Source organism: Gastrolobium bilobum, unplaced genomic scaffold (genome assembly GCF_033153095.1).
Source record: "Gastrolobium bilobum isolate Gb01-03AN ecotype WA unplaced genomic scaffold, APGP_CSIRO_Gbil_v1 utg19392, whole genome shotgun sequence".
Classification (NCBI taxonomy): Eukaryota; Viridiplantae; Streptophyta; class Magnoliopsida; order Fabales; family Fabaceae; genus Gastrolobium; species Gastrolobium bilobum.
Genome location: NW_026899577.1, coordinates 6,832 through 78,920, shown reverse-complemented (window position 1 = coordinate 78,920; position 72,089 = coordinate 6,832). Strand labels below are relative to the sequence as shown.

Here is a 72,089-nt window from a genome sequence, read left to right as displayed (position 1 = left end):
CTGAAGAAAAATGAAGAAGACCAAGTTCTTGAAGAGGAGGCTTAAGCCTCCAATCTAGGGCTTAAGCCCCCAAAGAATCCAAAAATGCAAAAACCCACTGCCTGAGGGCGCTTAAGCCCCCAATTTAGGGCTTAAGCGCGGACCAAGAGAAAAATTTCTATTCGAAGTGGGTGCTTAAGCGCCCATCAACGCGTTTAAGCGCTCCACGTGAAATCTTCATGCATAATCTAGGAGGCTTAAGCGCCCCACAGCGCGCTTAAGCGCCCCACAGTGCGCTTAAGCGCCCCAGAAACTCAACTTAGGCCCATTCAATGTATCCACCTAGGGCACAGATTCTTTATGAATAAAAATACAAATTGGGGTAGAATTACATAGTTTTTCACATTCTTAGAGAATTCTTGGTACTTGGAGGCAGAGGGAACGCAGAGAAACACCCAGTTTATGTTTTTGAAGATCGGAGACGAATCGGAAGCAAGTATGCACTGGAATTATTGAAGAATTCACCCTTCTAATATGGGATTTGGGAAAGCTTTCTTAATTCTTTTCTTTCTTGATTTCACCATGTCTGGCTAAGTCTTTTTAGTAGTTAGGGTTAGATGGAATTTAATTTCTTTATTATGCTTTGAATAATTCTTTACGTTAATTTTCCTTTTTATCATGAATGAAATTGTCTTTTATTAATGCCTTCTGTGAGCTTGAATCTTGTAGATTGATCCTAGGTAATTGTATGACAATAGGGATATTGATGCGTGATCTGTATCTGACAATTTCATCGTAATCCTTATGATTCTAGGGATAGACATAGGGTTTTGCGCAGCCTTAAGATTCTTGAACATAATGCTTACTTTCTTGGAGAATAACCGGGGAACTAGAGTTCTTGCAAGATTGTGAAGATTTAGGATGTCAAGGATTGAATCCTAATTAACTTAGAAAGAATTGATTGGATTGATATTAAGGACAATTAACATAAAGAAGGAACTCAAACGTAATAAAGAGATTAAAGGAAATCGAAACCCTAGCTACGTTTAATTTCTATCAGTTAATTCGAATCTTTAATTTCTTGTTTTTATTCTTGCTTTTAATTAGTTAAATATTTTTAATTTCAAATCAAATCTTTTACAAATCCAATTTTGATTATCCAACTTAAGTCGACGTAGTGAACTAGTGATTGAGTTTTAATTTTCGGGGGAACAATCTCTTACTTAAACATTATATTACTTGTACGACCGGTGCACTTGTCGTGAGCGTAATAATACTGTAGAGATTGGTACAGATTTTATGTCACTCTCAAATATAGTATTGGTGAGAGAATGAACCTAGATCCTTTCACCACCTACTTAGCTCACATGCACCAACTAAACTATTACCATTTGGTACTACTATAAATAATATTATTTTATTTAATTTAAAATAATTAATATGATATAGGTAGGCATGCAAGCTTATAGGCTCGACATATAAAAAAAAAACCCATACTTACTTTCTAAATAAACTTCTTTAAAAGTCTGAACCTGTTTTATTTGACTATATGTAATAAATCAACTCCAACTTAATATAAACTAGACCGTAGATCCTTGTATCCAATTTCACTCCTAATTATACCCGATTGGGGTTTCAATAATGTCGATCTTTATTGCAAAACCTAATTGCAATTGCAACCGGGGAAAAATGTCTATACTTTTAAATTACACAACTTACATCCTTTCACTCTCACAAAGAGGTGGGACCCACAACTTTATTTTTTTTTGTCAACTCTCTCTCCTCCTTTATCTATCTCTTTCTCTCTCTTAAAATGACACAACTTTAGATCCTTCAAAATTATACACACTTTTTCCTTGCAACTGCAACTGCTGGCTTCGGTGGATGAATGATGATATTGCCCGGGTCTGCGAACAGAAGAAACATGATTACATGTAACGTGTCCGATAGTGAGCGCCTGAGCGGCTATATGATGAACAATTGGAGAACAGAAAAAAGAAAACAAAAAATAAAGTAATAATGTGTGTGAAGCATGACGTGACAAGATGCTAATCCAGTATGTGACCACATGGTCCAATCACACTAGGGGGTCCCCATGACTCCATCAATTATTCAACGTCATTAAAAAGTGGGGTTTGTTTCACAGTGATTTCCCCATACAATGCTACAGTAGAAACAAAACTAAAAACTAAAAATATTATTGGACTATTTGGCACACGGATTTTTTTTCGGATTCTCAAGAAATTAAAATTTTTAAAATTTTAAATTTTTAGATATTATCATAAACTGAATGTAAAAATTATAATTTTGAAAAATTGAGATTTCCGAACAAATAAAATTTTTTCCTATACCAAACACCCCGTACCATCCTTCAATACTCCTGAGTCCTGACTCATTAGGATTTGGGTATTTATCATGTGGGTTGTTTGTGTGTATGCGTGTGTGACAGAGTGATATGCATAAATTTCAAAATATCAATCTAATAAAAGGTTAGCGATCCCATTTTTTAAAAATATTTTATTACATGATTAAAAATTAACGGTAAGCATATATAGTTTCATGAATACAAATTAAATTTTAATATTCTAAGAAACAAACCTGGAGTATGCAATGTACGTTGTAAAATATGATAATAATCAGAGTAGTGGGCGAGAATAATGAATATAGTTAGTAGAATATATTTATTTGCTATATTTCGATCTTAAAATTAAATTTATAACTCTATTGCTGACGCTTCTAAGATGAAAAGAAGTATTTATAAACTATCTCTAACAAAATATAGAGATTGAAATCATCACGGTTATCTCTTCTTCTAATTAGTTTCTAATGATAGTAATATATAAATATTACTATACTTAATTATAATAAAGGCATGTCATGTTACCCTTATATTGCTATAAAAATAAGAAATCTTATATTAATATTTTGATTATTAATTTACTTATATGTAATACTAGTTCACATATTTAACAAATCAGAGTGTTAAATATAAATAGTATCAACAATGATTAATAATATAACTTAGTAAAATGATCATATATAACCCTATAATAAAATTATCTTTAAGAAATTAAAGATACAATTAAATTTTCAAATATAACATTATTTTTTATTATAAAAAACGTAATATAAATTTGAGAAGTATAACTAACTATACTATTAAGTATAAAATGATGAAATAACAATATATATAATATAAAAAATTACTAAACAATCAATATGTCTAAATTAAGATAATATTTGTGTTTTATTTCTATAATAAATAAATTGCCACATCAAACAAAATAAAACGATTTAATATAATCATTAATTTGGTATACAACTATTTATATTTCACTTTAAAAAATGCGTGATTAAAGCAAAACATTTCTATAGACGCTATAACCTTCATTATTGATCAAACTAAGCTTTTGAGAGGCTGAACAAAAAGCAAGTGATCAACTGAAGAAAAAAAGAGAAATAAGTGGTTCAAGCACAATCAACCCAAATTCAACAAGACAGTACAATGAGAAATCCTAATGCTGTCTCATTCCGTTGTTCTTTTTTCTCCCTAATCAAAGTAACATACTCTTTATTATGACCCCACACAGGGAGCATAGTTATGTATACCTCTAGCAACTGTTTCGTTTTCATCATTATTTGCGGAAGCTTATATTACCCACGCTTGCAGCTTCGGATGTCATTGCATGTCGAATAATCTCGCCGAGGTTTGTTGTTAAGGTTTAATAACCACCCAACTCCCATTGATGATGCAACTACCAAACACACGGTCAACGGGCACAAAATCATTCCAGCTTAATTAATGATTTTGAGTTCGAGTCAACTAGAATCGGGTTAGTCAATTAATCGATGAGATGAACTGGTAGAGAAATCTCTAAAAAAAAACATTTTTCAATGCAAAAATAAGCATATAATAAATCACAACCACCATTAACATAACTAATGATATGTTACAACATTGTAGGGAATCAATAAATCATTATTAGTGTCCTTAATTAAGCTTTGAAAGTTTCGAATTTTGAAAAGTTGAAACCTATGTGATCATCCCCATTAATCACTGTAGGTAATGCTAACTACACATGCATACTGTGATCTTTGAGGTGTCCCCCACCAAGCAAGAGATAATGAATAATGACTATCTTGGACCCTAATTTTTGGCTAGGGAAAACACGTAGCCAGACAGAAACTAGGTCCCAAAATGCATTGCATTTGGCCATGGCTACGGTTTTTCCCTTAGCTATTACTTGTCAATCTTTTCCTTGCAATTTCTCTTGTCGTGACACAAACCACAAAATAGGCAAAACACAAGAATACGTTCGTTGGGAGTCACGTAATCATCTAAGCCCCAAATTATTGCATAATATTTTCTTATTGCGTTAAGACTTAATAGACATTGCCTTAACTTTTTATTTTATTTTATTTAGTTTTGTCCAATTAAAAAAATGATTTTATCCCATAATAATGAAGCGGCTCAAAGGCACTTCAGAATAGCAAAATCTAATTTGCCTGGCAGCGTTCATTATGTTTCAATAATATCATAATTTTAGAGATATGCTTCCTTTAATTTGGTCTTAATTAAAGAAAAATATAATATTAGACCTAACTCTAATTCTCTTAATCTAAAATCTTAATGTAGCCTTTCGATACTTATAAAAATCTTACTTTGTACATCCATTTCGTGACATACTTCGATTATTAACTGAGGAATAGCCCTTTGATACCTATGTATTTTAAATTTTATATATATATATATATATATATATATATATATATATATATATATATATATATATGGGATAATCGTTTCTCAAGTCACTTGAAATAACCTTATCTTCGACCACCCCGAAATTATGTTATTTTGGGGTGTTAGGAGAATTAATGAAAGGTATTTTGGTAAAATTTATATAATAAATAAACAAATAAAAATACCAAAATACTTTTCATTAATTCTCCTAACATCCCAAAACACCCTTCATTAATTCTCTTCACACCTAAAACGACTTAGTTTTGGGTGGTTAAATTTTTTATCTAAAGTGACTTGAGAAATATGTTCTCTCTCTATACATACATACATAAACACACACACACACACACATATATATATATATATTATAATACAGAAGACTTGTAATGTAAGTTTTACTGAAATTGACTTTATTCTAGAATATCAAAGTAGAATTGCACAAACAATTAAATAAATATAAGGTATTAAGTAACCCTTACAAAATACAAATATTGTAAACAAAACATAATTATATAATTTCACAATTAAATAAAAATGTAGAATTGCACTCACACAACACCTAGTTTAGCCTGTGTCCTCCTCATTTGAAAACACACATTTAATGAGATTTTATCCTAGTGAAGATAGTAATTTAAAAGGTTTTCGCATAAATATAATGTTTACCGCCATAAATTAGTATGAAAAGTCATTCATGGTTTTAAATAAATAATGTTAATATCATAATATGTCGAAATAGTTTATCATCACAAATAAATAAATAAATATATAAATTTTATATATATATATATATATATATATATATATATATATATATATATATATATATATATATATATATATATATATACATTAATGGGTTTACCGTTTCTCCTATCTTAAGAGATAAAATTATCTCCAGCAACCTCAAAATTACGTTGTTTTGAGGTTTGGAAAAAATGATATTTTGGTAAAATTTATATAACAAAAAGAAAATAATTTCCTAAAATATCCTTCATTAATTTCTTCAATACTAAAAAATGATGTAGTTTTGGAATTACTGGAGATAAATTTATTTCTTGTGACAGGAGAAATATTGTTTCCTACATTAATATATGAGAATAATATTTTTGCAGTTACTGCAGATAAGTTATCTGCATTTACTCTCAAAATAACGTTTTTTTGGATTAAAAAATTAAATAATTATAATTATAAAGACTATAATAACCCTGAAGTAAATTAAAATTACAAAAATACTATGATTTCCGCTCCAAAACGACGTCGTGTTGGGCTTACTGCAGATAACTTATCTGCATTAATTGCAGAAAAAATGAACCTTTAATATATACTTATAATATGTAACAACATATAGCATAAATGTAAATTATTGGAATATAAATTGTCGAATTACAAATCAATAAATATATATTTACATATATAATTATAAAGTGTGGCAATATAAATTGTACAAATGTAAATTGCTATAAGATAAATTGTAAAGAAATGTAAATTATTGTAATATAAATTGTAGAAATTAATATAAAGTGTAAAATTATAAATTGCAGAAATGTAAATTTCTAAAATAAATAGCAAAAAATAAATTGAAATGTAGTATCCATCGGGACCGGTGAAGAAGAGGAAGAGTAAAATAAATAACAAAATAATACTTCCATATAATTTATATTTTAGAAGAAAAAAAAAAGTTATCCTCGTACCCTTAATATTTTTTTTTATCTTCCTTATTATGAAGATTCACCACTCTAAATTTCCTTTCTTTTCCCCTCCTTCTCTCTTAGTAGAGTTTTTTCTAAATTTTCAAGACCCTTCACTCATTGATTTCTTTTAGGGGAGTTCATCAATCGATCCAAACCGATTCAAACTGCGAAAACCAAACCGAAAAATCGATAACCGAATAAATCGAAAACCGAAAAATCGAAAACCGAAAAAAAACCGCAAATTTTAATTGGATTGGATCGGTTTTCGGATGAGTTGATGAAAACCGATCTAATTCAAACCGAACCAATATATTAATTATCCTCTACCTACTTGTCATTTTCCCAATCATAGCCCAAAAATTTCTAAACTCAAGACTCATTAACTAAACCCAAAAAAAAAAACTTAGTCACGTCTCATCAACTATAGTATTGTTTACTGATATTTTTGTATTTCAATTTTTTTTTTTTTACAAAGTCAATATATACAAAAGATGTTATTCGCACAATAATCATGAAACTAATTTTAAAATATTCAAAAAACCGAAAACCGATCCAATTCAAACCGAAAAAAATTGGATTGGATCGGATCGGATTTGAAAAAAAATCTAAACCGAATGGATGATTACATGATCAAACCGAAGGGATTGGATCAGATGAGTTTTTCTTCCAAAACTGATCCAATCCAGACCGCGAACACCCTTCTTTCAATTTTGAAGCAATGACTAATGGTTCATCAAACCTTTATTTGTAGGAAAAATATTACCATGTCAATAGTAAAATTAATATGGTAATAAAAAAATATTATTTACTTAATAATCATTGAAGAAAACATTCCTGTGTCGAATATTAATTTGAAGTTTTGTTTATGATAATTTATGATTGATTTATATATTTTTGGAGTGTAATTTATGATTCATTTATGTATTTTGGGAGTGTTATTTGTAATATTTATGGTTAATTTATATATTTTTAGAATGTTGTTTAATAATTTGTGATTGATTTATATTATTATTATTTTAATTTTTTTTAGTGTTTTACACATTTTCCATACATATATAACTTCTTTTAGTTATATATCCAATTGAAACATATTTAAATTTCTAACCATGTCTTTCTCAATTGTGATTTGTGAGTTCACTCAATTGTGATTTGTGAGTTCTCAACTGTGATTTGTGAGTTCAATTTCACTCATAAGTATACCATATAAACAAAAATGCTTCTCGTCAATAACAGTCTTATTAAAGTTGGCTCTTCTATTTCCATTGGAGTTGCAACCATTAGAACACAAGCAAACATATATCTCTATGTAACCGGTCTAATTTCATTGGCTTTGCATATTATTTATTAGAGTTAAGACTTAAGAGGATACATGACATCATAGAGATATCATTCTAATGCCCTTAAAAAAAAAAAAAAACTACCATATAAATCATACGTCATATTTCAACCAAAAACTTAAAAGTAATATATTCATGAAACCTTTTACTAATAAATTAAGTTTTCATTTAAATTTTATATTTAAATTTTCAACGGTTATTATACTTTAACATTCAACAATTAAAAAATTAACTCAAAATTTTAGAAACCATACTTCTAGCCAATCTCAATTATTTTATATATAACTAATCCTTTCAGCATTAAAAAAAACCTACTTATACACGCGCGCGCACACACACACAAATATTTAAGTGCTAAATCAAAGATTATGTCAAACGTTTATCTATAATGTAGAGATTTAAATTTTACTGCAAATTCTTGTGACAAAGATTGATGAAAATAAAATATTCCCAACGTAGGTCAAATACCATTAAGATTGATTCTGATAGACCAAATATGATTATGCAGAATCAGCACCTCAGAAGCACTAAGTCATGCGCACCTTATCAAGAACAGTTTGTATGTACACCTTTATTATTAAGAACATATCTTCACTATTCATTTTTTGGATGGAAAAGGGTTGGCTATCCTTTAAATTTTAATTGTTGTACAAAACTCCATGAAACAGTTTAATTTGATTTGCACCTCAGAAGCATCAATTCATGCGTACCTTATCAAGAACAGTTTGATTTTTGTACACCATAAATATTTATTATTAATGACATGTTTCTTTTGGCAAAAAGGCCCCATGTACTCCTAAATTTTAATGGTTATACAACACTCCATGAAACAAGTTGCTTAGTTTGTGATTGCAAAAAGTAAAGGTGTTTCTGGTTCGGATTGAATCAGTTTTGGAAGCAAAATCATCCGATCCAATTTCTTTGGTTTGATAATGTAATTATCCATTCGGTTTGAATTTTTTTTTAAATCCGATCCAATCCAAATTTTTTTCGATTTGGATTGGATCGGTTTTCGATTTTTTGAAAATCTTAAAATTTGTTTCAAGGTTATTGTGCAAATAACATCTTTTGTATATATTAACTTTGTAATTTTTTTAAATACAAAAGTATCATTAAACGATAATATAGTTTTTTTTTTGGACAATGAGATATGAAGCTCTACATAGATGAAATTTTATTGATGAGATGTGACTAGGTTTTTTATTGGGTTTAGTTGATGGGTTAATGGGTCTTGGGTTTAGAAATTTTTGGGCTATGATTGAGGAAAGACCCAAGTAGGTAGAGGAAAATTAATATATTGGATCGGTTTGGATTCGATCGATTTTCATCTATCAATCAGAAAACTGATCCAATCCAATTAAAATTGACGGGTTTTTTTTTTCTGTGCTCGATTTTTTGATTTTTGATTTATTCGGTTATCAATTTTTTAGTTCGGTCGCCGCGGTTTGAATCGTTTTGGATCGGTTGATGAACACCCCTAGCAAAAAGGCCATCAATAAATATCCCAATTTGAAAAAATACTAATATTTTCCACACACAAAAAAAATTTGTAATAAATTCGGAACAAACAGAGCATTGACATGATAGGTACAAAATCAATTCATCAATTATCAATGCTTGTATATCCTTTATTGTTTCTTGCAACTTGAAAGCATATTAAACCAAATCTTATAGCACTGATCTTCCGTGCGTTTTTATTTCTCTATTTATTCCTTTTTCCCGTCTAATTAATTGTCGCTTCTATTATTATTTTTGAAAAGAAATTTCACCTGTTCGTCAATTAATCGATTAATTGGGTCAAGCCGTATAACATTATAAGAGCAGCAAATTTTTTCTACCATTTTTTTTGTTGACAAAATTTCCTATCAAATTTTTAACACATCTTCATACACTCGAATTTGAGATCATTGATTAATTTGGAACAATCTCTCACCAGTTAATACACTTGTTTGGTGGTCCATTCCCAAAGTTCCTTTCATCCACTTTCACTAATTTGATTACTTTATATTAAAAATATTGATTTTTAAATAATTAATTAGATTAATTTATATTAAAAGACTTAAAATAATTTTTATATAAATATTTATTGCTAATTATTATTTAATATTATTTTTTATATAAAAATTTATTGCTAATTAATTATTTAAAATAAATGGATATTTCATTCTGAAATAATATTTAAGCCCAAAGAGAAAAACAAAGAAAAAGAAGAAAGAAAGTAAAAAACTTCAGTTTGGAGCTCTAAGTATGTTTGGATGGGCTTCTTCTTGTCCAAAAGGAGCTTTTTTTTTAAAGAAAAGTGCTTTTAGACTTTTTTCTGATGTTTGGATGTAACTTTTGAAAAAAGCAAAAGTTGGTAAAAACGCAAAAAACTAACTTTTTTGAGAAGCTACAATTTTTAACTTTCACGAAAAGGAGAAGTCAAAAGCTCAATGACCCTTTTTCTTCCACCACTTAACTTTTTCTATGGCGATAAAAGAATTCAGATTATCGAAGTCATATGCCTGAGCCATCTTGCTTTGTTCATCGGGTGTGGCGGAGCTGTGTTGTGTGAAACAGATGACAGAAACCTCAAACCCTTATGACCCAAGTGCTTCGCCTCACAAACCAGAAGCTTAAGAATGGCGCAGGTTGTGTGTTGTGAATCAAAGTAGAATTAAATGTTAATGGTCTGAATCTTGGTAAGTGTTGGTCTGAATCTTGGTGTTAGTGTTTGGATAAGATGAGGATGGAAGATTAGGTGAAGACGATGATGAGCAGTGCTAATCGGAAAGAAAGAAAAAAACAGAATGCATAAGGGTATAGAAGTAATTTTATACTTAAAAGTGTTTTTTTATTTTAATATCCAAATAATATTTTTACTAAAATCATTTTTTTAATATTGCATCCAAACACAAAATAACTTTAACTTATAAAAAAAATTCTTTTAAAAAAGTAACTCATAAAAAGTTCTTTTCTCAAAAATCCATCCAAACGAGCTCTGAGACAGCCAGCTCCTATCAAGCAGATCTAACATTGGACCTGAGAAAGTTCAGCAGATCCACAGGAGGAGATAAGCAAAAATAAAGTCCCCGTGAGCAAGATAGAGATTTCTTAGCAAGCCAATCAATACATTTGTTACCTTTTCTTTTTACATGACAAAAACCAATATTTCAGTCTTTCTCAATTCAAGCTCGAATCCTAATTATCAAAGGTAATTCTTACTGCTAAGCAAATTTATAGCTAGAGTGGAGTGACTCTCAACCATAACTTTGTTGAGATTATGGAACCAAGCAAACTCTAGACATCTTAAAATAGCCCAAAGCTCAAGCTTGGAGAGGGAAGCAAAAATCCCAAGAAAGATTGGTAGCCACCTAGCCAATTTCCATCAGAGTTGCGGATCAAACCCCCAGAAGCATGTTTATCAATATTGACAGTGTTGGAATAAAAGATTCTATATGTTGTTATGATTTGTTGTGATATGTTGTAACCTGTAGTTTGTTAGGATACGTATAACTGAGTCCTATTGTAATTAGGTGTAGTTACTTATCTTTAGGAAGTTGTTTTACTATTTGGTAACAGACTGTTCACAGCAAATCATAACAACATATAGAATCTTCTATTCCAACAAACAGCCTCATCCACATTTAATTTGAACCGATATCCCGCTGAGGATAATTTCAAAGAGATGAGGTACCCAACTTGTTGGTCAAAGTTCTCCTAGCAGAGACATTTGGTTACATCCTGCAAGTAGTTTTGAATCATAGTGATTCCATTTTCAGTTTTATTAAACTAACCTTCATGAATCTCCTTATTTCACCAAAGCCATAGGAACCAGCAAGTTATAAAGAAAATGTCCCTCCATTCAGAAAATCTTTGATCAATATGAGTAATGTTTTTTGTAAGCCACATGTTCAGATCCTGTTCTAAGTAGAAAAATTAAGGATGAGGTTTTAAGGATTGGCTATTCCAAATCTCCGCAACCTTTGAACAGTCCCTAAAAGCAGGAGAAATTCGACAGCTTGAATTACATCAATAATTCCATGTATAACTTTATTTTCGATTGAATTTTCATCATTTTAGACGGAATTTTTCCGTCGAATTTTTTTTCGATTTTTAGTAATGTACTCCAAATTAAGTTTCTTTTCTTTTCTTTTCTTTCTTTTGCAACTTGCAATTATAAATTTCAAGCGCGTCACAAATGCCTTGATTGATAATGTTTAAGTAATCTTTACTATATTTTTATTAATAATTTTAAAAACTACAACATTACTTTTATTTGGCTTAGAGCATACTTTTGAAAATTTGTGAATTTTTTTTACTTTTTCCTTCACAAAATATAAAACATGAAAAAATGAAAACAATATAATATTTTTTATAATGTATTAACTAAAAATTAGAACAAAAAACATCAAATATTATATGAATCAAATTTTTCACTAGTATCCTAAACCCAACCCACATACTACTTTAGCCAATGTGGCGAAAAGTCGACATCAAGGTAGAAATTAATTAAAAATATCAAAGAGAATAGTTATATTAATAAACTCAAGGTTTATAAGTTCTTATAGATTATACTATGTAATATGAGTAATACATATTACATAAACATGTACTATTAATAATACATAGTGCCACACCAAAAAAATAAAATAATGCATAGTGTAGTTTGTAAACTTTGAATTTGTAAATATAATCTATCCCAAAAACAAAACCAAAACATAAATAATACTCCTATGAATGTGGAAATATAGTAGCTTAGGGGTTGGTTATTAGTATATTTGAATTCGAATTTTAGAATTATTATATGAATATAATTATTATATTAATTAATCCTCACTTAATTTATATATATATTTTTTTTGGTAAACAACACTTAATTCATATATTAATAGTGAGTGATTTCATTATTCCCACGTAATTTTTCAACATTTTCTCCGCATAAAAGGAATAGCTGAGACCTTTAATATTTATTTCTATGTGACTCTTCATTTGCATTAGCTGTTTTCGATTTATTTACAAAAATTTGTAGGCATATGATTCCATGAAGTATTTATGATAAAAATTTAGCAATTTTAACTTTTTCAGTTGTGAGAGTGAGGAAGGTTATACTTAGAACCTATTTTTGTTTACAACTATATCTTAACCGTTGATTTCCGTCAATCAACGGTTAAGATTTTCGTAAATTAAATTTATTAATTAATTATTAATTCGCAATAAGTGATAACCGATGATTAAAAGAAATCAACGGTTAAGATATGATTATAAGATGTTGTAAATGAAAATAAGTTGTAAGTATAACCCTCCGAATTGAAAAACTTGAGCTGCACAACTATATTTAGGACAGGAGTCCGGATTTTTTTGTAACGAGATAAAAATAAAATATCAAAATTATAAGTATTATTAAGAATAATAAAATGGAGTAACGAGTATAAATATTTTTTAAGGTAGCGTTAATAGTTTAGGAAAATATTTTTTTGTATATATAATAATAAAATAATGAAAATTTAGTGAGAGAAACAACAACAGCGGTTTCTTGTCCCTCTCGCGCCCGCCCCGTAGAGCATACTCCACTAATAAACAGATACTCAAAGTTCGTAACAGATACATTTCATTTTGATTTTATTTCCTTTAAAATTCCACAAGTAAATGCGGGAAAAATTAAAGTATAGTCTAAAAAATAATAAATCTTATATTTAATCCATTATATTTATATTTAAATATTAATAATAAAAGCTATTAAATGTAATTAAAATATTAAATGTTGGTCAGTGGTTACACGACCCACACAGAATTAGATCATTGAACCGGTTGATACCAGTGAAATTTTTAGAAAAAAAAATAAAAATATCAATCATAGTCATTGCTTCCATAAAGAAGAACCATATATATATAAAGAAAAAATTGACTAATTGGTGGAGGAGTGTGTTTCTCTCTCCTATAATGCAGCAGGTTTGATAGCAACATATGATATCTAAAATAGAATTGGCAAATTCTAATAATCTTTGTATCACTTTCACCAAAGATTTGGCCTTTGGATTGCACGAGGGCCCCTATATATGCACCATCTCATAAAGCCCTTAGCTCGTGATAGGTGCTTTGGACATTTATGAACCAACTTGCTTTACATATAGCAGCCTCTTCCACCATGTTACGTGAACGAAAATAGCATCACTCTCTAATCAAACTCAAATCAATTATGGTTTTGAAAGAAGGGTATGCGCGTGGTGAATGAAGTGGCTTTTATTATGATTGGGGGGGACTACAAAAACTAAGTTAGTGGTGTAGGCATCAAGAATCAAAGATATTTATTTTTGTTAAGCTAAGCTACTAGCTAGAGTACTGGTGAATATGAGAAAACTCGCTTTCTTCAAAAAGTGGTATTTTCTTAATTTGTAATAACTTGGAAAATGGAAAATGGAAAAAGCCAATTCAAATCGTTTTCCCAACGATAACGACTCTGAACAATCTTAGCTAAAAGCATTTTGTGTCTAACTACTTATAGCCCAGACCAGAAGACAACCATTTTGAGACAGTACTGCTTGCCATTTTTCACATGCCTTTCTTATACATACGCCTTAGAGTAAGCCTTTGTTGCCATTTTCAAGATTGTTAGGTACTTGGAATTATCAGAGGAATCATTAATGATAAAGGCATGAAGAATAGCTGAGATGTGCAAAGATAAAAAAAAAAATGGCAATGAATATTACTAGGGAAGGTTATATTTATCGGTTATCATTTTTTTTCTTATCGCTTCTTATTATTAATTTTGTTATCGTTGTATCAAAATTAAATTAACACCTCTCACTTGATGTTATTATGTATTTATTAATTTGATTTTGACAAAAGAATAACAAAATTGATAATAAAAAATGATAAGAAGAAATGTAGATAAGTAGTAACCTATATTATTATCCTACAAGGTGGATTTTTGGCCTTATAATATTAGTGGTGTCAGGAAGTGGTTTGGGATGACAATCCCCTCTCTCGTCAAGTTTATAAAAAAATTTAGAATTATGAGATTAATATTTCTTATATTATATGAGATAATTTTATTTTTTATGTATATATTTTAATATATGGGACCCATGTGAGTGATGTAAAAAGAAGAGAGAAACAAAAAAATTCACACACACATTTATTTATATATAATAAAATTATTTTTTATAACACGAAAAATACTAACACCTAGACCAGATAGACTTAAGAGGAATACACTGTAGTATACGTTAGTTGTTAATTTTTTTTTTTGTTATCCTAAGTTAGTTGTTATCTAATTCAGCTTTCAAACTTTTGTCCTTATTAGTTTTTTTTGTATGAAATATTTTTTCAAATATGGATACATATTGACCCATCATTATATTAAACAGAGAATGTTATATATATTTATAAATTTTTTGTTTATAAATTCTTACAAACTACACTAAATATGACCGATCATATTTCAATCAAGAGTATATGACCGATCATACTTAATATAATTTTTAAAAAATATTTATAAACGAATCCTTCCCATGTTAAACTGTTTAAGTTAGTGTGAATTTTATTTCATTCACACCCTCACATTATTTTGTCTTGCTCTGTCATTCCTGAATTAATAGAGTAATTATTGACCCTAGCAAGCTCCATTTACCCTATATATAATAGTATTTCTTCATAAAGGGAATAACTTTAATTTTTTTTTTTTTTAATGTTTAACGTTCTTGGTGGATTGCATTTGACATATATAGAGTCAATAGTATAAATATTTTAGTTCTTAGCTTTGATTAAACATTAGTTTTGACTCATTAAACGAATGCTGATACATTATTATATATAAATTGACGTCTTGTGGTATGAAAGTTGGGATGATAAAAGCCTTAATTTACAGAGAGACAAGGCTTATTATCATTGGTTGAGCATCTTGTCTTTAATCTTCAGGCTACCATCTGCAAAGTGATATGTTTCCTCATTATTATAGAAAAATACAAAAGAGAAAAAGTTGAAGCCTTTCCCCAAAACAGAGGATTATGCATACAAGTCCAACCATAAAAGGATACACATAGGGTTAGTCGTTAGTGCGTGTGCCATTATAGGACTTCTGGAAACTTTGGGCATAAGATAGGCATTTTGGTTTGATGTGACTCACTTTCTCATTATGAAAATAGGATAAAGTAAGGAAAAGATACAATAAAATGGAAGAAAAATGAGTCATCTTTTTTTTTTTTAAATGTATTATATATCTAACATGTATGTGGGCCATAACGAGCTACATTTGGTTCCTACCTTTAGGTGGTGTTTGGTTGAGGAATTTTTTTTGGAATAGTAGGGAAATGAGATAGATAGAGAAATGATTGGAAAGATAGATAAAGTGAGATAGGTAGAAAAATGTAAAAAAAAGTTGTTTGGTGGGAAAAAACTTTACTGGAAAAATTAGGTAACTTTATAAAATCAACAATGCATTAAAAGCCAGATAACCGGTTTTCCGAAAAATCCCACCTTCAAATTGGGTTTTTAAACAGTGCGGATATCTATGTTTCTCATAAATCCAGACAAATTGAATAGATGGGTTTTTGGTGAAAAACGTTGAAACAAACATGGTGTTTCTAAAAGCCATACTTGAGAAAGATAGATATCCCCTAAAAAACTCCCAACCAAACACCACCTTAAGCTCTTATGAAACCACCCCCTCAGACATGAACAGGTTTCCCAAAACTGAATAAGATTCTTGATGAACATGTTCAAAATTCCACTCACATAGTAGTTAGCAGCCTAGTCAAGTTAGGTTCCGTTCTTATCTAATATTGTTTGGAATTTTATATTTTTGTGCCATCTTTTGTAATGCTAATAAGTAATAACCACAAATGTCAAATTTCATACTTTCTTATCATTTTCTTTTGGCATTAAAAAGTGCATAGTGGTAGACACTTCGCACCAACTGGGGTTGCCTTGCCTATGCGAATTCCTTTACTTTGTTAATGTATCATTCTGTTCAGAAACATTACATAGTCTTTTAAGTTCAATAATTTATTCATTAAATTGTTTATCTTTTTACATAGTAAGTAAGTAAGTATTCTAGGGTCTGTTTGGTATCATAAAAAATAAAATCAAATAAAATAAAAGAATTGAAGATTTGGATGAGTTATTTATCCCTTTCTTTGGTATTATTCAATGAGAAAGAAAGACAACTATCTTTCCATTATTTGGTGTCATGAAGAGTCAGTTGAGCTGGACCTTTTCATTCAAACCTTGGCAAATGAGTACTAGATCTTGACCTATTCCAAGTGGGATTATAGGCCCAACTGATAAAAGACCCAAAAGACTATGACTTAGTAAAGAAAAAAACACAACCGTCTTGTGTATTTGTGACAATCCCACAACCACTTGACACACATGACCAGTTGTTTGGTCAATTGCAGCTATACGATATCAGTTGCTCAGAGCACCATGACCCCTATAAGGACCAATACCTTAAAGATAGATACCCACATGTCACTATATCTACAAAGGCATAGCCTGAGAAGATTACCACTATCCACTAATAGAAGTGAAGACCATTATACTAAGGGGGAACAAGCAATATGCTCATATACTAGAAATAAAGAGGCATTAAGCGTTGGTATGATCACCTTCCATAAATACTTGAACACTTATTAACTTGAGCATCGAAATATCTTGCAAGTAGTCACCTCCAATCTCCTCCAACTACTCCAAAGCGCCAATTCCAGCCCAAGCATCTCGCCAACCAATCAAGTAACTCGCAAATAACACATCAACCCAAATACAACTCTATAGTTACAGGCTCAAATGTGTTTGATTCAGTCCAATAGTTATTGGACGAATCAATACTCATTATTAGTTATAACATATAATTGTTGCCTCGAATGAATTTTTAATCTTCCCATTATTGTAAAATATGTTTTCCACAATTTTAATTCAAATGGTATATATATATATATATATATATATATATATATATATATATATATATATATATATATATATATCCATAATTTTAATTTAAATGATACATATATCTATCAGTTCATTGATTATCCGATTAGTTCGATTGGAGCATTGTTGAATCTATTATAAGGGCAACTCTTCCAAAAATATTTTCATTTTCATTTTCAGCACTCGAATTTGATATCTCAATTTAAATGATGTTAATTGACTAGTTTTATATTCATACAATAAACTCTCCTTATCAATACGTTATTGATATGGCTCTATATACTTTTTTTTCTTTTAGTCATATGGCGCTAATATTTGTTAATGAATGACATACTTTTCATTGACATGGTATTATTTGTGTTAAAATAGAGATGAGATGAAGCTGACAAAAACAAGTGTCACACTAACATTATGTAGTTAAGGAAACTTACTTGTATTATAATTTAAAGAAAAACATTATTTATACAGAGAAATTTGAATACTTTTTTACACGTAAAAATTCTTTTTTAAGTTAATTGATCACAGCCCTTGCCCATATATGTGTAGCAAAAATGAAAAGAACATACAACTCAGTATCAAATCAAATCACACGAACTCATATGATGAACGAAATTAGAACTCCTCTGAACTTATCTTCTTCAGCTATCAATCGTTTTTGTTTTTATTGTTTTGATATTATCATCAATCATCTTTAGTTGTACTCCTTTTCTTGGTATGATAATTATATTGACATGTGAACATTTACTATACTGTTGAAATGATTGGTTAGAGCACAATCGATTTTTTATCTCACACTTTCACTTCTTGCTCTGTTTCATCTTTTCAACAATTCCTCCCAAACAGCTTGATTTCATTTGAATATCAAAATAAACAGATTTGAATTTGTTGAAATTTTGAAAAAATAAGAGCTTCCACATGATATTTGTATAAAAAAATGCACCAAGATGTGTATTCATATTTGATATAATTAGGCATTAGCTATATGGAAAAAAGTGGGACGGTTTGGGAATGTGGCCCAATATACATGGGCTGGTACTAACACGACCCAAAGCCCTAAACTGTAAAGATACGGTCTAATTTTCTAGTATGCTTACTGCCACATCACTTTTTCCTATTTACTTTTTTTATATTTTGTTATCTACTGTGAGACTTTTTTTATTTATACTAGCGTATTGAACAAGGTGTCAAATGTCAATCTGAATATTTTATTTTATATTTTTGAAAGAAAATACGTATAAAGTACTTACCTCTTGAATTTTTCTTTTCAATTATCCAAAAAGTTATCATTTAAAAAAGAATATAGTACTTAGTACTTGAATTCTTATTCAATCATACAAAGTGTCGATAATATTTTGAAAGAATGATAATGTAATTATCTTAATTTTTTATCCTTTGTTTTTAGTTGTTTCGAATGAATTATATTAGGAAAAAATATTTGTCCTTTTAAATGACACAATTTCTGTTATTTCACTCTCACAAAGAGGTGGGACCCACACCTTTTATTTTTTTTGTCCACTCTCTCTCCTCTTTTATCTATCTTTTTCTTTCACTTAAAATAACACAACTTTACATCCTTTAAAATGATACACACTTTTTCCATTATATTAACATTTTGAGAATAATCAAAATGTGATGAAATAAGGGTAATTTCCTTTATAACATACATAGATAATCTTGCATTCACTCACACGACATTTGGTCTTACGAACTTGTTTCCCTTGGATTTTGTCCTCTTCTAGATGTTCCAAATTAGAAGTTAACTGTATCCTTGCTCGTTGATATGTAGGCTTTCCTCATTTGTTCCCATATGAAGAAAGTCAATTCAGAATGCCATGGTTGTGATCACGTCGAAATAACTTAAAAAAGAAGCAAACAAATTAAGGGTCAAACAAGAATTGCAATGCAGGCACTGATACACACAGTTAAGAGCCAGTGATGTTGGATATAGACATACACCTACCAACATTTTGAGCAACAAAATTGGCGTTTGATAGTGCTAGACACTTTCCTAGCTATCCATGTATATAGAACAAGCAGAGAATAAACACTTAGCACTTGGGAGTAGTCAAGAATAAGAGGGTCAAATTTACTCCATCATATATAAGCATTTTCTATAGCTACTCTCTCAGCCTTCCAACCCTTTCTTCCCTGCTTCTTTTTCTTTAATATGTAGAATTTTGTAACTAATGATAATAGTATCAGATTTTTGCCTTCCTTTTACGATATAGCTTCCTTCATTGGAGACATAGGATTGGGAAAAATAATGTTTACATCAATTGACTAATATATTTACAGGTTAGACACAATAAATTATAGATTTTATACTTCTCATGACATTGTAATATGAGAAGAAATATTTTTCCTACACATCTTTTAATTTTCGTGCTGACATTGATCTCACACATGACTTTTTCTAATATATGGATCTCATATGATTTTTGTTTTTATGGCATAAAAAAACTCATTAAGTATAAACCCATAAATTATATTAGATGACTAACATTTTACAGGGTTATCTATTTTCTGGATTAGATTTTACATGGGATTTATTTGCTTTTCTCGCACTGTTCACAATTTTCTGACTTGCTATAATGGATAATCTCTTTTGTCTCTCATCGTGGATTTCACACATCATTTATTACCAGTATCTGTGATGCAATGTTCAATTGAAGAACCAAGTTGGTTACAACAATTAGGAATGCTAGTTAAATCAAACTTAAATGAACAAGCTAACATTTTTTATATTAGACACCACTTGAATTTAGATGTACGTATGCAAACATGTTTCTAAATGGCATGGTGTCTGTAGAGTAATTTGTTTATTGTGACTTTATTGGTGAGATGGTGTTTCCCTAAGCACTTGATTAATTTTCATAGTGGGTCGTTTTTGCATTTATAGGACTCTTCATATGAATAAATTAGACACAGAAGGATTGGTAAATGATATTACTGTATGCATTGTATTTAGGGGTGTAAATAGGCTAGGTTAGGCTTTGATTTAAATAGATCAAGTTTGTATAAAAAACATTGAGTATGGTCTGGTCTATTAGCCTGTGTAGCTCCAAATTATAAGTCTGTTCTGACCTATATTTAAAAAAAAAAAATCTTAACCTAGGCCTCTTAACCTGTTTAAGCCTATTAAACATTCAACAATTAAAAGAATAATCAAAATAATATTATTTTATTATTCAAAATTATTAAATAATAATTTTATTTATTATATTTTAAATAAATAATATGATATAGGTCAGCCTGTAGGTTTATAGGCTTGACATGTATAGAAAAATCTATGGTCTGTTTTCTAAATAGATTTTTTTAAAAGTCTAAACTTATTCTATTTTACTACTTATAATAAGTTAAATCTGACCTAATATAGACTAGGCCGTAAATCCCTGTACACCAGCCTATTTTATTTACATAGTTGTATCCTCTTCAGCTTCACCATTATGCATCTCAATATTCTAGGCGAACCATTTATGTTCTACATCTATGTGTAGTACAATATATTCAAGGCCTAATTAGTGCGTCACCTTCCTGAATGATATTGCTTTAGCGCACCTAAAAAATGAACTCTATTTGCGACCCCGTCTTCAATTTTTTTATAATTTCAGGGTCTGGAACGATGTATATTTAATATTGTCTTGATTAAAAAAATGATATTATTTGACCAAGGTTAAATTTCTCTCTGAAAATCTGTTAGGTTATCTGGACACAGCTGTAGCCCCTATCATATAAAACAAATAAGCAGTCGCGTAAATTTAAAACAAAAAGAATGTAGTTTACTTATGATCATAACAAAGACAACTAAAGAAAGGTTGGATTAATAGGATATATGGATATGTATGATGTGTTTATCCTACGATTAATTTTATTATTTATTATTCGGTTCATCGATTATTCGATAAATCTGATTTGAGTTGAGTAAAAGTGATAAAGCTCTCTTTATCAAATTTTAACATAATTGCGTATCAAGTTTTAACAGAGTTACATTTGTAGATATTCAAATTTGATATTACTAATTAAGATGGCACATCTCTAATCAATTGATCCACGTGTTTGGTGGTCTTACCATTAATTTTTTAAATACTAATTTGGTGTTAGAAGCTCTAATAGACTAGGTTTCGAGTTTGAGTCTCTTAATGAAATTTTAGCATGTATAAATTAACTGAATTTAATCATTTAATATGTAATAATAGGGAAATATAAAAATCATATTGTAAGAATAATATTGTTTATTTCTGCAATTAGTTTTTAATTATGTACTCCCAAAAGTATATAATTAATTTTTTTTTAATATTATAACTATGTACTCTAAAAAGTATATAATTAAAAATAAATTACAGAATATTCTGTAACAAAATATTCGATATACCCGTGATAATATTACCATCTAAATAAAAGAAACCAAAGAGTTGGCCTAACTCAGACATACAAGAGCATTTTCAGTATATCGGATATATTAGAATTTAGGGTGTGTTTGATACAAGGGTATAAAAAAAATTACTGATAAATCTTTTCTGGTAAACCTCAATTATCATGTTTGGTAGAAGTAACAAAAATTAATTTCCGGATATTCAAAGTTTACCGGTAATTTGATTTACAAAGAAAAGTCACTATTTAGATTATCAAAAATAATATGATAATTCAGAATTTCAAGTAAAGAAAAAACACAATAACAATTTTTGAGACAAAAAAAATTCCAACACACATCAAAATCTAGAACCAGTCTATCAATTACAAAAATAAAAATAGTTTGAATTTTTTTTTTGTAAAATAACCTCATATTTCAAGTCATATTTCGTTCTAAACCAAACATAAAATCAATAATCTTTACTTAATATTTCTGGTAATATTTTAACGAACAAACACTTTTTTCGTAACATTCCGAGTAAATTCAATTTTTAGTGTATTTTTAATAATTGTGATTTTTAGATATCAAAAAATTTCTCTTGAATCAAATATACCTCTGATGCATCGCATTATATTTTACCAAGAGGACCGTAAGACTGGATCATCACAGAGTCTATTTTCTGATACACAAGATCTCTTTGCAAGAAAAGTGTAAAATATACTAACTTAACTTGGTCACGTAACGTATTTCTATTGAAATGATATATCTGCTGCCGCCGTATTACAATAAAATTTTCGCAGATACACCTTGGATCCTTCCTGGGTCAAGTGTGGAGAGGAATTCCTAATCATCAACCTTTCTTTTTTAATTACTTTCCGTGAATTCCTTCTCCCTATGTTGTTTTCTAGTCACTATTATACAATAGTACTGCAAACGGATCATACGATAATTGACAACTCACTTTATGTTGTGTTTTCTTGCAGTGACCAAGTAAAATAGAGTTATTTTTCTAACCTGTCAAATCAAACCAAATTGCAACACTGTATTGCATAAAAAGACAAGAGCCTTTATATGAAATTATATAGTTGAAGAGGTTCACATGTCACCCGAACAACTAACTCACATGCGAATTTATGTCAACGTTACAAGATCCTTCTTTCTTTTAAAAATTGTTTGGAAATAAGAGCAGGTATGTATATGACGTTTACTTCTAATTAAAATACTATTTCTTGAAATAAAGAATATTTCAATTATATATAGAGACGTTTTCATACCACTAATTTAATATTGTGACACCGAGATGAAGGATTATTTTCAATTCAAACTTAAGTCCTTCGGCCGGTTGGGGTTTAAGTTTAGGTTATTTTTATTTCTATTTTTTGTGCTTTTAGTTTTTCTTTTTCTTACCATTTCCTACTAATAACAATAATAATAATGATTGATAAAAACAAAATACCATAAAAAGAAATAGAAAAGGAACAAAGTATGATGAAGAATCTTTTGTGTGGTACACTATATAATAAAGGCAGACTCCAACGTTAGTTAGATATAATAATATGAAATCTTATGTTCGGATACACATTATTTTTTAAGTAATTTTTGCATTAATGTAATTTTCAAGATATTTTGAAAACTTATAGAACTATAAAAAAAATCATAAAACTATATTGCTAAATAAAATTAAATCATAAGAACACATTTTGTAATAAACTAATATTTCAACGCATAATTAATTATTTTTTATTTTAATTTATGAGAGAATCAAATAATAATAAATAATGATGTCTGAAAATAATAGTAAATATTAACGTAAAACTCATATACACTTGTAGCAATTAAACTCTTTCCTAGTAGAAATAATAAAAAGTCGAAATATTCATATACATGTCCATGTTTTTAAGAGAATTTATTATACGAGTCAATCAAGATTAAGCATCTCTTTACACATTTCAAATATGAATAGTCAAAGCCATGCATGGTCCCGTGGAGCATGCCATCTTCACCAAAAGTTGAATTTATTTTCCACTTTTAATCTTGTTTGTTTCTCATTTAAGTTGGTCATTAAAAAATATATAATCTCATTCCTTCATTTGGGTTTTATCTTAAAAAATAACCGATGCAGCTATAATCACAGATAATAATAATAATAATAATAATATTATTATTATTATTATTACTACTACGAAGAATGTTATACGTATAATCTATTGTCGTTTATAATCTCTTACAGTAGTATTTTAACTGTTAATTTTTATTAATTTAACAGTTATAATTTATTGGATGATATTTGTTAATTATTAATTTTTAATAAATTATAACTTTTAAATTGATAAAAATCAACGATTAAGATATGATTGTAAGAGATTATAAATGAAAATAAATAGTATATTTATTTATTTATTATTATTATAGGATAGTATATGATATTGTAAAACCAACTAATGTTACTATCAATATTACTACCAATCAATTTCACCGTTAGATCAATTATGTTGATCCAATGATTATATTTATTTCCATTTTGTATGATTATGATTTCCATATGAGAAATCATAACCATACAAAGGTGAAAATAAATATAAAACATTAAATATGGAAAATCATAACCATACAAAGATAAAAATAAATATAATCATTGGATCAGTATAATCGATCTAACGATAAAATTGAATTAATTGATAGTAACAATAATAACACTGATTGATTGTTACAATATAATTTCCCTATTATTATTATTATTATTGTTTTATTGTCTCATGAGTCATGACACTTTCTCTTTGGTTCTCTGACATTTTCTTCTTCGACCTTTCAAACTATTTCACTCTCAGAACTTCAATGGAGAAGAAGAAGAAGCCTACACCTTCCCAATGACAACAACTACACCTTCCATTTTATCTTTCTTTTTCGCCGCCATTTTCTTCATAACCGCCGTCAACGGCCTTGGCTCCGCCGCCACCATCGCCGTCACCTACGGCACCGCCACCGTCTGCGGCATAGTTGCCGGGGAGAAAAACCAGCATATCCAATGCTACCAAAAGGGGAAACGTGTTCCGGTGATCCTTCCAAACGTTTCCTTCGAGGCAATCTCCGGTGGCCGGAGCTTCTTCTGCGGCCTCAGGTCCGGTGGCTTCAGCCTCCATTGTTGGGACACCAATGTGTCAAGCTTGGTGTCCAAACCCAGAAGGTTGTTTCACAGTGATGTGGTTCAGTTGAGTGATGTAGCAGTTGGTGATACTCAGGTTTGTGCCAGAGAGTTGCATTCTGGTGTGGCAAGGTGTTGGAGAGGAGGTGGGGGAAATGGTGATGAGTTTCCTTCACCTGGTGAAGGGTTTAGGTTTAGGACCATCACTTCTGGGTCTGGTTTTTCTTGTGGGGTTTTGAAGGAGAACAATAAGGTTTTGTGTTGGGGTGAGGGTGGGAACATTATTGGTCATGAGATTCAGAAACTGTTTGGTAATTTGTCAATGTCAAGTTTAGTTGCTGGAGTTTCTCATGTTTGTGGATTGACCCTTAATGGGGTTTTGGTTTGTAGAGGAAACAACAATGGTTCTTCTAGTCAATTTGGTGTTATTGTTCCTTTCAGTTCAGCTTCAGGGTTTTCAGGTCTTGCTTTGGGAGAAGATTTTTCTTGTGCTATTAGGAGCACAAATGGATTTGTTGTGTGCTGGGGTGGTGTCAATGGGTTTGATTTTGATAGTGATGTGATAAAGGGTGTTTCTTTTGAGTCATTAGTTGCTGGTTTGGATTTTGTTTGTGGGTTGACAACTAGGAATTTGTCTCTGATTTGTTGGGGTCCTGGTTGGTCTTCTAAGCTTCATTTGCCTAGTAGTGATCTTCCATTGGGAATGATTCTTCCAGGTCCATGTGTTATTGATGCTTGTAGTTCTTGTGGTACATATCCTAATTCTGATATGCTATGTCATGGGTCTGGAACTATTTGCTATTCATGCAAGACTGAGTTTCCACTTGCTTTGCCATTGCCACCACCACCATCATCATCACAAGTTCCAAAGCAACAGTCTTCTTCAGCTAAAGAGAAAAACTTAAGGGAATGGTTGGTATTTCTGGTTGTTGGATCAGTTGGGGCTTTTGCAGGTCTATGCACAATTCTTTATTTCTTTTGGATTGGAGCAAGAAGATGCTTGAAGACAAAAGTTGATAATTCTGTGCAACCCACAAGCAATGAGTCTGATTCCTATGTGGATATAGTTCCCATGCCTAATCAAGGTTCTAATGGCACAACATTAAGATCTTTTTCTAGCAGAAGGCAGAGCTCAATAAGATTGAGGAGACATAGGAGTGGTTCATCATCAAAGCGTGTAGACAGGACTGAGAGTTTCTCATTACGTGAACTAGCCATAGCCACAAACAACTTCTCAGTAGATAATAAGATAGGTGCTGGTAGCTTTGGCAGTGTTTACAAAGGCAAGCTAGCTGATGGTCGTGATGTAGCCATTAAAAGAGGAGATACCAGCACTAAGAAGAAGAAATTCCAGGAAAAAGAAATTGCTTTTGATTCTGAATTGGCATTGTTGTCCCGGCTTCACCACAAGCATTTGGTGAAGCTAATTGGATTCTGCGAGGAAAATGATGAGATGCTTTTGGTTTATGAGTACATGATCAATGGGTCACTCTATGATCATTTGCATGACAAGAAAAACACTGAAAAAAGTAGCAGCATTTTGAATTCTTGGAAGATGAGAATCAAGATTGCATTAGGTGCTGCTAGGGGAATTGAGTATCTTCACAACTATGCTGTTCCATCCATTATTCACCGAGATATTAAGTCCTCAAATATACTCTTGGATTCAAATTGGAATGCTAGAGTTTCTGATTTTGGATTGTCACTAATTTGGCCTGAGACTGAGCTCGAATTGATGTCTACCAAAGCAGTTGGAACTGTTGGATACATAGACCCTGAGTACTATGTCTTGAATGTGTTAACAACAAAAAGTGATGTTTATGGTTTAGGAGTGGTGTTGTTAGAGCTTCTGACAGGAAAAAGAGCTGTGTTCAAAACTGAAGAAGGGTCAAGCCCAATTGGAGTGGTGGAATACACAAGGCCAAGGATAGCAGCAGGAGAGTTGTGGAATGTGTTGGATTATAGAGTTGGACAACCAGAAGTGAATGAGGTTGAGTCTCTTGAGCTCATGGCTTACACTGCTATGCATTGTGTGAACTTGGAGGGAAAGGAAAGGCCTGACATGACTGACATTGTTGCTAACTTGGAGAGGGCATTGACTTTTGTTGAGGGTAGCCCTGGTACCCTCTCCATAACTTCATTCTCTGCCCCACTTGAATGAAAATTCATCCTTGAATAGATTCATGAAATTCTTTTTATTTTTTGCCCCCCTCTTCAATTTCTTTTTCTTTTATAAAATTATTCTTTGTGTTATGAATGTTTGAACTTTAGGTGAACATAAAAAGACCTTTCTCAACTGTGTCAGGTCCAAAAGAAAGACAGATAAAAAAGAAAAGCAAAACTATATTAGTTATGTACATGATTTTGCTATAATGAGGTAGATGTCACTTCATCTGTTGGACTTATTAAGTGAGGTCACCTTATTTGTTTCTTCTCAAACCACCCAAATTATATAGCCATATTAGGAATTGGTAGAAAATTTGAATATATTTAGTGATTGCTTCCCTCATTATTATTTTCTTAATTTAATTACTGGCATAGGAGACATGGGGCATGCAGCATTAATTAGTGTTCAGAAAAGTTATAACCTTCCAAATTTGAGTTCAAAATCACGTTAGGAGCACATTAATTTAAGCCCATTTTCTACGGATCCAGCTTCATTCATGCTTACACGCAACAGATGTGATCTGTCCTAGATATTTGTAAATCTATATGGATTTGTTCCTCAAGCATTTCTTTTATATAATATAAATGTGGGATAAAATATTCTGCTTACTAATCTTCAACACCCTTAGATCAGAATCTCAACTAACTTTCACTTATTCTCTTTCCGTTTGAGATTCTGATACAATAATATTGAAGATGAGTAGGTAAAGTAAGCATGAAAAGAAGTAGGCATAATATCCTATCCCTATAAATGTATAGATAAAAGATCACGAATATCTATGAATTTGTTCTCGTAATTTTTAATTAACAATTATTTTATACACTTTGTTCTTTAAAATGTATCCTCGATTAGAAGCTGATTCCTTTGAGTAATCCATTTAGAAGCAAACAACATGTTCTATAAATCTTGACAAACAAAACTATCAATAACGAGAATTATAAAATTTAAATGTTAAGCATTCGCTAATTGTGGTATCTCGAAGTCCTAAAATTTCTTTGTAGAGAACAATGAGAAGAAAATGTAAAGGAAGTGGTTTCCTCCGTTCGTCATGAAGCAAAACGAAGACCCTTATTTTAGGACTATATAACTCTTAAAAAAAATAAAATACTATGCCTTGGATAGCATGAAGCACATTTATACATTTACTAAAAGTCTCGTGATCAAGCAAGAGTACTAGTCTCATGCATTTATGCCATTTAGAGGTGACTTATATGTCATGATTCATGAACATCCTTTAAGCCTTCTTAAATGCCAAAACGATGGGAAACAAAGTCTAATATGTCCCATAAAAAATCCTAGTATGTAAAATTGTGATATGTGCAATGAGATTGCGTGACTTCAAATTCTCGGAATACATTATGTACTATATCCTCTGCAAATAGATGAGTCAAGAAGAGTACCCTTTATTTGCAAAATAAATTGGATAAATCTGAAGCATGGAACAATATCAATTACTGTGATGGTGAAAAATACGGTAAAAAAAAAAAAAAATCACAATTACACAATGCGTAGCCAGAGAAAAAGGAGCCACTTAAGTTTTGTGCTGAAAAAAAAAGATATGCATGAGGTTCGATTCAGTATCTGCCAAGAATATTGAAATCACCTAACAACGTTATTTTCGTTTCTGGTGATCTCTTCAAGTTCTTGCTCACTCACTTAACTATATTAATACAATTTTTTAATTTTGAGGTTGTTATTTTTGTAAGTCTACATAAATAAAAACCTATTTTTTTTTTTAATCTTATGATACCTGCAAAAATAAATATTGGATTTTTTTTTTGGAGTTAACTCAATCTTAATTATTTCTTTGAGGCGAGTTGGCACCCCCCAATATCCTCACAAGCTTTTGGTCTTTGAGCCGGTTATGAAACTAATCCGGAGTATGGGATGGATCAGAAAGAAAGATATTTAAGCTCCTTCGAAAGATGACATGTAAAAATTGAATCGAAACCCTTTCTTTTTCCTTGCTTAACTCTCTTGCCTACCAAGTGAACTACCACCATTTGATATCATAAAAAAAAGTTTATAAAAGTTTTCCCTAACTTTTAAGGGAAAAATGATAAATTGACACTTTTTAAATTCTTCTGACCGCGACTTTTAGTATTAAAAAAAGAAAAAGGATGCCATCTACTTTGATAATATCTCACATGACGCTATGCTGAGCATCACTTTAACTTTCACTTATGATTCTCTTCAATATTTCAGCCTTAATCCACTGAATTGGTTCCCAGTTCCCACAGATGAATGAATGGGCATCCACTCACATGAACAAGTAAAATTAAGCCAAATTATGTTAGTGGGGGTAGAGAAGAATGATGGAGGCTTTGACCTACCCTTATTATAGCAAAATCATGTACATAACTACTACCTTTGATTAAGATGGATAAGCACCCACGGAAGAGGTGGTGGACACAAAAGTGATGTGGTAATTTTGTTCCTTGCTTGTAAACTTCCCCAATGTAATTCCATTATCTTCTGAATGACCAAAACGTTTGCTTTTTTATCCTTTCTTTTTCTGGTATATTACTTGGTAGATTAGTAGACGTTGTTACAACTTAATAAGTGATATTTGTACAAATTTCCATGTTCCTAATTATATACTGGTTATTTAAACCATGTTTATAACGGCAAGCCTCTATTGAGCTATAGCTTTTGAATTTAAATATGCATCAATTTCAAAATCTATACACGAGCCATTAGCTCAGCCAAAAACTTTGTGGTGACTCTACATTTGATTATACACTCAAGATTTTCTCAGATGTTCTATTCATTACTCCTTAAACAAACGTACATATTACAGATTATATGAAAAACTTATCAATAAATTGGCCAAGTAAGCAATTTTTCCACTATCTTCTTTGTTGGAGATAGTGGAGCATCAGAGATATTTAAAACTTAAAGACTGTAATATGAATCTCCATTATGATGAGAAAGATAGTCATGTGAACTTCCCAAACATTAACTGTGAATAATTTCTACCTAGAATTTTCCTCAAGTTACAACATTGTATATTGGCTCAAACGGATTTATCTTAATTTGGTTGTTTTTAAAAGTTTATGCAGAGAGAGAGAGAGAGAGAGAAACAAAAGAATGACATGGGAAAGAAATGAAAATGAGAATTCCCGTGCTGTTTGCTCTGTTCAATGATGACCTATTAAAAAAGCTAAATCCCGTAAATAATGACCTACAAGGTACTAAAAATTTACAAAATTTTATAACGTACTTTTCTTTTGACACCAACAATGGCACTCACTGTAGTATAAGCCAGTTCACTGTGATTTCATGTGGTGTTGTATGATCCACATCCTTTGTTTAGTATTTTTGTGCTGTAAAATGCAAGTGAAGTAACTCTATGCAGGTTTGAGAGTGCAGGGAGGAGTTTGCGAAGGGTAAGCAGTTGATTTATTGAGGAATATCCTCTGCTTTTCATCAGCAAAGCAAAGCACCGATTCTGCGCAAACTTCCAGGGCAGTTGATGATGGAGTAGGCTTGAAGTCTAGAAGTTTTGAGTATTCCGAAATAAGGTGGAACATGTAATCATAAATTCGATCCATGTTCAAGCTTTCCATAAAATCCTGGCCTCTTTTCCCTATAGCCTCAGCCTATAGCAATACAGAACCAACTATATAAATAATCAAATTCATTGGAACTGTTTCTCATACAAATCTTAGAAAGAAAGTTCAATAGTTGAAGTAGCAGGAAACTCACGATTAACTGCAGTCATAAATCTTAAGTATAATACTGATAGGCAGCTAAGATAAGGGATCGTAACTTGCATGTTTCTTGGCATGGCATCTTGTATGTATTTAAGCACTACTTTATTGTTCCATTAGCTCATGAATGTTTTGAGGTCAAATGTTGTATGTATTTAAGCAGTAATTTATTATTCCATAAACTCATGAATGCTATGAGATCAAATGTCATTCCTAAAATAAACATGTCCTTCCTTATATATTGAAGGAATAGATCATGTTCATTTTAAGCAGTTGAACCAAGCAAAAATTTCAACACAAAATGGACGAGTTCATAATTTTTCTCAACATATAAGGCTAAACATGTGCAATGGCTTTTGATCTCAACCTCTCTGTGCTAATGTCTTCTTTAATGAATTGTAAGACTTGACGACCACATCTAAGAATTTTAATTGTAGCTTCTTTTGTAAATACCAGTGTGTTTTGAGTCGGTTTTCACAATACAAAGGCTATTACAGTACACCAAATACATGGGAGGTAAAAAAAATAATTCTCTTTTCTTTAAAAATAAAAAGTAAAAAGTTAATGAATTGGAGAGAAGGTACAGCACTATATTGTTCCTCATGGATCAAAACTAAATGACAGGAATACAAAAAAATAAAATGAGAAAAGAAATACCTCATCTGGGTGTGCGTTTCCCCATTCTACAGCATTCTTTATAGATGGACATAGATCTAGAGGATCAACAAGCCAAAAGTTTTGCTTTGGAATAAGGCCACGACTGAAAAAATCTTCATACTGGGGTGATATAATTAGTGCAACAGAACCACATGAGAGAATATATTTCAAACTCACAGACCATGCATACCCTTCAGCATAGATCTTATACCTGCAGGAAGAAGACATTTAAAGAGAGTGAGGGCAACAGCAATAATCAGCGGCATGATAAAAACATCCTAATCGGTAAAAACATGACTTTTTAAAATGGAACTTATAACCAAATGACATTCCAATACTGCGTAACTTATCTTTTTAATTTTCTCTTTTATGCATGTTTAAGCATTATTATAATAAAGAAACTTCTGCAGCTCTTTTATCATTTGCACTATTAACCGTTCAAAAGAATCCAATTATATTTTGGGTGCATTGTGACCCATCAAATCAGATTGTACATCATCTTAAGTGAAACCGGTAGCATTGGCTTCAGAATAATGCTCTAAGATGCAGACAAAAGGTGCACTCACCGGTGATTACACTGACTTGAAAGTTTTGACTGCTTAAAGCCAGTTCTAGCTGCTTCACCCCAATCCTACATTGCATAGCAAGATATCACATCAGACAACTAAAATTTGGTACACACAGCATATTGAAATTACCAAACATTATTAAGCCCCAAATCCTGAATAAGGTAATTTAACCCAACCTGACGCATAATTTGTGCTCCCCACTCCCTAGAATTATTACATGTAAGTAATTCAGTACGAAGGGGAGATGAAACATCTGGGTTTCCTTTCCAGTATGCCAGCGGATACTTATTTTTCCAACTCACAGCTTGAGAACCTCGCTTGATATCTGGGAACTCCTCCTGCCAGGGTTGTATGTTTATCTCTGACCTGAGCAACAAATGTTTAACATAAAGATGAGTTACATCAAAACAACACACCCAAATTATAAGCCACCAACATACGCTTCTCATTAGATCATAAACATCAACATAGATCATTTACGTTACTCCTAGTTCTGTCATTTAAAATAAATAAAAAATCCAATAAAGTGAGCTTGTTTATAAAGTAAACAGATCAGGGAACTAAGATCAGAATGCACTTTTTAATTTAAATCAAGGTGAAGATACCCTTATTTGTTCCATCCAATAAACAAATAACTGAATGAAAAATTGAAAGGCATTGAATTGAATGAAACATACAAAGCAATGAGAAAAAAAAAAAAAAAAAAAAGGTAACATTTTGACAGGATCCAAATTAAAGACTTACCAACCCCAGAAAGACCAATCAGGGAAAGGGATGTCAAAGTGTTCCTTTGTGGTGCAATAGCGAAAGAGTGGCAAAGGCATTGAGCTATGTTCAGTTCTGTTAATAATAGGCTTGTCCATGCAATCAAACATCAAATCCACATCAGGAACCAAACCAGGGTACCTTTTCAAAAGCTGCAACAAACCCCACACAGTGAACATGGCCCTGCTCTGAACACAAGCATAGTACCAATCCACAAACATCTTCCCTCCAACAATCACCACTCTGAACGCCGCATACTGCTGCGCCTCCTCCAAATGCGCCTTCGAGATCCGCGTCGCCGCCCAAGGCTCCAGGTCCTTACGGATTGCCCGGAAAAAATCCGGGCAATTCACCCCGGCGGAGGCGAAACGCCGTGCCGTTACGCCGCCAGAGGGAGCGTAACGGCAAGTGAGGTAGGAGCATTGTATGATTTTGTAGTTGCGGCGTTGGCGTGTCTCTTCGTCGAAGGCCTTGTGAGGGAAAACGTGCCACGGCGTCGGTTCTAGGTTGTGACCCACCACCGTTCCGGTTTTGCAAGCAACGTCGTCCACCTGTTCGATGAAATTACCCAGAGAAGAAAAAAGGTGTGAAAAGGCATAAAAACGAGAGAAAATAAAACAAGAGGTGAAAAGGGAAAATGGGTAAGGAGAAAGAAGGGAAAAGGAATGACCTTGTAGAGAAAGATTGCGGTGAGGGAGAAGAAACAGAGGGCGATGACACAGGGGAAGAGGTAAGTGGGGGAGCGAGGTGAGTGTTTTGAAGAGAGTCCCATTGGAGAATAAGAAGTGATAATGGGAAAGAAGAAGAAGAAGAAAAGTAAGAGTTTTGGTACATTGTGTGTGTTGGGTTTGAGAGCGGTGAAGTTTGTTTGTTGCGGGAAAAAGAGGGGGTCCTAATTTGGAAAAAAGAGATGACTCTTTCTTCTGAATTCTCTCGTGGTGGTGAAAGGGCCCTACCAATATTATTGCGCATGCAAATGCAAATGCAATGCATATGATGGAGGCCACGTGGGTTAAGGGTTGAAATGAGTGAAGTGATTATTCAACTTTGTTGTGTCTGGTGCTGCATGATTGCATCACACAGTGAAAAAAGTAGAGCCACTCGGTTTGGAAATTATACAAACACATGGCGAACGAGATAGCCAAACAAAGATTAACTTCACTTGCTGTTGTTGGGCCACTTCGCTGTTTCTTCCAATTTTACTGCCACCAAGGTCGCTTGGAATGCTTCTGTTACGGTTTTTAGTTTTTATTTTATTATTTTTTGAATGGTTGAGTTATTTAAGTAGCGGGTAGTTATTTCTATTTCAACATTCCTAAATGATAGGTTATAGTTATTAATGTAGTTTATCTAGTACTAGTGAATAGTTATTTTTAAGATTGTCTTGTATTATCTATTTAAACAAGTATTTGAATAAATATAATCAGAAAATTTATTTGAAAAATAGCACTCTGGTGCAAGAGGTCAGACTTCCTCATTCAAGCCATTTGAGCTTCCTGGATAAAGTTAGGTCAAGCTTCCTGAATAAAGTCATTCTCATTTTTATTTATTGTGTTGGTAACGGCTTCTCTTCCATTTTATTATGCAGAATTTTTTAACGTGATCTAGGACTACTATAGTCCTTCCATTAAAAAATTGACACATGAATTAAATTTTTTTCTCTCGCCTCTCGCCTCTCGCCTCTCTCCTCTCTCCTCAATGTTTTCTCTCTTTCTCTCATCACATTTCCACCAAATTATTTAGGGTTTTATTAGTGTTATGTTACATGAATTAAGTGTTGTTTCCAACACAAACACAAAAATGGAGAGAGAAAGTGGAATGATGAAAGAGAAAGAAAAATATGTGGATCTCACCTCTTTAATGTGTGTGTAGGAAAGTGATGTTATATCATGTTACATGATAAACATAAAACCCAATTATTTATGCTCCCGAGCTCATAAACTTTGCTCCCATTATGCAGTTGCTGACTATACTCTGTAGAAGTTTACTTTTGCCCAAAGCTATTATTTTATTTTGCTTTGTTATATAGGATAGGATATTGTAACAAATAATTATGGTTATTACTAATCAATTTCACTGTTAAGTTAATTATGTTGATCTAACGATTATATTATTTTCATCCTTATATGGTTATAATTTCTCATATTTAATGTGAAAACAATAAATATGAAAAATAATAACTATACAAAGGTAAAAATAAATATAAAATATTAAATATGGAAAATCATAACCATACAAAAATAAATATAACCGTTGGATCAATATAATAGATGTAACGGTAAAATTAATTGGTTATATCATTAGTAGTAACACTAATTAATTAATTGTTATAATGTCCTAACCTTTTATATATATAATAAGAGGAAAATTATATTCACAAACTTTTTTTTTACAACTTTATAAATTACACTATATCTTATCGGTAAGACTTCACTTAAAAATATCTTACCGATAAGATATAGTATAATTTATAAATAAAAAATTTATAAATATATCATTTCTCATATAATAATAAGAGTGAGGTTTGAATTTATGACATCCTTTAAACTTTTCACCGTCCTACTTGCTTTTTGTTTTGAATTTCACGTGACATTATTTGTTCGCTGAAAATCTGAGGTTCTTTGAAACAATAATTCCGTGTCTTCATTGTGGTATATTCTTGAAACTTAATTGCCTTTGTTGTTCACTATTCTGAAATTTCGAGGATTCTTGAGTAAGCATATCAAATCCGACTCTTGGGATTTTTAGCAGTATATGCTTGAAACTTATAATTTTTGGTTTGTATATTGTTTTGGTGGTTTATGGTGAGATGTCCAGATTTCTTGATGGATTAATTTTAGAGATTTTGATACAAATGTCATTATCTTGAATCTCTGCATTTGACATATATTTTTAGAGCTTGGGTTGTGCTTTAATGTGATATATCTAGCGTGATAGGTAGGGGTGCTAAAGGAACCGGGGCCTTTGGCTCGACTCGTGAAGATCTGAGCTTACATGTCTAAAATTAGTTGTTGGCACTAGACTTGAACTTGTATAAAAGCTCGTTTAATAAAAAAGTCTAAGGCTCAAATTCAAAAGTTCGGTCTTAGAGCCTCTCAGACTGCCTTAGTATATTTTTTTTTATTTTATATTTTTTATACTACTTGTAATAGCTCTCTATTTCTCCTCAATCCATTTCATCTCATTTTATTGGTTAAACAGACTTTTTTTTTGTACAATTAAACAGACTTTTTAAATAATTTTTTTTATATTATGCTGTTTGGATATACATTAAATTTATAAATATTTATGAAATTACTAGTGTTATTGATTGTATATTCTGTTTAGATAAATTTTTGTTGTCTATTTTTTTTAAACATGCTAAATCAGGCTTTTGTTTTTTGTAAATAAGTCAGGCCACAGGCCAATAATCATATTTATAACAGGTAACAGGCTTGGTCAGGCTGACACATTCAAACACAGGCTTAGCCTTTTAAGACCAAAGCTCGGCTGGCTCGGCCCGTTAACACACCTAGTGGTAGGACACATAATTTTTGAATATTTCTCCTGTGATAAATCTGAACAATGTATTGTGTGTTAAAGTGAAGTTTCTGTGTGTGTGAAAATTTTGTCTTAGGCGTGTTGGGTGCAACCAAGAGGGTTGACGACCCTTTGCTTGGCTTGAGATTGTTCTCAAGGCTTGGAACCTCTAGAATCCACTAGAGAATGTGGAGTTCTTGTGTGAGAAGACTTGGTGAATCCCTAGGTTCGACTGAAGAGAAATCTTGGAGTTTAGAGCAGTGTAGGCACTAGGATAATTTTTGGTATTTTGATTGATTGAGTGTGTGACGCGTGTTTGTAAAACACTGTTTTGTGATCAATAAAATATCTGCAAGTACTTCAGTCTGGACGTAGCATCCCATTGCACTATGAGGTGTGAACCAAGATATATTGTGTGTCTTTCTCTCTTATTGATCTTTTTAAATTCTGAATTTTTTTAATATAGATTGAAAGTAACATTGTATCTAGTTTAAATTGCTATAGTTGTTTTCTGTTGTTTTAAAAAGTGTTGTAGCATGTTTACTTTATCTGATTTAAGTGTTGTAGCATTTAATTGTTTTTCTTATCATTGGACGTTAATTGTTTTCTGTTTTACATAAGAAAGTGTATAGCTGTGTAAATACTTTGAATAATTACTAAGATACGTTCTCTGTAATAACTCTAAATTGTAAAATGTCTAATTGCATTGGATTAATAATTTAATCATGTATAATGAGGATTAATTAAGTGAGGGACTTAATTTAATTAGATTAATTGTTAATCAAACACAATGTAGATAAAATAAGTGTAATACTTAGTTTAATCAATGTGGAGTATTGTTTATGAGGAAAATCCATTTTTGAAATAGTTAAGTGTGATTAAGTGAGAAAATGACAAAAGATGTAAAAAGCCATTGTTAGCTACTCCTTGCTGATGTGCTCGCTTGAACGAGGGCTTTAACGAGCATAGAGTAAAGGAGGAGACGAACACAAAATCAGGAAAAGGAGATGCAAAGTAACTTAAAATTAGACAGAATCGAGGAAAGAAGGAGAAGTACACAGAGGAGGCCATTTTTTAGGGGTTTGAGAGCTCGAAAACCTAGAGTGAGCTAGAGAGAGTGAAATCAATTGGTTCCAACTACAAAAGTGCGTAGAAACACCAGTAGAACTCAACCCACCTAAGAAACTCCATTGAAAACTGTTGTATGAGGAGATTTTCCTCTTTTAAAGTGGCGCCCCATTGTTGGTAGGAAGGCTTGGAGTGTTGTTTTGCTCCATTGGTGGCTTGGAAAGCATTCCTTGGGCCATTGTGGTGTGATTGGTGGTAAGAAACCCTCTCCTTTATGAATTTCCTTTGTTAAAGAGTAATTGAGGTTTAGTGTATGTTGTAAAATATACTAAGGATGATATTTAAACAGTGAAAATGTGTTTAGAAAATCCTTTGAGTCACCTTTCATATTTGTTAAATTATGTATGCTTGTTATCAAAAAAAAAAAAAAAAAATTATGTATGCTTATTTGTTGAAGTTGCCTGTGTCTCATGCAACGTAGCTTGGTTGGCTTGGATTGAATGTGTTCATGGTGTTTCTAGAATTGGAAACAAGAGGTTATTCAAATTTAAAGATCCACGCATAAAAAGTTTTTTAAAAAGTTAGAACACCTATTCACCCTCATTTATGTGTTTTGTAAATGTCCTTTAAAAGAAGCCACTTTAAAAGAAGCCACGTATAATTTTTATTTATTAGATATATGAGCTGCTAGAATACTAGATATAAAAAGATTAATGGTTAAAATTGAGGCTAAAATTTATTGTTTCTTACACACAGATGTAAGAATAACTTGTCCAAAACCATTTTTACATTGGTGTAAGAAATTTGTTATTTTTAGTGATTAAAATCAAATGTAAAATTTATTATTTCTTAATGGTTAATCCAATTCGAGTACATTCGAATTCATTATAGGTGACAGTTCTTCTAAGACCATTTTCTCCATTCTTACGATAATTAAAAGGAACAAGTTCCTTATCCCTTGAATTAATATTGTAAATATACATTTAAAATGTCAAACTTATCCTTTATGTATATATAAGATTGAAAACTTGTAATCTGTGATAATATTTTCTCTTATATTCCTCAAAACCATAACCTGTTTTGCTAAGTGGTAATTGTTACTATTAAAATTAAAAACTGGTACACAATGAAGCATTGGGGGTTATGGAAATTCGGCCAATTTTGGAAGGTATGAAGTATTAGTTACAGGTGGGTTTCTGGGAGAAGTTTGTTTGCTGGGGGTAATTGTATGTTGCTCAGTGATGTTCCGACGAAATGTGATGAGTTTGTTGTTTTATAGTGCTTTTATTCCTTTTGTGAAAGTACTTTAATGTAAGAGGTGACTAAAGTTGCTCTAGTTTAGTGGGCTTTCCATTTTGATGAGAATTTTTTTCAGTACAATCTTGATGAAAAGTTAACTTGAACTATCGTTTATGGGTTTGCTTTTTCATCAGCAGTGGATGTATTAATTTTTTTTAAGAAAAAATGTCAGGATATAATGTCATATCTTAATTAAAGGGAGAGTTATATTTATAAATTTTTTGTTTATAAACTCTTACAAACTAAACTATATTTTTCCGAGATAACAGTAGATTATACTATGTTCTCCCGAGAGAACATAGTGTAATTTATAAAAAAAAATTGTAAACGAATCATTCCCCTTCAATAAATGTGTCTGCTGTGAGAGAACTTTTTTTACAATAATATGAGAAGTATAATTGCTATCATCTATCACATTAATTTTAAAAGCATTTCACGAGTAATTTTAAATTTAAGTGAAAGAAAAAATATTTATTATTTTAAAGGACAATTATTTTGATTAAAACTAATATTTTTTAAAATTAAAATGAAAAAAAAAACCTATCACTTGCTCCAATCTTGATTTCTGTTACACGCCATAAAATATAATAATTTTGACTAAATGACACAATTCTATATTCTTCTAAAAGACAAACACTACTCCCTTAAGTGAAATATAAAAAAAAAATTACCAGAAAAAATGTTTCAAATTATAACAAAATTCATAAGTTGTTTAAGAGAATTTAAATTTAAAAATTAAAATGTCCTTTAAAAGAGAATATATTAAGAGATTTAATTACTCAAAAAGACTCTAATTTGGTATATAAAGTTGGATTAAAAACGCTTGCTCTTTCGTATAAAAAAAAAAACCACTAAAAAAAAAAGCTTGCTCTTTTTCTTTTTACTGTTTTTGATGTAATAGAATTTAAGGATACTCTGTTTCCAAATAAAGGAAGAAAAAAGAAAAGAAAAGAGATTGTTATTTCATAATAGAGTGCCAAAAGATCAGACTATATATAAATTAATCACAGGTTCAGAGGTAATTTAATTAAGGAAAAATGAACTCCTATATATTATAATTAATAAGCTTATATAGAACAATAACTAGAGTGTGAATCAATCCTACCTTACCTATTTTCCCTTACATACACAGATATATTTCCATATGTCAACTTTTATTGTTCTATATAAAAGGGAGGGTAAGAAAGGAAACTCACTTAATCCTGTTTGATTTGGGTGATATACACTCATGACACATCTAAATTACACTGTAAAAATTTTCCTTACTTTCTTCATATTCCTTCTGCATATTGGACAAGTGCTAGCTTCTGCAGCAATTCTGCAGAGGGACAATTGTAGGCAGTAAACTCAAGACTGATGTTATATACAAAACTCTCTTTACCAAAAGTTTTCAAACTAATGGCATTAAACTCAAGAAGCAGTGAAATTCATAATTATTTTCTTAAGATAAAATATTTTTTAAAATAAATTAATTCAAACACACATTTAAAAGTACGTGTTAAATGTTAATTGATACTTTTAAGGCGAATTTGTGGACAGAAAAAAAATTAAGAAGAAATGAAGGAACGGTGACCATTTTGTCACTGTTGGCAAAAAAAATTACCAGACTGTCACGTCAACAGTAAATTTTTCCAAAAATGTCACGTGTCAAACGGGGAGAATTTCGTTACACTGTGTAGCGAAATTCTCTCTGTTTGACACATGGCATATTTCGCTACACTGTGTAGCGAATTATTTGCACACATATTTCGCTACACAGTGTAGCGAAATATGCCACGTGACATTTTGACAAAATTTACTGTTGACGTGACAGTTTAGTAATTTTTTTTGCCAACGGCGGCACTTTGGTCACTGTTCCACAAATGAAAGAGTGAGTGTGTTACCTTGTTCCACATGCAAAGCATGCTGCACAATGTCCACAAGGGAGAAAGAAGCAATCCTTAGGAGCATCAAAGCAAATAACACACAAATGCTGGAGACTATTGCTAGTTTCCCCTTCCATTACTGGCTTTCCTTCATCAGCATTCAATGCAAGCCTTACTTTGAGATCCTCTTCTTCATTAGAGAAAGATTCATAAGATGAACCCCAGCTTGAAAGATCATCATCTTTACTATTTAGCAGTGGAGTTCGTTCTGAAACCACTTCCACTTGTTGTAATCCTCCATTTTCTTCCCTATTAGTTTGTAACATTTTGCAGAATCTCATAGCAAACAACAGTAGCACAGCTATCACACCTGTATTAATTACATAGTGCACATTTCAAAAATTGAGTCCTTTCATGACTTTTTGTCAAGTTCTTTTGACAAATAAGAAGTTCCTAAAAGCTTATGTTACCTGATACTGTGAAAAATATGATCCATCTTGGTTCATAAGACACTTTCACATCAAACCATTCTTCTTCATTTGAATTGGAAACACCCTGAAAGATAGACCAATTACATATGTTGAGACCACCATATATAGGACATGCTAATATTTATATTAGGGAAATGCTATAAAAAACAACTAATGTGTATAACCATTGGATTACTTGTGAATTTGTGCTGAAGAGTTTTGATGTGGAAACAAAGTCAATGATAAATTGTATTTATAAAATCTTATCCTAATATAACATCTTTGATCATGATTATAAAAGTAAGTAAGTAGATAAATTTACCTCTCTAGGACCTGGAGTTGTTAATACTGCAGTGCTTGACTCCGAAAGAAAAAGGTTTAATCTGCATAAGCCGTTATCCAGGGAACATCTGTGGTATGTGTTGGTTGTATTGTAGAGAAGTGCATTTACAGTGAAGTTCAATTCTACCTGCACATAGCAATAACATTGCAATAAAAATAACTTTCATATTTTTAAGAGAAAAGCAAACCCATCAAGTGAAAAGAGGCAAACTATGAGGTTCTATCTGCTTCCAATTAACATGACAAACACATTCTTGGTATTGATTTATTGATGTAGATTCAAAATGTGCTCCCCTTGAAGGATGCAGTAATTACATATAGTTGAAGATTAATCTTTTATGTAGAAATTGTTGAAACTATCTTCTAACTGCTTGTGGAGTATACAAACATAAAGTACTATAATTACTAATAGGACAACTTTTCAAGAATAGTATGCAACTAAAAAGTGGCCAAAGCACATATACCTTACTATAGTACTTCATAATTAAGAGATATTTATCCATCTTATGCTGTAATAGTTACAACATGTCCATATGAAGTTGAATGAAGAATATGAATATATATTTTATCACAGTACTAATTGTTTGATACATCACCTCCACATTTTCAGGGTTCATATTGCAAACTGCCACATAATAATTATGTGAATGTGACATTTTTTTTGTGATCCTGCCGCTTCCTGTAAGTCAAATTAAATAAACAAATGTGGATGATAACGTCAGATCAAAGAAAAAGAATGGAGCAGATTAACGCAATTTACCCAAGTGAGATATACCATAGATAGTATTCCAGTAAAATGTTGCATTAGGGATTGATGGGTTCTCTATCCATTCAACAAGGTCTTCTCTACCTGTGTGTTTATGTAATATTAGTATGCATAGTATGCATGCAAAAAGATATGTAATTAAACGTTAAATAACCATCCTAAATTAGGTGTAGAAAAATAGGCTAGCACTGCATTATCATGGAGGAATCCATTAAGCATATATTGGTTAGGATTCCCAACTTAAGATTCTATGAAGTTCAGGAAACCGTGAAAGTTTTGTCAGAGTTTTCTGACACAATTATCTTGAGAAATGACAAGAAAGATGTAAAACTGTGAATTCCATGGTTGTATTTGAACTGAAAAAGGAAGAAGGAAATTCACATTTGTTCCAAAAACAGTAGTTATAAAACAATAATGCAAACAGTCAAGATGTATAAAATTGTATAAAATTGTTGATGTGAACCTTTCAATCTAGAGTAGGAAAAATTGAATTGTAACTTGATCTGAATCAAAAAGTAGAAAAGTACCTTTAGAAATCACGAGAAATAAAGCTGCTGGGGACTTAACACTGTAAAGAACATCCAATTGGGAGTCCTTGTTCAGGTAGAATATCCATTCCTACATCAAATAAAATGCAGTTCTACCCCCATTAAATGGAGTATCAAGGATGTTATATTGCATAAGAATAGCAAGATTATAAAGTGTAAGAACACATAAACCTGTAAAGCCAAACTTTTAGACTAAAACACCAAAAACAGAAAGAGCCTACAAAAGGGGAACATGCCTTTTGAAATTTTGCTGGTATTGATGCATTATACATCTCAGTCCAATTGATTTTGACATCTAGTGGAGGGGGTTTATCAAATCCATATAGCAGTAGACCAGGTTTTGGCTTATCAATTTGTTCCACCTGTTAATGAATCATAGAAAATTGTTACAGAAGAACAACAGCACCAGAAGCAACAAAAGGAGTACATTAGTTGAAAAAACAAGGTACAAAGAAATCGCTTAATCACCTTGACAGACTGAACTAATACTGAGTTGATATCTATCAAACGTGAGCAGTAGGGTCCCAATTGTAAACTTACAGATCCGCAGATACCAAGTGCAAGAGTAACGGATGCTACTTGTAAGAAAGAGAGAAAAATAAATAAATAATTCATACACAACATGGTTATCAAATTTCCTATTTCATTATATAAAATCAACATATTATAAGAATCTGAAGTTATGAACAGAATAAACTGGTTAATCAACACTAGCATAACATGTTCAAAATAATGAATAAGTAATTTTTTTTCTATCTTCTAATGTTTTACTAGTACCCTTTTGCTAAATTTGAGTCTAGAAAATAGTCTCTTTACAAAAGTATAAAGATAATGTTAGAGAATAATATAAATAATTAAAAAGGTTCTCATCCAACAGCTTAAGCTTTTGGTTAAATTGTTTTTTTACATGGTATTGGAATTGTAATGACCATGAGGTCACAACTCACGAAAAATTGGGCGTGTACAATATTCACGCTCAAGTCCTTTATGTGACGGGGTGTGTTAAAGAATAATATAAACCATTAAAAAGGCTCTCTTTACACTTACCCCTACCATCGCAAAGTCGGGGAGCCCTATGCTCTAGAATTTGCCCTTACCCCTTTTGAAACTTTACCAAAAAACATAATTAAGATATCTGCAAACAATCTCATACTAGAAGAACAAGTAGTGAAGCTCATCATGAACTAACCAATGATCCAAAATGTCGCTAGCACAACCATGCAGTACCAGACATCATCCTTCATGGCAGTCCTCGACGGATTTGTGATTGAAATGTTGACCCAATAAGACCTGCTAGCCGGTTGTTGCTGGTGCTGATGGTTGTGTTGGTTGTTCTCATTTGCACCTGCTTGGTTAGCTTCATCTGCTTGCAACTGTGAAGTAGAAGGAGAAGAGGAGGAAGATGGATTCTCAGGAGGGGCAGCAGTTAAAGAAGAAGAAGAAGGTGCTGATACATGAGAGTTATGACATGGTTGATCTTCCATTCTTCAATGATGTAGTTTCAAACTGATTCATAAGAGAGATGAAAACCGAAAAAGGATAATACTAATATATATAATTATTTGAATTTCTCTTCTTGTTAGCAACATGAAAGCAAAATATGATACTTGTTTGTAAAAAAAATCTCTCTGAAGATTATGGAATGATTCTAATGAATTCATTGGAATTGCAAAATGCGATTGTAAAGTAAGGTAAATTTGGATATATGTGTGTAACCAACAAGAAGTCTTATTATGCACTATGAACATCTTATGTTAATTGTGACTGGTAGCTGAGACAAGTGAAAGTTAGATGGAATCTCAATTTTTTAATCAATTAATAATAAGACCATTACCTTTTCAAGTCTTGGGATGTTTATCTATCAAGTATAGTTAGATGGAAAATCAATTTGTTCTTTTGCTTTCCTTTTCTAAATTATATGCATTTTTTCTTGTTCAGTGCGAGATCAATTCTCATTCATTGTTCTACTCTTACAAATTGATTTTAAGTTATATTAATGAATATTATCATGTTAATAAATAACAGGGACGATTATCTTACAAATTTTTTATTTTTAAACTCTTACAAATTACGTTATGTATTTCAAGGAATACATTTATTTAAGAATGTATTTTCCGAAATACATAGTGTAATTTGTAAAAATTTATAAACTAAAAGTTTGTAATATCCTGTTAATGATATAAGACTTCTTTTTGACACACATTCTTTGGTCTTTTCCTTGATTTTCTCCCTAATCTGATTTCTACTTAGATTTTTTTCTCATCCGAATTTTCCTTATCTAATATCTCTTACTTCACAATATTAATATAATTTTTTTTTCATTATCACCTAATTATTTGTTGTTACATTATTAAAAATATATTTACCTCTCCTGCCCTAACTCAGTTTGGTAACTTAAAAATAAATGATTAAATAATTTAAAATGTTTTCCCATTCCAACAATCAAAGATGAATTCTTAAAATTTTAAAATGCATATTTTAGTGTTTTTTTTTAAAAATAAAAATACAAACAGATTATTGCGGCATTTATATTATTATAAAAACAGTTTATATATATGTGGGAAAGCAATGTGAAAAGAAAAAAGAGAAAAATAAATAAATAAATCCACACACTTTTATATATATAAAAAATGGGAAGAATAAATCTTATGTCGTAAGAAAATTTTAATCTCATGTCATAAATACATCAAGTGTGAGACTCACTTATTTAAAAAAAAAAGTGAGACGCCTTTTTATATGATATGTGTAGGAAGAGTTTGTTTTCTCATGTAACACGAGAAAAACAAACTCCATAAAAAATTTAACTCAAACACATTAAATCCATATATATATATATGGGAAGTCTTTTTCTTATGTTGTTGGAGATGAATTATCTTATGTTAGTGAAACAAAATTATAAGAGAGACTCATAAATGATTGAAGATAAAAAAATAAAGGTGAGATTCATCTTTATTATATGTGTGTAAAAATATGAGTTATCAAATTGAATAAGATAAATATAACTATTTTCGATTTTAGAGAATAATTAATTAGATGAAATAATAGTAGTGATAGCCCAAAACTGGAAGAGAGTTTACAAATACCACGCGTCGAACATCCATTGGTCCAAATGACAAACTAAGAGTTCCCATATAAAATGACACAGTCTCATCACACTCGAAGTCTAGCGGCGAAACTGAGATCATAGAACAAAGAAGGAAGGAAACAGATGGCAAAAACGACGTCGTTGCTGCTCTGTACACTGCTCCTCTTAGGAACCCTAGCTCTCACCCAGGTTCCCTCTCGGTTTCCCTATTCAAAACTTTTTATTTAATTTGTGCTTATGATCTGATCTTCGTTTGTTAATCCTTTTGAGATCATGGAATTGGTCAATAATTGAGCTTGAGATCGATGTTCATTTCACTATTTTTTTCATTGGAAAAATCTATTATATTTTGTTGATTTTGAAAGAAAATCTTCCGAGTGATAGAATTGGTTTGGATTGCAATTGGGTTTGGCACAAAATTTATTTTTTTTCCCTTTTTTATTTTATTTTTTTAATTTTGTGGCCAATGTCTTGGTTTACAGGCAAAGAAGTCAAAGGAGGATTTGAAGGAAGTGACCCACAAAGTTTACTTTGATGTTGAGATTGATGGAGAAGCTGCAGGTCTTTAAGCCTAACTCCTCGTTATGCCTTTTTGTCTATATTTTGCTTTGCTTGATATGGTTTTAAAATGAGTTGAAAGATGAAATCATCTTTTCCTTTTTTCTTTTTTGTATTGGATTTTGTCATAAAATAATCTTCTAAAATTCTAATTGAGTAATGCTACACATACAATTTCACACAAATCACTTCCCATTAACCAAATGTCAAGCTTATTTAACCAACAATCTACCTATAAATTATAATTAACCAAGGGATTTGTGATGTAATATAGGTCGTTTAGTGGTTAATAATAGGTAAATTATTGGTTTAAATAAATTTGATATGTGGTTCATGGATGTGATTTGAAGGTATGTGAGTGGAACTGGATGTGATTATCAGAATTCTCTATTTTTCTTTATATGTTAGTTTGGTAGGTAGAGTCAGTCTTGGGAGAACTTATCTCGGCTGGGGAGTTGGTAGGTGAACACTACCATTTTGTTAGAAGTATGGTTGATAGATAAGTCGTTGTTTCATTATTATTTTTTTCTGGAATTTTGGTATCAAAATTTTGACCTTTGGTATTTTTGCTGTGATCATTGACTTCCAGGTCGTGTTGTGATTGGTCTTTTTGGGAAGACAGTTCCAAAAACTGCAGGTTGGGTTTTCAAATTCTCTACATTTTGCTGCATATCATCATTAACATTAGCTGAAGCTTTGTTTTGATTTTCCTTTTTGCAGAAAACTTTCGAGCTCTGTGCACAGGTGAGCTTGTTTCTGCTGCTTCTGTGTATTGTTTTTAGTATATAATCAGAGAACTTGTTTCAATGCTTTTCTATGGATTTCATCTTCAGCTGTGTTACAGAAATAAGTGACTAAATCGATTCATTAATGAAAGAACTGATGAGTAACAGTTGGCCTGTAATTAGACCGCACTACTTACGAGAACTAATTGAGGACAGATGTATAAGGACATAATAAGTTCTTAAGGTGGATTATGTGTTGTTCGCTTGTTTCATTTCACTGATATTTGAATCTAATAGCATTTCATCCTCCCTTGCTTAATAACATTGAACAAAGATATAATTTTTTGAAAATGTGAGGTGCTTGTGTTCATCCTACAAATTAAAATATATAATCTAAAAAATTTTATATTTGTACTTTTGTCTGGTCCAATCCAAATTATTAGGGGAGAAGGGAACTGGTAAAAGTGGAAAGCCTCTTCACTACAAAGGTAGCACATTCCATAGAATTATACCTAGCTTTATGATCCAAGGAGGTGATTTTACTCATGGCAACGGGATGGGTGGAGAATCAATTTATGGAGAGAAGTTTGCTGATGAGAATTTCAAGTTAAAGCATACTGGACCAGGTAATATTGTTTCTTCTATTTTTCTCTTTAATTGTTTTAGATGTTTATGTTAATCATAAATTCAAATGAATCTATGATCTAATTAATTTTTTTTTTCCTGTATGAACAGGATTTCTATCAATGGCAAACGCTGGTCCTGATACCAATGGCTCACAATTTTTCATTACGACTGTGACAACAAGCTGGTAATTATATCTAGATCAATAACTTATTGCAGAAGAAAACAAATATCAAAATGTTATGTTCTACTGCTTGCAGTTTCGTTTTTCTCATTATATTAAAGCATATCTGTAGTTAATGAAATATTTTATTCTGCTATGATCTCATGACATTCATCAATTTGTAGGGCCTATATTTCCTGTAACCATTATGCAGAGTGTGTAATGTGATTTAAGATATACGAACGAGTTTCTTTTGTATTTCATTAGTCACTTGTGATTCATTCTGCAGTGTTGCCATGCATTAAGAAACAACTAATTAATGCATATATCTGTTTGATAGGTTGGATGGAAAGCATGTTGTTTTTGGAAAGGTGCTTTCTGGAATGGATGTTATTTACAAGATTGAAGCTGAAGGAAAGCAAAGTGGCACTCCCAAGAGCAAGGTTGTGATTGCTGACAGTGGTGAACTACCTCTCTGAAATATAGATGCACTTCTCAATTCTCAAGGTTGTGATCGAGTTTTCATTTCCAATCCATCAACGAGACTACTTATGTTTTATAAGCACGTACTTATAGATCAACGGTTAATTTGTGATACTCGGTAGATGCTTGCCTCTAATGAGAAGACAAAAGATGGCATTTATGAACATGAAATTTGTAGACTGAAATCTAAGTGAACATGCAATCGGAGATAAGCTGCAGCACTTAATTTGGAGTTTGTTGAGCTAGATAAAACTGACATTGCATCAAATTTATATATAGGGACAGGATATTCTTACACCGGTGTAAGAGTTAGAAGTCTTGCACTCAATCTTGACTATTGATCCATTTGTATCCAATGACTCACATTACTAAAAAATTTGAACCCTTAGATATAAGTGGGATCAGTGGACAAGATTGAGAGTGTAACATACATTGGTGTAAAATGATCCTGACCCATATATATATATAATATATATGGGATTAATATTTCTTATGTTGTAAGAGATAAAATTATCTCTTACACACACATAAAAGTGTGTGAAATCTATGTGAGGCTATGTGAAAAGAAGAGAAAAAAAATGGATTTCACATATTTTTATGTGTGTAAAATATGAAATTATCTCTAACAATATAAGAAACATTAATCTCTATATGGGATTATATTAATCTTTATTATTATAATTTTTTTCTTCCTACCTCAAAATGATATTATTTTGAATTTACGGGAGATAATTTTATCTCCAAAAGGAACATAAAATTGAATTAGAATTCATATGTTATGTTTTATCTCATTTTAATGCGTATACTAAATGCTACCTTTGATTTAATTAAACATAAATTAGTGTCCCCTGAATAGGTATCTACAGTTGTCATTTGCAAGATCTGTGTAAAATCCATTTGTAGGCCTATGTCGGGGATCAAATATTAAAGTACATTTAATTTAGATAAATTATCTATATTCACTCTTAAAAAATAATGTTGTTTTGGGTTGAAAAATTAAGAAATTATAATTAAAATCACTATTATAACTTTAAAATAAATTATAATTATAAAAAATCTTAATTCCAGTCTCAAAATAACATTATTTTGAGTTTAATGTAGATAATTTATTCACATTGACAATAGAATAAAATGAATCCAACATTAAATACATTATGCATAAATTTATCGGTTATGGTGATCTCAGTCAAACAAATCAAAATTACTTTATGTTTCATTATATATATATATATATAGAAAAATGTTTGTCCTTTTAAATGACGTAATTTCTGTTATTTCACTCTCACAAAAGATGAGATTTACACCTTTTTTTTTTTTTGTGTACTCTCTCTCTTCCATGATGTATCTTTTTCTCTAACTTAAAAGTATGCAACTTTACATCCTTTAAAATTTAAAATGATAGACAATTTTTCCTTACATATATAATCTTAAGTGCTTGGGTATGTGAACTATGCTCCCAGGAGAATACAAATTTAGAGTCATTGAGATATCATTTGAGAAGAGTGTTTAATTGTACTGTTCCATATTCAAAAGAATTAGTTTCACACCCAAAAAATTGTGAGAATGTCCCAGTAATCCTTAAAAATAAAAATGTCAATGAAATATGATTGGTTCAAGTTACCTCTATTAATTAAGAAGTGAGCGAAGGTAGCTTCTCCATATATTGCCGATGCGTAGACAATGGTGCAGGGTGGAACAAGGGAAGGATTAGTATAGCGGTTGTCCTTTCCGAATTTTTAAATTTTTTTTAATTATATTACGTACAAAATATTATTTATTAATAATAATAGATTATTAGTATTAATAGTTTACCCCTTTCAAAAAACTATTTATAATAATTAATATTTCCTATTAATCTTAATAATATTTATAGTTTTAGAATTTTATTTTTATTCTTTATTATAAAAAATTCTAAATCCATCCCTACAATCATAGTATGTATGCAATGACTTCAACGCTTAAGTTAGTATATCATTAATTTTAACTTGAATGAATGAGAATGTATACCAAACAGCTTGAACCTTTCTAACCTTTCTATTTATATATTTGGAGGCTCGTGTGATAGGATCCTTTGAGCCAGCCAACGTCCATGTCAACAAGCAAGCCAGTGTGCGTAATTATCAACTTCAGCACATAATTTCTTTTTAAAAATATGGAGAAATTAATAGAAAAAAAAATGAAAATTAAATACCATCTTTACATATTCATCTATGTACAATACTGAGAGCATCTCAAGTCACTACTAGCCTGCTCTGGGAATGCAATTATGGCTCAAACTTAGAATAGAGCTATAGGTTCTACATGATATGATACACCCAAAACGTGCCAAGTTCAAATGTCCTTACCAGTTAAGGAACAAGGAACTTGGCTAACAAAATAGGCATCGAATTTACATGTCAATGTCAGAGCTCTAATTTATATATATATTATTTCCAGGTTTACTAATCTAATTTTGGTACAACAAGCTGATAATAAGGCTACAGTTAGCTTATTCGACATGCTTAATCAATTGCTATCACTATCACTGTCAGTGTCCAGAAAGCTAAACTCTCTCCATCCGTTGAGTTTGATCAATACAGTTCCCCTGTTCTCTTCACTCCATTCAATTGCCTCTTTCTTTAAAAGGCTTATAACCTGTATTAAGCAAATGATAAGGAACCACCATTTAGAAACTGTTAAAGAACCTTGGGATACACCACCCCAAAAGCTAGCTCAAAGGGTGGGAGTACCCAAGGCCATATAAACTCCACATTAGTTGCTCTTCAACTAATGTGGAACTATATATCTCAACATGCCCCCTCACACGAGAGCCCTCTTGGCTTGAAGCGTGGATTATGCAACAGGCCCAATCTTTGGTTTACCTTTTGTGCTTCCACTTTAAAGTGGGGGGCGGTGAGGATCGAACCTCAAGCTCTGATACCATGTTAAAGAACCTTGGGATACACCATCCCAAAAGCTAGCTTAAAGGGTGAGAGTACCCAAGGCCATATAAACTCCACATTAGTTGCTCTTCAACCAATGTGGAACTATATATCTCAACAGAAACATTTTTTTGTCTCTTCAAAGACACATTGACACTATGATCAGGAATTTCTAGGATTTAAACAAGAAGAAATAATTCAGAATTTAACAACCAAGTTTGAAAATTTAAGCCAACTTGTATATACATTGAACAATAGTGTTCAATGTATCTCAGACCATAAAAAAACTGGATAGAAGTGGATGGATTAAAAACCATACTGATTGTTTCAGCTTCGACTTTCCAACACCATGCGATCCACATCCTGTGATAACCCTTAGTGTCTGGACAGCTGAAAATGTGAAATGCAAATGAAATTCAATATTACAATGCCATTTTTAATATAACGTCACAAGAAAATGTGAGAACCTAGATCCTCAGAAAATGCTTACAGGGAATATATGATCCAAACAGAAGGTGAAGTTTCAGCATTCTCATTGCTGGTTTTACGTGCTGCCCATGCAAATCAATAGTTATCACATTTTCTATACCCTTGTTTCTGCATATCACTAACAATAGCTTAATACAAGCAATAATAATACATAAGGCAAATGTGCAAAAGGAAGTTCTCCAGTTTTGGACTTTAAAGAAATACACCAACCTAGCTACAAATATGTCATGGCTTGCCTTAGTGTCCGCTTTCTGAGCTAATTTAGTTTGTTCTTTACCCTAGCCGGATATAGAAATAGTTAGCATGATAGAACAACGTGGCCCATGCTAAAGGATCTGACAAAATACAGGTAGTCTACGTGCAAAACACCACATAGTAAACGTAGTCCACGTCGCACCCAAAACCATTAAACAGAAAACATTATTGAAAATGTTATTTTTTTATATAACAACCGACCTTGAAAAGGAATGAACAAGACAGTCATATTTTGATCTCATTTCCACATTACCAAGCAAATACTTTACAACTTCAGGAGCATAAAAAGGGAGAAAGAAACCAATATACAGAGGAAAGGAGAAAGCATTGGTTTTAAAAATTCAGATGAAACCTTACTAAGACAGACCAACATTTAGAAAATAACCAGTATAATTTTTTTATCTTTATTTATTTATTGAATCAAACCACTTCAAGCTATATCATAGAAGATAAAGAAGACAATATAATAGTTACATAAAAGATAATTATAAAAACCATCCCAATGATCGGGTGCAAAAAAAGTGTCTCATGTTTTTAAACACAATTCCATTGTTCTTCCAAAAGAAGAATGAACCTGGTCAGAAAGAAAGGCAGCATATGCTCGATCTCCTTTGGTATATGCTGTTGCAGCCTGCAAAATTATGTCAGCCTTTCATGTTCTCAACTGATATCTGAACTCTACAACAAACTAGCTTAAAGATCTGAAAGTTAAAATAATCCTAGGAAAAGGCCAAATGTGAAATTATACTTACTTTTTGATAATAAGATTTCACCGAATCCCATTCTTGCTTAGCATCTTCCCTAAACACGTGATATTCATCTCCTTTAGCTACAAAACAGTAAAACGAAAGAAGTAAATGATCTGTCAAGGTTCGATACCATACCATCAAGGAAATCATCAAATTCAAGCATACAAAAAGAAAGATAATCCAAACTATTCCGAAGATTGAAGTACATGAACTGTTATGATTGGACAGCTTTGAACTTCTCTTTTCCTCTCATATTTTGGAGAATAAGAAACTTTATTAGATAAGCCACCAACGAGTAGCGATTTGAACTAGTCGAGGTTGCTAGGACAATTTTAAACATGTAGTCTGATAACTAGTTAATTTTAACAAAAAGCATTACTTCTTTATAACTACAATGTGCTAATTTTTACTTATTTCCTAATTTAATGTTTTGATTTCTTATTTTCTTTCCCATTTGCCAATTTTTCCTCCAGTTTGATTGGCATATTTTAGTTTTTAGGAAGTAATTTATTTCCTACTTCACTCAATATTAATTCCTAAATTTTACAGAAGCAAACCATTGAATACAACACAGCACAAGCATTGCTTGTGGTGCTCCCACTGATCGAAAGGATCAAAGACCAAGCAATGAAAATATATCTGAGAAAACCCCATCCCACATCTTATGGCCATATTCAACAAGATCCAGCCTTTTCCTGTTAGATCCAACCTGTTCTAGCCAGCTCTACCAACACCGACAAAGTAAAAAAAGGTAATCTTGCCAAAAATGCATGATGTATCCTCCTTGCCCTGAATCAAGTGGCATAGGAGGGCAAGCCACCCAGCCACACCATCTAGGCAGGTGACTAAAACATCTTTGACTCCATTAAGCTTTAAATAGAGTGAATTGCAAGCCCACATATTCAGTAAAACCACTGACAAGGTCCCATTTCAAATCATGAAAACTGAAGCAGAAGGAGAAATGAGCATGAAACCAGTTCATAAAAATACCACATTTGCAATTACTGAAGATTTGAGTATCAGACAACTATTGTTGAATAATAAAATGAAACCACAAAGGCACAAATCAATGAATATTTTTTTAGAAGAGCATATAGATGAAAGCAAAAGGATGTCAAAATTGCCATTAAGTACCATTAGTATTCTGCTGAGACTCTGCAACATGTGGACAAGCATCAAACCCAGGTCCCAAAAACTGCATTTTCTTTACTACATTTCTCCAATTCATGGTACCTTTGTCACGTTCAGAGCTTTTGGGAATGTTAAACAAAGATTCCAACACCTTTTGAGAAAGATCAGACTTTGTACATCCTGGTCTAATAGGAGAATTAACTTTAGAGCTTGAGAGGACCTCTGCATAATTCCTAAAACCAAGCAACAACTAAGCTAGTGGAGTTAGGTACCAAATACTAAGATCCTTGATTAAGAGGAAGTTAATATTCAAATGTAGGATGGTATAAAGAAACAGGCAATCCGAAATTAAAAATAATACTTTCCCTACTTTCCCTTATATTATTATTATTATTATTTATACAATGATGATACTGTGGTTTGAACATATAAAAACATGCAAATAATCAACGCCCCTCACCACAAGCCCAATCTCAGTAATTTTATTTGTACAAAAGTGTGTAGAAAAGTTATGTGTACTTTTTTGTATTATAAAGGGTATAACCCCGGGCTTGCGCTAAAGATTATAGCTCAAGATCAAGTAATATGGCGGAGTAAGAAAATTTGGTGGAAGGGGCCAAAATTGCAAGTGTAATATTCCTTGTAAGTTATAATTATCTATATGAGCAAAAGAATCGAGATAACGCTCACAATTAAAGACTTGCATGAAGTTGAAGAAAGAGGAGAAGGGGGGGGGGAGGCAATCACTATCTATATGACTAAAAACAACATAAATGACACCTCACAACTAAAGCAATATATAAATTTGAAAGTGGGCAACTGGCCTCCCTAGCCCCTCCCTCACTCCACCACTAGGTTCAAGATCAAGTTTGCCACAATTTAATACAAGGAGTTTAGGATGATAACGTTTGGCTCACTCGGCTTAATTACAACCCTAGTAGATATGAGTCATATGACTATAATCAATTCCTTCATTACTGAGGATTTCAACCAAATGAATGTATCCCGAGTAGTTCTTGAAACTTATAGGATGTATATGTAAATGTAAAAATATAATCTAAATATTATGCACCAAGACATCCACTGACAGTATTCAATTGCCAACTCAAATTTCCACCCTTCATAATTTTTTTCACCAGGCTACTTTCACAGCTTAGTAGTTAATACCATAATGACTAAAAGGAGAAAAACATGTTGTTTCCAGCACTGTTAGATCCACTACCAAAATTGTTTCCTTTTTTTGGTACGAAGGTGGGGTGAGGGAGAAAAAATGGGAAGACGGCCATAATTTATCAACACAGTACAATGAACTGGCAGCATAATAAATACATTAATGTATTTTACCTGCCAAAAGATCCCAGAGACCAGAAATTATCAGAAAGTTCACCTTCCGATGAAAGAGATGTGCATTCTGATCTCCTATCTATCAACTGTTACAAAATTTGACAATTAATAATATGTCCAGTAAAGACGCATATAGTGAAGAAGTTAAACATACCTCCAAAATCAACAGTCTTCTAACAATGTAGAGAAGAATAGACAAATAATATAAAATTATTTGCTGAAAGATATAATTCCAGTAACTTAAAGCACATGACTGAGTTTTTCAGAAGATAACACATGACCGGTTCAATGATAAAACAAATAAATTTGAAAATAGTGGTTAACAACATTCTATGTTGCCACTTACACTGTCATTGTGGTCAACAAGGAATCTCATATCATCTATATTGTCTACTCCGTAATCAGGATGTCTATCATTACTGGATTGCTCATTCATGGGCGCAGCTAAATCAAGCAATACATCCAAGGCCTGGAAAATCATATTCACAGCTAAACATATTACAAAAGTATCATAACTTTAGTTGATTAGTATAGCACTCTAAAACACCTGTAGAACTGCAAAAGAAGTTACAGCAACACCGTTGCTATCCATTTGCATTAAAATATGTACATGAAATTAAAAAGTACAACCAAATAGCCATATGTAATAATTACCAATGAACGCAAAAACAAATAGCAGTGCCACACAATACAAGCACATAAAGCAGCCATATAAGGAAGAAAAGCAAGACAATGTAAGGGAGTGTTTGGTTTGTTTTCTTGTTTTCAATTTCCATTGATATGTTTTCATTATATTCACAAAAATGTCACTTAGTAAAAAGATATGTGGAGAGTAGCAAGATTCAACAGTAGCATTTGTGTGGCACCAAATGAAGCAGTGAGGTAAGAAGAAAATTGTTGTTCCACTAATCATAGTTCCATAACAAGGATAAATTGACACCAAAATATTGTCTCCCAACTCATATTCAGTCAATGAAATCAATAACATGATTTTTGTATTAAAGAAGGCTTTATTAGGAGAAAATAGGAATGTAAAACAGCATCCACCTAAGGCAAAGAAAAAAACAAAGTACTCTAATCAACCTACATATTCCATATAGAGGACCCTGGAAACAAAACCCCACAAAGAACCAGGGAAAACCATCCGCTTGAAACATATGCCCCACAAATCACCCAAAAAAGCACAAACAAAAATTAACTGTTTTTGTACACAAAGTCACAAATGACAATTAACTGATTAAAAACGATGAGCACAATATTGAGAATAATATATTGTTTAAGCACTCCAATGCTAGATCACGTGAGAATTATGAGTAAGGGGTAGAAGAGGGATTTGGGTTGTAACAACCTGCATATGTAGCAAGAAAGTGGGAAGGGGAAACAGTTAGAAGCAAAGATAAAAAGGATGGAAAGGTAGAGGAGAGGACATCCAGTCATTCAGTGCGTTTTACTGCAGGGCCGGGAGGTTTGCAGATCCTCAAAGTTCTGTACAATTCCATCTTTTGTTTTCTTATTTTGTAAGTGATTTTGATCTTTGTAACTAGGTGTTTTATTACAGAGAAATAGACATAAACCCCAACCACAAAGATCAAAATCACTCACAAAACAAGAAAACAAAAGACACTCACAAAACCAGAAAACAAAAGATAAAACAATGGAGAACTCTGACAAAGGCCCTAAAACTCACACAATGACCGGAAGTCCTCTCCCCTACCTTTCCCTCCTTTTTATTTTTGCTTCTAGCCATTTCCCCTTCCTTCCCACATGGGCAAGGTTGTTACAACCCAAATACCTTTTTTTTTTTTTTTTTTTTTTGTACATGTTAGAATAGTACGTTAAAGTAGTACAGCGTATATAATAGAATATTCTAACATCTTATACATGATAGATTAGTTTATGTACTTGTTAATATATATATATATTCCCTGTGCGCTCGTATGACACACAATTATCCAATCTCAAATTGGTAGCAGAGCTCTTTGTTCTGAGAACTTTCACTTCCGCTAAAACCCTAAGACCACTGTTTAGGTGTGCCAAAACCCCAAGCCCACTGCTTAGGTGTTCTCTCCTTCCTTGTCGTGTCCCTCCGGTTTGCAACTGTTAGAACCACCGTCCGCCTCCAGCATCACTGTTCACGGCTAGATTTACTGTTCATCGCCGGAAACACTGTACCAGCATCCTTTTCGGGTCGTTTCAGGACAGAACTGCACGGTTTTGTCTCTTCCTTCCAAATCTGCTCTTGGTTCTTCGTGTGTCTCTTGTTTGACGCGTGTTTCTTCTTGTTTAGCTATCGGTTTGATTCTATTTGCTTTGTTTTGCAAGTTTTTATTGCATTCATAATGGCATAATCATCTCCTGTTCACACAAAGTAAGAGGAACGTTGTTACACGAAGTATCCTCACCTGCGACCCTCTCATGCTACGAATATATCTCAGTCAGATACTGCTTCATTTGCTTTAGTCTCTCTCACTCCTGCAGACTATGCAGCACTCCAGACTCTTCTCAGCAAGGCTTCTCTTCAACCTCAATCTTCTACTCCAGATACTGGTAATCCTATTGCTTGTGTTTCTCATTTACATCACTTGGTCCTTGGATATTTGACTTCGATGCTATCGATCACCTCTATGGTAATAGGGAACTCTTAAAATCTCTTACTTATTCTGGCCATTTACCTTCCTTTACCCTTACTGATGGCACTAAAGCCCCTGTTCGTAGGATTGGACAAGCTCATCCAACCTCTTTATTGACCTTGACATCTGTCTATTATATTCCTGGCATCCCTTATAACTTAATTTCTGTTAGTAAATCGGTCCACTCCTTTACTTGCATTATTAGCTTTTCTAACCATTCTGTTTCTGTGCAGGATCCGGGTACGGAGAAGACGATTGGAGTGGGCCGTGAGTCACGAGGTCTTTACTATTTGGTTGTGCCTCGTCCTTCAGTGGCAAGCTCTCTCACAGAATCTCGACAACTTGTCCGCAGTCGCCTCGATCATCCAAGTCTTTCAAAATTGTAGAAGATGGTTCCTCTTTTATCTGGTCTTCAGTCTTTAGGTTGTCTATCATATCAGTAAGGGAAGCACACATTCTCCTCCTTTGTCAGTCGAGTCAATAAATGAGTTGATGCTCCTTTATCTCCTATTCATTCAGATATTTGGGGTTCAAGTCGTACTTTATCTGTTTTAGGCTTTCGATATTTTGTTACGTTTATTGATGATTATTCCCGTTGTACCTTGATTTATTTAATGAAAAATCGTTACGAGTTATTCTCCATTTATAAAAGGTTTTCTGCTGAGGTTCATACTCAATATGGTGTCTCTATTTGTATTTTACGTAGTGATAATGCTAAGAAATATGTTTTTTTTTTTACTTTTCTAATTTTTTGGCTACACAAGGTACATTACACCAGACTACTTGTCCTCGCACTCCATAACAAAATGGGGTGGCCGAACGTAAAAACAAACATCTCATTGAAACTACCCGAACTCTTCTTATTCACATGCATGTTCCTCTTCACTTCTGGGTAGATGCAGTACTCGCCTCTTGTTTTCTCATCAACCGTATGCCTTCCTCTGTGCTTAACAATAACATTCCCCATAACCTATTGTTTCCGGATGTTCCTCTCTATCCTTTATCTCCACATGTCTTTGGTTGTACCTGTTTTATTCATGATCTCACTCCTGGTAAGGACAAGTTAACATCCAAAGTCTTTAAATGTATTTTTCTTGGTTATTCTCCTAATCTTAAGCGTTACATTGTTTCCGCTGATGTCACTTTTTTTATCAACAACCCTTTCATTCTATCCCATCTCAGTTGTCACAGGTTAATCAAGTTTTTCCTGTTCCTTTTCTTGACTTGTCTTTATCAGCTGCAGGTTGTTGGGCTTCCTCCTTCAATGCTAAGCCCAAGCCCATTGAGGGGTTTTCTAAAAACCCTAATCCTAGATCTCACCTCCTCTATATATTCATTAGTTGTGGGTGGAGGCTAGGTTAAGAGAATGAGAGAGAAAAATTTGAGAGATAATTATTTGATTGTTTGAGCAAAGCTTAATGTTTTGCATTTGAGAGATCTCTACAGAGTTTTAGTGAAACATCTCTAGGGTAGTTTGATTATCACCATTGTTGGAGAGGTTGAGTTAACCACCACATTGGTGTATTTGATTCTTTGTAACAATTATTTTCATAGTGGATTTTTGATCTGGACTAGGTCCCGTGGGTTTTTACTTCTTCATTGAAGAAGGTTTTCCCACGTTAAAAATTGCTTGTGTTCTCTCTCTCTCTTCTTCTCCTCTCTCTCCTGTTTTTCGTTTTGATTTTTCCGCTGCGCTGCCCGACCTGGTGAAGTTCAGGCCGAAGTATTGCCGAGATCCGAGATCAGGATCTTGTTGATTGACTTCCGAAAAAAGGCTACTTAGCCGAGCTTGAGGGAACCGAGTTCCCAACAGTGGTATCAGAGCCCGAGTTCGACGGGTTCTGAGGGAGACGAGATGGAGACCAGTGGCATAACCAATGATGGAGACAGACATGTTCAAGCTGACCGCAAACAATTTCACCTATTGGAGACCGATGATGGAAGATCATCTCTACTGCAAATACCTATATGAGCCCATTATCCTTGATGAGAGACCGGCGGGCAAAACCGATAAGGAGTGGGAGATTCAGAGTCATAAGGCGGTAGCTACAATCAGAAAATATATTGACAAAAGCCTTTTTGAGCACGTGTCCGAGTTCACGAACGCGTACGAGTTGTGAACGAAATTAGAGTCCATGATTCAGAAGAAGACTCCCAGGAACAAAGCACACCTGGTTCGCCGACTTGTGAAGTTGGAATACAAGGACGGCATGAGTATGATTGAACACCTCAACACCTACAAAGGTATTGTGAATCAGCTGTCAAAGGCTGATATGAAAATTGATGACGAGATGCAGGCTTTGCTGTTGTTGAGCTCGCTGCCAGAAAGCTGGGATACTCTGGTGGTGACCTTGAACACCTCACTTTGGAGGTTTTGATAGAATCCATGGAGGTTTTGGCTATGGGACGAGAAACGAGACTGGAGAAGATATCTTGAATGTTGCACTAGCCTACGATTTGATGTTAGTGAACACCTTTTTTCAAAAAAGGGAGTCACACCTAATCACTTTTCATAGTGGCCATAATCGTAGTCAGATTGATTTCTTTCTGGCTAGAAGAGAAGATAGAACTTCTTGTGTCGAATGTAAGGTCTACCCTGGAGAGTGTGTCGCTACGCAACATAAGCTGGTAGTCTTGGATGTTCGGTTCAACAAAGTGCGTACGATGAAGAAGAGGGCTCAGAATCCAAGGATAAGGTGGTGGAAGCTTAAGGAGGGAAAAGAGAGAGAGTTCAATTATAGAATGTTGCACGAAGGACCTTGGGAGTTTGAAGGAGGAGTAAATGCAACATGGAATGAGATGGCTAAGTGTATTCAAAATTTGGGAAGGAGGGTGTTGGGAGAAAGCAAAGGAAATGGATTTCATACAAAGGAAACATGGTGGTGGAATGGAGAGGTGCAAGAGGCAATTAAACATAAGAAGGAGTGCTTTAGATCTTTGCATAAAAGTCCCAGTGCAGAGAACCTGCAAAAGTTTAGATTGGCGAGAAAAAATGCAAAGAAAGCAGTGCGAGAAGCTAGAGGCAAGGTTTTCGACGAGTTGTATAAAAATCTTGGGAGCAAGGATGGTGAAAGAGGTATTTATAAACTTGCAAAGATAAGGGATAAGAAAAGTAAAGACCTCACCCAAGTTAGATGCATCAAGGATGAAAATCAAAAACTTCTGGTGAGAGATGAAGATGTAAATGAAAGGTGGTTGAAATACTTCAACAAGCTGTATAATGGGGATGGAGATACAAGCGAGGTGGACTTAGAGGACGCGTGTGATGATATGAATAAGAGATTTGTACGCAGAATTATTACACATGAAGTTAAGGAGGCTTTAAAGAGGATGAAGACTAATAAAGCCTTAGGGCCTGATGGTGTCCCGATTGAAGTGTGGAGAGGCCTGGGGGATGTGGCAATAAAATGGTTGACCAATCTTTTTAATAAGATTCTCCAGACGAATAAGATGCCTGATGTATGGAGGAAAAGTATGATTGTGCCTATCTACAAAAACAAGGGAGATATACAAAATTGTTCAAACTATAGAGGCATTAAGATAATGAGCCATACTATGAAGTTGTGGGAGAGGGTTATTGAACATCGCTTGAGGAGAGATACCAAGGTTTCTGTAAATCAATTTGGATTTATGCCAGGAAGATGTACCATGGAAGCAATTTTCTTGATGCGACAACTAATGGAAAGATACCGAGAAAAGAAAAAGGACTTGCATATGGTGTTCATAGACCTTGAGAAAGCATACGATAGGGTTCCAAGGAAAGTTTTATGGTGGGTCCTGGAGAAGAAAAAGGTTCCATTAAAGTATGTAAAGGCAATCAAGGATATGTATGATGGGGCTACTACATGTGTAAAAGCTTGTAACGGATCATCAAGTTATTTTCCTATCACGGTAGGTGTACACCAAGGGTCGGCTCTAAGTCCTTACCTCTTTGCCTTAGTTATGGATGAACTAACAAAAGATATTCAAGAGGAAGTGCCATGGTGTATGCTTTTTGCAGACGATATTGTGCTTATTGATGAGAGCAAGGAGGGTGTTAATAGAAAACTTGAATTGTGGAGAAGCACATTGGAATCCAGAGGATTCACATTAAGTCGAAGCAAGACTGAGTATCTGAAGTGTGAGTTTTCTCTGGTACGAGATGAGGACCAAGAACCTGTGCATCTAAATGGTCAAGAGGTACCCAAAAAAGATGCTTTTAAATACTTGGGCTCCATTTTACAAAACGGTTGAGAGATTGATGAGGATGTAAATCACAGAATCAGAGCAGGGTGGATGAAATGGCGCAGTGCATCTGCATTTTTGTGTGACCGCAAAATCCCCCTGAAGTTAAAAGGAAAATTCTATAAAACGACAGTAAGACCGGCAATGCTATATGGAGCAGAATGCTGGCAAGCACATAGGCAACATGAGCATAAGATGGGAGTAGCAGAGTTGAGGATGTTAAGGTGGATGTGTGGTTACACAAGGATGGATAAGATAAGAAATGAAGATATTCGACGAAAGGTCGGAGTAGTACCGGTAGCCGAGAAGATGAGAGAACATAGATTGAGGTGGTTTGGGCACGTGATGAGAAGACCCATGGATGCTCCTGTAAGAACAGAAGTTTGTTACCAAAAGCTCAACACAAAAAGAGGCAGAGGTAGGCCGAAGCTTACTTGGGGGAAAGTAGTAAAACAAGATTTAATGGAGTGGGATATAGATTGGCGGACAGTTTGTCTTAGAACGGAATGGAGAAAAGCTATAAGTATGGTGGAGGGTTAGACCCGCTGTTATTCCTATGTTCCAGATGGTCCCTTTTTAGTCCTTTTCCCCTTCATTTCCCCCACTTCTTCTTGTCCTTTTCTATTTTACTTTTATTTATTTATATATACATATATTGTTATTTTATTTTATCTTATTTTATATTTTTATTTTATTTGTTTATTTTTATTTATTTATTTTTGGCTTTTTTACTTTTTTACTTTTTTTTATTTTTTTTATTTTTTTTAACTTTTTTTCAACCGTTTTGTATCTTTCATGTGGGTTCATCTACCACCGACCCCAATTAATTTGGGATAAAGGTGTTGTTGATGATGATGATGATGTCGTGACAGATAGCCTCTTGGGCGAAGAAGCCAGGAGAAGAGAACAAGGTATTTCGAGCACGTCTGAGGCCAACGTTGCTGAGAATAGAGGAAAATTCGACTCCCGGGGTAGAAGCAAAAGTCGGGGTCGAGATCGTGATAGAAGAGGAAAGTCCAGAGGTCAGTCAAAGCCGAGATATGAGTTGAAGTGCTTTTATTGTAGAAAGACAGGTCATAAGAAGACGGACTGTTAGACCCTGCAGAATGATGAGAAGAAAAGCTCTGTAAAGTCGAATCAGATTATTCCCAAGAAGAGGGAAGACAAGAGCACCACTGCGGTGGTTGCCAATCCTGATGCCGAGATATTCCTCCTAGGTGAAAATAATTATTTGAATGTTGCATATGATGACTGCATCTGGATTGTTGACTCTGGTGCCTCCTTCCACGTTACTCCACACAAAGGTTTTTTCTCCTCTTACCGAGGTGGTGATTTTGGAGTCGTGAAGATGGGAAATCAGGTGACCAGCAAGATTGTTGGTGTCGGTGATGTAACCCTGACCACAGATGTCGGATGCCGACTTGTGTTGAAGGATGTGAGGCATGTACCAGACATGCGTTTGAACCTAATCTCGATAGGCAAACTTGACGATGCCGGATTAGTGAACTACTTCGATAGTGTCAGATGGAAGCTGGCCAAGGGAAACTTAGTCGTGGCCCGAGATAAGAAGGAAGGCTCCTTGTATGTGATGCAAGGAAAGATCAATGGAGGAGAAGCCAATTCTGTCCGAGATGAATTTAGCTTGGAGCTATGGCACAAGCACCTCGGCCATATGAGCGAGAAAGGGCTCCAGATCCTGAACAAGAAAGGATTACTGACCGGGTTGAAAGGCCAAGCGTTGGAGAGTTGCACGCATTGCCTAGCTGGAAAGCAATACCGAGTTTCTTTTGTGAGACCGGATCAATCCAGACGACGCAGGTAAATTCTTGACCTCGTCCATACTGATGTCTGCTCCATGTCGGAAAGATCCCTTGGAGGAGCTCAGTATTTTGTTTCATTTATTGATGACCATTCCCGCAAAGTGTGGGTATATTTGTTGAAGTCTAAACACCAGGTACTCCAATCCTTTAAAGAATTTCATGCTATGGTTGAAAGGGAGACTAGCAAGAAATTGAAGGTGGTCTGATCTGATAATGGTGGTGAGTATTGCGGCCCATTTGATGCATATTGCAGAGCGGCCGGGATTCGACTTGAGAAGACGCCCCCCAAGACTCCACAGTTGAATGAACTGGCTGAGCGAATGAACAGAACTATTGAAGAGAAGTTACGAAGCATGTTATCCAATGTCGGGTTACCGAAATCATTCTGGGGAGGAGCCGTAAGAACTGCTGTTGACTTAATCAACCTCTCACCATCATGGCCACTTGAAGGAGAAATTCCAGAAGAAGTATGGACAGGTCGAAAAGCGGCCTATAATCAATTGAAGGTGTTTGGATGCCGAGCTTTCGTGCATATCCCTAAAGATGAAAGGGCAAAACTTGATGCGAAGACAAAAGAATGCATCTATCTTGGTTCGCCGAGATGTGAGTTCGGGTTCCGACTTTGGGATCCAATCAATAAGAAGATAGTAAGAAGTCGAGATGTGATCTTTCATGAAGATGAGAACACTCATGACATCTCGAAGCCCAAATTCCGAGTTACTGTCAGACGTGAAGAACCCATCCCTCCTGTCCGAGCTGAAACAGGGGGAGAAAATCATGAAAATGAAGAAATTGATGATCAGCAACCAGCTGAGGATGACCAAGACACTGAGGTTCGAGTTGATGAGGAGATCCGGGTTCTCAAGTTGAAGAACAGCCGAGATATCCAACTCGAGAAAGAAGACCCTCTACAAGATACTCATCTGATGAATACACCGTTGTTGCTGAAGACGGTGAGCCTCAGAGTTATGATGAGGCTGTGATGAGCTGAGAGAAAGAAGAATGGAAAAAGGCAATGCAAGACGAGATGAATTCTCTGCACGAGAATGAGACTTATGAGCTGACCAAGCTGACTGAAGGAAGACGAGCTCTGAAAAATAAATGGGTCTACAAGATTAAGAATGAAGAGTACGGGCAAAAGCCGAGATACAAAGCCCGGATTGTAATGAAAGGCTGCAATCAGAAGAAAGGAGTTGACTTTGAGGAGATTTTTTCTCCTGTGGTGAAAATGACCCCTGTCCGAACAGTGTTAGCCATGGCAGCTTCGATGGACCTTGAGGTAGAACAAATGGACGTGAAGACGGCATTTCTTCACGGTGATTTAGAAGAAGAAATATATATGGAGCAACCTAGGGAATTTCGAGCTCCAAACCAAGAAGACTTGGTATGTCGGTTGAAGAAGAGCCTCTATGGCTTGAAGCAAGCACCTCAGCAGTGGTACAAGAAATTTGAGTCATTCATGACTGATCACAAGTTTGAGGAGACAGAAGCCGACCACTGCGTATTTGTGAAGAGGTATGAGGCCGGAGATTTTCTGATATTGTTATATGTTGACGACATGCTTATTGTACGGAAAGACAAATCGAGGATAGCCGCCTTGAAAAAAGCGTTGAGCTCGTCCTTCGCAATGAAGGACCTCGGCCCTGCAAAGCAGATTCTCAGTATCAAGATTATCCGAGATAGACAAAAGAAGCTATTGTGGCTGAGTCAAGAGAAGTACATTGAGAAGATATTGAAGAGATTCAGCATAGACAAAGTCAAAACAGTGAGCACCCCCTTGCCGGACACATAAAGCTGAACCGGAAGCAATGTCCGAAATCTGATGAAGACAAAGATGAGATGATGAAGGTCCCATACCAATCCGCCGTCGGAAGCTTGATGTATGCAATGGTTTACACTAAACCCGACTTGGCATATGTTGTTGGAATGGTAAGCTGGTATTTGTCAAACCCCGGCAAAGAGCACTGGGAAGCAGTGAAGTGGATCTTCAAGTACCTCCGAGGTATGACCAATTTATGCCTCCGATTTGGAGAAGGCAAAGCCGAGTTGCAAGGCTACTCGGATTCTGATTTAGGGGGAGATTCCGACTCGAGGAAATCGACGACGGGATACATGATGAGATTTGCCGGAGGAGCTGTCTCTTGGCAATCAAGACTTCAGAAATGTGTTGCACTATCGACAACTGAGGCTGAGTACATTGCCGCTACTAAGGCAAGCAAAGAGATGTTGTGGATGAAGAAGTTCCTCATGGAACTCGGCTATGATCAAGACAAGTACGAGCTGGGTTGTGACAATCAAAGCACAATCCATCTTGCGAAGAATTCAACCTATCACTCCCGCACTAAGCACATTGATGTGAGGTATCACTGGATCCGGTATGTGGTGGAAGGTGGAGAGCTCAAACTCGTCAAAATGCACACTGACCAAAATTGGTCTGACATGATGACGAAGCCGGTTCCAGCAAGGAAATTTGAAGACTGCTGTGAAGGAGCCGGGTTGATGCTAAAGCCGACGCATTGAAGTTGGAAGGGGAGATTTGTTGGGCTTCCTCCTTTAATGCTAAGCCCAAGCCCATTGAGGGGTTTTTTAAAAACCCTAACCCTAGATCTCACCTCATCTATATATTCATTAGTTGTGGGTGGTGGCTAGGTTAAGAGAATGAGAGAGAAAAATTTGACAGATAATTATTTGATTGTTTGAGCAAAGCTTAATGTTTTGCATTTGAGAGATCTCTAGAGAGAGTTTGAGTGAAACATCTCTAGGGTAGTTTGATTATCACCATTGTTGGAGAGGTTGAGTTAACCACCACATTGGTGTATTTGATTCTTTGTAACCATTATTTTCATAGTGGATTTTTGATCTGGACTAGGTCGCGTGGGTTTTTACTTCTTCATTGTAGAAGGTTTTCCCACGTTAAAAATTGCTTGTGTTCTCTCTCTCTCTTCTTCTCCTCTCTCTCCTGTTTTTCGTTTTGATTTTTCCGCTGCGCTGCCTGACCTGGTGAAGTTCAGGCCGAGGTATTGCCGAGATCCGAGATCAGGATCTTGTTGATTGACTTCCGCACAAAGGCTGCTTAGCCGAGCTTGAGGGAACCGAGTTCCCAACACAGGTGACTCTATCCCAGAGGAGAGACCTCTTACTTCCATCCCAGAGGACCGCTTTTTTCTCACCTATCAGCATCGTCGGACTGTGCCTCCTGCGGACTTGACCCTGGCTGACTCATCGCCTTCTCCTGTCGACTCTTCCCCACCGAATCCTTCACCAGAGGCTCTTCCCATTACCCAAAGAAAATATATACGTACTACTCGTAACCCTTATCATCTTAATACCTTTTTGAGCTATGACCGTTTTTCTATTCCTCATTTCACCTTTACTTCTAGTCTTTCTTGTGTTTCTATTACTAAGACCACAGGTGAAGCACTTTCTCATCCAGGGTGGCGCCAAGCGATGCTTGATGAGATGACTGCTCTTCATTCCAATGGCACTTGGGATCTTGTTCCTGCTCTTCTGGAGAAGTCTATTGTTGGTTGTCGATGGATCTTTACTGTCAAGGTTGGACCTGATGGCCACATTGATCGTCTCAAGGCGCGCTTAGTCGCCAAGGGCTTTACTCAGATTTTTGACCTTGACTATAGTAACATGCTCTCTCTTGTCGCGAAGATGCATCTGTCCGCTTGCCCTCGCTGTTTTTCGTCACTGGCCACTCCTTCAACTGAACATTAAAAATGCTTTTATTCATGATGATTTACAGGAAGAGGTTTACATGGAGCAACGGTCTGGCTTTGTTGCTTAGGGGGAGTCTAGAATGGTGTGTAGACTTCGTAAGTCCTTATATGGCCTCAAGCAGTCTCCTCGAGCGTGGTTCAGCCGTTTCAGTTCTGTTGTTCAGGCTTTTGGCTTAATTCGTAGTGAGGTTGATCATTCTGTGTTTTATAGGTGCACATCCTGATAAGTGCATTTATATGTTAGTCTATGTCGATAACATCATTCTTACTGGAAGTGACCAAGCTGGGATTGACCAATTAAAACAATATTCGTTCAGTCAATTTCAAACAAAGGATCTGGGTAAGCTTCATTACTTCTTAGGGATTGAGGTGGCACGGTCTAGACAGGGCATTTTCATTTGTCAAAGGAAATATGCCTTAGATATCTTAGAGGAGACTGGTATGTTGGGATGTAAGCTAGTTAACACACCCATGGATCATAATATCAAATTATTGTCTGGACAGGGGGAGCCATTATCTTATCCTGGAAGTTATCAAAGGTTGATTGGGAAACTCAATTATCTCACTGTGACTAGGCCAGACATCTCTTTTGCTATTAGTGTGGCTAGTCAGTTCCTTAACTCCCCTTGTGATTCTCATTGGGATGCTGCTGTGAGGATCCTCCGGTACATCAAGAGAGCACTAGGAAAAGACTTATTATATTCAGATCAGGGACATACATAAATTTTTGGATATTCAGATGCCGATTGGGCAAGATTAGCCTCAGATAGACGCTCTACTTCAGGTTATTGTATCGTATTTGGAGGAAACCTAATTTCTTGGAAGAGTAAAACAAACTATTGTCGCCTAATCTAGTGCAGAGGCCGAGTATCGTGCAATGGGAGCTACCACCAGCGAACTAATCTGGTTAAAGCAGTTGATTCGGGATCTCCATTTTCGTGAATAGAAATAGCCCATGACACTCATTTGTGACAATCAAGCTGCGCTTCATATATCATCTGATCCTATATTTCATAAAAGAACTAAGCACATAGAGATCGATTGTCACTTCATTCGAGAAAAGATTCATTCAGGAGAAATCAAAACGACATTTGTCAACTCCAAGGATCAACTTGCAGATGTTTTCACTAAAGGTCTTAGAGATCCTTGAGGTTGAATACATTTGTAACAAACTGGGTGCTCACAATATATATGCACCAGTTTGAAGGGGAGTGTTAGAATAGTATGTTAGAGTAGTACAGTGTATATAATAGAATAGTCTCACATCTTGTATATAATAGATTAGTTTTTGTACTTAATATATATATATATATATATATATATTCCCTATGTACTCGTACGAGAAACACAATTATCCAATCTCAAGTGTACATACCCAAATACCTTTTTTGCCCCTTACTCAATACTCACGCACTCTAGCATAGGAGTGCCTAACATATATTAACATCAAGTGTTAAGTTTCAAGTGAAGTACAATTTCAAATTGTCATCATACCTTTTCAACATTATATCCGCACTGACCTGCATGAAAGACAAATTCCAAGGTCATGTAATAAACCAGAAACTAATCCCCTAAACAACAAGTCATAATTCCATAGTTATCAAATGCGGATTGCGGCATGTCGCGGCCAACCCCTAAAAAGGCTATAGCGTTACAGCGGGTTGCGGTTGCGGAAATAGCGGAATAGATATATGACAGAAATAATGACAAAAGTAAACATTTTTTAATGGAAGAGAAGCAAAAGTGACAGAGACAGACGCAGATAGACTAAAAAACCCTTAAATTCTATCTGTTACACATTTAAATTTAGGACAAAATTGACATTTTGCCTTATGACAACAATATGGCTGCAAATGCGATCGCAATGTCCGCTATTGCGTTCCGCTGTGGTGCGGCGCGGTTTCTTGCGGCGAGGCACCGCAATGCCCATATGGCGCGGCTCGCGGCGCAATTAACTACTATGCATAATTCACAACAGGATAAACAAGTATACAATGTCTTGCTTGCTTTTATGCATAAGCAATGACTAAAAGTAAGACCATAGCACTTCAAGGAAGAGAATAAATTTCTAGTTCTATATAAACTCAAGAGAATTAAAAAAATTACATCAAATGTTGAAGTTTGGATAATCAGGGTTTGAAAGCAACCAATTCAATCCAAAAACTTAATTTGTTTGATGAATATCATATTAATGGTTTTATATTATATTTCTCTAACATGCCCTTCACACAACAGCCCATTGGGTTTGAAAGATGAACAATGTACAGAATTATCTATCTGTGCTAAGAAATTCCGTAATTTTTAATTATTTATTAATAAAATGAGAAGTGAGGATCAAAGTTGTAACCACTTGGTCAGCTATCATATAAAGAACTAATTCAACCTCGCAACTTAAAACTCAAAATTGTTAGGTGAAGGTCACATTGATAGTTTTATATTATATAAACTCCATTCAATTCTCGATGGAAACGAGTTTTGCGAATTCTCCCCGGAACTGGAAGATTTAAAACTTTTTAGGGAGATCGAGTATAGAATTCTGTTTACTCACTTAAAATTGAGTAACCCACCCCCCCCCCCCCCTATTCAACCTCGCAACTTAAAACTCAAAATTGTGAGGTGAAGGTCACATTGATAGTTTTATATTATATTTATCTAACAAGGTTTAAAACTTTTTAGGGAGATCGAGTATAGAATTCTGTTTACTCACTTAAAATTGAGTACCCCCCAAATTGAAAATAGAATTTTAAAAGGAAAAAAAAAAAAAAAAAAAAACCTTGTGCAATATCTAGTTTTTTTTTTCTATAGCTAACAAATCCCTACACATAAAATATCATGAGATATCACTGCATCCATCTTGTTCAAGTTTCAAGATACAAAATTAAAATTGAGGGAAAAAAAAAAAAAAAAAAAACCAAATACTCACAAAGAACATCTCTAACAAGGGCGAAGTCAAGGTCACAATCATGCCCAAGCATGGAACACAAAAACTGCTCTGCCTCTTCCTTGTCAACAACCCCTTCACTGAACCCCTTGTTCCTGGTTTTGTTCCTCCTCATGTACTCCTTTCCCAGAACCGTGGAAACAGTGCCCGTGGCAGCAACCACCTTCTTCTTCATCCTACCCCCTTTGAAACACGCCACATCCTCCCCACAACTCGGTTCCACGCACCAATCTGAGGAACCCGAAGTTGAACCCAAATCCATCCCCGAATAAACAATACTGCTTCCACCACTGGACGAAGAACAACCAGAATCATTGTCCACCAAACCCCTCCTCGGGATCTCCGAAGCCTTGTCGGGATCACCAACCCCTTCAACGCCATCATAAACCATGGCAGATTCCTCCAACGAGAAACCCTCAATCGAAGCCTCCAAAATTCTGCGTTTTCTCTCTTCTTCTTCTTCTTCTTTATCAACAACCCCTTCTGCTCCTTTTTTCTCCTCATCATTCTTCGGTGGCTTTGGCTTTTGCTTCTTCTTCTTCCTCGTGTTCTTCATCTTCAGAACACAACAAAACGGATCTGGGGTTGCCAAAGGAATGAGATTTCAGAACAAAAAAGGATCAGAAAATAGTTCTGAAGGTGAAAGTTGAGATTTTGGAGAGGGAACGCTTGACGGGTATTGAAGAAGGGAAGGCATAGGAGAAGTTCAACGCCAGTTTAAAGAAGAAAACCAATAATAAAAATAAAACTAATAAAATTTCGAGGAAGGCTATACTTAGAATTATTTTTTTTATAAGTTCTTGTAATCATATCTTAATATTATTGATTTTTGTCAATTAATGATTATTATTTATGTGAATTCATAATTAACTAATGAGTTTAATTTGCGAAAATCATAATCGTTGATTGACGAAAATCAACGATGTTAAAATATGATCGTAAGAAGTTGTAAAAAAAAATTGTAAATGTAACTTTTCTCAAAAAGTTATTATTGTACGAATAGGTTACTTTTATCATCTTATTTACTAATTTTTAATATTATTAAATCAGAATTTCAATAAAATATTTTATCCAATGATATTGAAAATAATAAAATTTTGATCCAATAATACTGAAGATAAATAATTAAAATAAAAAAATGGATAAAATATTTTATCTTATTATTATAATAAAAAGATGTTACTCTTTATTATAAAAAATTATCTGCTGTAATTTAAGATAATGTCATTTTTAATTTAGAAATTATACCGGTATCGTTTAACATGAATTTTCTCAACAAAAAAAAAAAACGATATCTTTATCTTTGAATTGAAATAAT

General features: G+C 33.4%; 5 protein-coding genes across 9 annotated transcripts; 2 read left to right on the top strand and 3 right to left on the bottom strand.

Moving 5' to 3' along the window:
- Positions 1 to 16,291: 16,291 nt before the first annotated feature.
- LOC133291627 (putative serine/threonine-protein kinase-like protein CCR3) lies at positions 16,292 to 27,317 on the top strand (the record flags this gene model as incomplete). The annotated part of the gene is made up of 2 exons (XM_061489913.1): positions 16,292 to 16,329; positions 24,926 to 27,317. Coding segments are annotated over 2 exons (2,430 nt in total), but the record flags the coding sequence as incomplete, so codon positions are not given.
- Positions 27,318 to 30,389: 3,072 nt separating this feature from the next.
- On the bottom strand, positions 30,390 to 34,039 carry LOC133291626 (uncharacterized). The gene is made up of 6 exons (XM_061489912.1): positions 33,698 to 34,039; positions 33,007 to 33,578; positions 32,439 to 32,628; positions 32,260 to 32,324; positions 31,694 to 31,904; positions 30,390 to 30,925 (listed from the first exon to the last, which is right to left on the bottom strand). The coding sequence occupies exons 1-6, from the start codon at positions 33,797 to 33,799 to the stop codon at positions 30,674 to 30,676; spliced, it is 1,392 nt and encodes a 463-aa protein (XP_061345896.1). The 5' UTR covers positions 33,800 to 34,039; the 3' UTR covers positions 30,390 to 30,673.
- Positions 34,040 to 39,924: 5,885 nt separating this feature from the next.
- LOC133291624 (E3 ubiquitin-protein ligase APD2-like) lies at positions 39,925 to 44,579 on the bottom strand. Its single transcript, XM_061489908.1, has 10 exons — positions 44,094 to 44,579; positions 43,373 to 43,479; positions 43,141 to 43,266; positions 42,884 to 42,974; positions 42,366 to 42,440; positions 42,187 to 42,269; positions 41,571 to 41,717; positions 41,249 to 41,333; positions 40,797 to 41,148; positions 39,925 to 40,231 (listed from the first exon to the last, which is right to left on the bottom strand). The coding sequence occupies exons 1-10, from the start codon at positions 44,386 to 44,388 to the stop codon at positions 40,156 to 40,158; spliced, it is 1,437 nt and encodes a 478-aa protein (XP_061345892.1). The 5' UTR covers positions 44,389 to 44,579; the 3' UTR covers positions 39,925 to 40,155.
- A 1,474-nt stretch (positions 44,580 to 46,053) lies between these two features.
- Positions 46,054 to 48,713, top strand: LOC133291625 (peptidyl-prolyl cis-trans isomerase CYP19-4). 3 transcript variants are annotated; one of them, XM_061489909.1, is made up of 7 exons: positions 46,054 to 46,178; positions 46,472 to 46,550; positions 47,137 to 47,184; positions 47,268 to 47,291; positions 47,716 to 47,898; positions 48,008 to 48,083; positions 48,400 to 48,713. In XM_061489909.1, exons 1-7 carry the CDS (start codon positions 46,113 to 46,115, stop codon positions 48,536 to 48,538), a joined length of 615 nt encoding a protein of 204 aa, XP_061345893.1. In that variant the 5' UTR covers positions 46,054 to 46,112; the 3' UTR covers positions 48,539 to 48,713. The 3 variants fall into 3 exon arrangements, with proteins under 3 accessions (XP_061345893.1, XP_061345895.1, XP_061345894.1); XM_061489911.1 differs by having other exon boundaries at positions 46,088 to 46,178; positions 46,481 to 46,550; positions 47,716 to 47,889; positions 48,029 to 48,083; XM_061489910.1 differs by having other exon boundaries at positions 46,098 to 46,178; positions 46,481 to 46,550.
- A 2,024-nt stretch (positions 48,714 to 50,737) lies between these two features.
- On the bottom strand, positions 50,738 to 71,474 carry LOC133291623 (SMR domain-containing protein At5g58720). 3 transcript variants are annotated; one of them, XM_061489905.1, is made up of 11 exons: positions 70,754 to 71,474; positions 69,325 to 69,350; positions 55,778 to 55,900; positions 55,432 to 55,517; positions 54,091 to 54,320; positions 52,960 to 53,036; positions 52,782 to 52,838; positions 52,163 to 52,230; positions 51,954 to 52,060; positions 51,783 to 51,853; positions 50,738 to 51,176 (listed from the first exon to the last, which is right to left on the bottom strand). In XM_061489905.1, exons 1-11 carry the CDS (start codon positions 71,325 to 71,327, stop codon positions 51,048 to 51,050), a joined length of 1,548 nt encoding a protein of 515 aa, XP_061345889.1. In that variant the 5' UTR covers positions 71,328 to 71,474; the 3' UTR covers positions 50,738 to 51,047. The 3 variants fall into 3 exon arrangements, with proteins under 3 accessions (XP_061345889.1, XP_061345890.1, XP_061345891.1); XM_061489906.1 differs by having other exon boundaries at positions 54,091 to 54,272; XM_061489907.1 differs by lacking the exon at positions 52,163 to 52,230 and having other exon boundaries at positions 51,954 to 52,014.
- Between the last annotated feature and the right edge of the window lie 615 nt (positions 71,475 to 72,089).

Coding starts and splice junctions, on each gene's coding strand:
- LOC133291626 (XM_061489912.1), bottom strand. CDS start 33,799: ATGGGACTCTCTTCAAAACACTCACCTCGCTCCCCCACTTACCTCTTC. Junction 32,325..32,438: donor GAGCACAAATTATGCGTCAG/GTTGGGTTAAAT, acceptor TATGCAATGTAG/GATTGGGGTGAAGCAGCTAG. Junction 30,926..31,693: donor GAAACGCACACCCAGATGAG/GTATTTCTTTTC, acceptor GTATTGCTATAG/GCTGAGGCTATAGGGAAAAG.
- LOC133291625 (XM_061489909.1), top strand. CDS start 46,113: ATGGCAAAAACGACGTCGTTGCTGCTCTGTACACTGCTCCTCTTAGGA. Junction 47,292..47,715: donor CTTTCGAGCTCTGTGCACAG/GTGAGCTTGTTT, acceptor CCAAATTATTAG/GGGAGAAGGGAACTGGTAAA. Junction 47,899..48,007: donor GTTAAAGCATACTGGACCAG/GTAATATTGTTT, acceptor CTGTATGAACAG/GATTTCTATCAATGGCAAAC.
- LOC133291624 (XM_061489908.1), bottom strand. CDS start 44,388: ATGGAAGATCAACCATGTCATAACTCTCATGTATCAGCACCTTCTTCT. Junction 42,270..42,365: donor TTACTGGAATACTATCTATG/GTATATCTCACT, acceptor TTTGACTTACAG/GAAGCGGCAGGATCACAAAA. Junction 41,149..41,248: donor CATATTTTTCACAGTATCAG/GTAACATAAGCT, acceptor TAATTAATACAG/GTGTGATAGCTGTGCTACTG.
- LOC133291623 (XM_061489905.1), bottom strand. CDS start 71,327: ATGAAGAACACGAGGAAGAAGAAGAAGCAAAAGCCAAAGCCACCGAAG. Junction 55,901..69,324: donor GCGGATATAATGTTGAAAAG/GTATGATGACAA, acceptor ATGATTTTCCAG/GCCTTGGATGTATTGCTTGA. Junction 53,037..54,090: donor GTCTCAGCAGAATACTAATG/GTACTTAATGGC, acceptor ACTGTTTTGTAG/CTAAAGGAGATGAATATCAC.